At 48.5% G+C, this 71,848-nt stretch overlaps 1 protein-coding gene and 1 pseudogene across 1 annotated transcript; both read right to left on the bottom strand.

Annotated features, from left to right (window-relative positions):
- Nucleotides 1–34,249: 34,249 nt before the first annotated feature.
- Nucleotides 34,250–69,892, bottom strand: SLC25A37 (solute carrier family 25 member 37). The gene is made up of 4 exons (XM_028519667.2): nucleotides 69,449–69,892; nucleotides 39,292–39,520; nucleotides 37,271–37,327; nucleotides 34,250–35,440 (listed from the first exon to the last, which is right to left on the bottom strand). Exons 1-4 carry the CDS (start codon nucleotides 69,656–69,658, stop codon nucleotides 34,920–34,922), a joined length of 1,017 nt encoding a protein of 338 aa, XP_028375468.1. The 5' UTR covers nucleotides 69,659–69,892; the 3' UTR covers nucleotides 34,250–34,919.
- Nucleotides 69,893–71,246: 1,354 nt separating this feature from the next.
- Nucleotides 71,247–71,848, bottom strand: part of LOC114503752 — a 2,119-nt pseudogene continuing 1,517 nt past the window's right edge.

The raw sequence follows: 71,848 nt of genomic DNA, 5'->3' as shown, positions 1-71,848 counted from the left end.
AACGTGACCCACACATACACTGCCTACAAGAAACCCACCTCAGGATAAAAAACCTGCACAGACTGAAAGTGAAGGGCTGGAAACAAATTTTCCAAGAAAATAGACAGGAAAAAAAAGCTGGGGTAGCAATACTCATATCAGACAAAATAGACTTCCAAAAAATGGCCATAAAGAGGGACCCAGAAGGTCACTTCATAATACTCAAGGGAAGAATCCACCAAGAAGACATAAATATTGTAAATATATATGCACCCAACATAGGAGCACCCAAATACATAAAGAAAATCTTAGAGGACTTCAAGAAAAATATTGACAGCAACACAATTATAGTGGGGGATTTTAACACCCCACTGTCAAAAATGGACAGATCTTCCAAACAAAATATCAACAAAGATATTGTGGCATTGAACAATACCCTAGATGAAACAGACTTAACTGATATATACAGAGCCCTTCATCCCAAAGAAGCTAAATACACATTCTTTTCAAATGTACATGGAACATTTTCAAAGATAGACCACATGATAGGACACAAAACAAGCCTCAACAATTTCAAAAAAATTGAAATCATACCAAGCATTTTCTCAGCTCACAAGGGACTGAAGCTAGAAACCAACCCCAAGGAAAAAAACCCCAAAACACTCAAAATCATGGAGATTAAATAGCATGCTATTAAACAATGAATAGGTCAAGAATGAAATTAGGGAAGAAATCAAAAGGTTTCTGGAAACAAATGAAAATAAACTCACAGCAACCCAAAACGTATGGGACACAGCAAAGGCAGTCCCAAGAGGGAAGTTCATAGCAATACAGGCATACCTAAAAAAGATAGAAAGATTTCAAACAAACAACCTAACCCTACATATACAAAAACTCAAGAAACAACAACAAAGACAGCCCAGAGCAAGTAGAAGGAAGGAAATTACCGAGATCAGAGCAGAACTAAATGACATAGAGACTAAAAGCACAGTTCTAAGGATCAATGAATCCAAGAGCTGGTTCTTAGAAAAGATAAACAAAATTGACAAGCCTTTAAGCAGACTAATCAAGAAAAAAAGAGAGAAGACCCAAATAAACACAATCAGAAATGAAAGAGGAGAGATTACAACAGATACCACAGAAATACAAAGGATTGTAAGAAATTACTACAAAGAGCTGTATACCAAGAAATTTGAAAGCCTAGATGAAATGGACAAATTTCTAGAAAAATATAATCTTCCAAAACTCAATGAAAAAGAAGCAGCAATCCTGAACAGACTAATAACAGCAAATGAAATTGAAGCAGTAATCAAAAAACTCCCAACACACAAAAGCCCTGGACCAGATGGTTTCACAGGAGAATTCTACAAAGCATTTAAGGAAGAGCTAACCCCTATCCTTCACAGACTATTCCAAAAAATCCAAAAAGATGGGAGACTCCCAAACTCTTTATGAGGCCAACATCATCCTAATTCCAGAACCAGATAAAGACACAACAAAGAAAGAAAACTTCAGGCCAGTATCGCTGATGAACACTAACGCTAAAATCCTCAACAAAGTACTGGCAAATTGCATCCAACAGTACATTAAGAAGATCATACACCATGACCAAGTGGGATTCATTCCAGGGATGCAAGGATGGTACAATATTCGCAAATCAGTAAATGTAATACATCACATAAACAAAAGCAAAGACAAAAACCACATGGTCATATCAATAGATGCAGAAAAAGCATTTCATAAGGTACAGCACCCATTTATGATAAAAACACTCTGCAAAGCGGGAATAAAAGGAGCATTCCTCAACATAATAAAGGCCATATATGAGAGACCTACAGCCAACATCATACTCAATGGGCAAAAACTAAAATCTTTTCCACTAAGATCAGGAACAAGACAAGGCTGTCCACTTTCACCACTTCTATTCAATATAGTACTGGAAGTTTTAGCCACAGCAATTAGACAAGAAAAAGAAATAAAAGGCATCCAAATCAGAAAGGAGGAAACAAAACTGTCACTGTTTGCAGATGACATGATAATGGACATAGAAAATCCTATAGACTCGGCCCAAAAAATGCTTGACCTAATAAATGAATTTGGCAAAACAGCAGGTACAAAGTCAATATCCAGAAATTAAAGGCATTTCTGTACACCAACAATGAAACAGCACAAGCAGAAATCAAGAAAAAAATCCCATTTGAGATAGCAAAAAGAAAAATAAAATACTTAGGAATAAACCTAACCAAAGAGGTAAAAGACCTGTATTCAGAAAACTACATAACACTCAGGAAAGAAATCAAGGAAGACACAAACAAATGAAAACATATACCGTGTTCATGGATTGGAAGAATTAATATCATCAAAATGTCCATACTACCCAAAGCAATTTACACATTCAATGCAATACCTATTAAAGTACCAATGGCTTGTTTCACAGACATAGAACAAACACTTTGAAAATTTATATGGAACCATAAATGACCCCAAATAGCTGCTGCAATTTTGAGAAAGAAGAGTAAAGTAGGAAGGACCACAATACCTAACACTAAACTATACTACAAGGCCACTGTAATCAAAACAGCCTGGTATTGGCATAAAAACAGGCACATGGACCAATGGAACAGAACAGAGAGCCCAGAAATAAAGCCAAGTCTCTATGGCCAATTAATATTTGACAAAGGAGGCAGCAACATAAAATGGAGTAAAAATAACCTCTTCAACAAATGATGTTGGGAGAACTGGACAGGTACATGCAAAAAAATGAAATTGGAGCACCAACTTACACCTTATACAAAAATAAATTCAAGGTGGATAAAAGACTTAAATATAAATCGTGACATTATTAAAGTCCTAGAGGAGAATAAAGGTAGGAAAATCTCAGATATTTCACGCAGAAACTTTTTTACTGACATGTCCCCTAGAGCAAAGGACATAAAGGAAAGAATAAACAAATGGGACCTCATCAAAATAAAAAGCTTCTGCACAGCTAAAGAAAAAGGTATCAAAATTAAAAGACAACCAACTGTATCGGAAAACATATTTGTCAATGATACCTCAGACAAGGGTTTAATCTCCAAAATATATAAAGAACTTACAAGACTGCACTCTAAGAAGACAAGGAATCCAATTAAAAAGTGGGCAAAGGACTTGAACAGACACTTCTCCAAGGAGGACATACAGAAAATCCAAAGACACAAGAAACGATGTTCAATATCGCTAGCTTTCAGAGAGATGCAAATTAAAACCACAGTGAGATACCACTTCACACCAGTCAGAACGGCCATCATAAACAAAGCAACAAACAACAAGTGTTGGAGAGGTTGTGGAGAAAAGGGAACCCTAGTGCACTGTTGGTGGGAATGCAGACTGGTACAAACACCATGGAAAACAGTATGGAACTTCCTCAGAAAACTAAAAGTGGATCTGCCTTTTGACCGAGCAATTCCACTGCTGGGATAATATCCTAAGAACCCTGAAACACCAATCCAAAAGAACCTATGCACCCCAGTGTTCATAGCAGCACAATTTACAATAGCCAAGTGCTGGAAGCAACCTAGATGCTCATCAGTGAATGAATGGATCAAAAAACTATGGTACATTTACACAATGGAATTCTATGCAGTAGAAAGAAAGAAGGAGCTCCTACCCTTTGCAACAGCTTGGATGGAGCTGGAAAACATTATGCTAAGCAAAATAAGCCAGGCAGTGAAAGACAAATACTATATGATCTCACCTTTAACAGGAACCTAATCAACAAAAGAAAAAGCAAACAAAATATAACCAAAGACACTGAAATAGAGGACAGGCTGACAGTGGCCAGAGGGGAGAGGGGAGGGAATTTCAGGGGAATTACAGGGGAAAAGAGGGAGGGTTTACAGGAACAAATATAAAGGGTTTTAAGTAAATTTACAGTTTTGTGCTGGGCCACATTCATCACCATCCTGGGCCACATGTGGCCCGTGGGGCCCACACCATATCAGGACCAGACCCAGCTCTCCCAAATCACCTGTCACTGTCCTCTACCTTGTACCTTGCATTCCGGTTTCAGTGGGTCACTCAGAGTATGAATTCTCTCCTGGAAAGGCCCAATCTTACTACCATGAAAATATTTATTCAAATTCAAGTTCAAAATTTACACTCTGCAGTTAGTGTTTCCTCCCTCTTCTCAGTCTGAATCCACACTCTGTCTCCCCAGTTCTTGTGACACTTTAATAATTAGTGGATGGCCTCAAATTCCAGTTTACTTGGGACAATCCCAAGTTATGCTGGATGTTCCTGTTTATTTTTAATGATTCTCTCCTTTTGTCCTCAAAAATTCCAAATTAGGACAATAAATTATATGTTCACTCCATGTATCTAGTTCTTCTTTTCTGATTATTTCTGTATTCAACATAGATGCTGAGTAGTATTTGTTTAAAGTGAATTCTAGCCCTGGCTGGTGTAGCTCAGTGGATTGAGCACTGGCCTGTGAAGCAAAGGAGAGCCAGTTCAATTCCCAGTCAGGGCACATGCCTGGGTTGCAGACATAGTCCCCAGGAAAGGGCATGCTGGAGGCAACCACACATTGATGTTTCTCTCCATCTCTTTCTCCCTCCCTTCTTCCCCTCTCTCTAAAAATAAATAAATAAAATCTTTAAAAAAATAAAGTGAATTCTAGTTGTGCCTCAAAGGGAAAGTATGATTTGAAAAGGCAGAGAGTAGAAACATTTTAAAGATTATTACAGTGGTATTAGGGATAGTACTAAAAGATCCATTGCATATATATATATATATGCATATCTCCAACTTGGGATGCATAGCTCTGAAGGGTCATGCCAGCTTCAGAGCTCCCTACAGGGTTGCCCACGGCTTCCACTGGGACCACACCACAGCTCAAGGTCTCCTCTGTCCAGATGTGGTTCCTGCTCCCCAAGTGCCAACTACTAACCCTCCTACACACTAATCAGGTCAGCACATGCTTCTGGGGAGCCCAACTGGCAAGCTTGTCAAAGAAACAGAAGACAAGGTTAATGATTTCAAGACACAATTTAACTGAAAAGATCAAATATATATTCACAGAAATAAATGACAACAGTATAACAGAAATTATAAACAATAAGGTCTTGAAGGTAGTCACAGTGTCTCATTCATTTGAGCATCTCCAGTGCCCACCAGCAGTCATAGTCCCATGAGCTGTTTGTTGGTCAGATATGCAGGAGGCCAGATGGCAGACGAAAGCCAAGATGACCCCGCCTGAGAAGGGCTGTGCATCATGCAGGGGAGTGCAGTTGGCTGTGGGGGCTGGCTGCTAGGAAAGGCTGCACTGGGAGCATGCCAACATCATCAAGGCACTAACACAAAGCAGAGAAACAGAAACACGGTCAGACGCATAAGAAAGAGATTCCAAAGAAGCGAGACCAAATGAAAAGAAAGGAAATCTGTGCAGTTGTCTCCATTGCCGATGACCAGGGGCACTAAAATCTCACCAGAAATACAGCCAAATGGAGAATTGTCTGTGTGCATCCATACTGCTCCCCAGGACAGTGTGAGAAGTGAATGGAAGTAAAACTCTGCTGAACCGTGAGGAGAAAACCCGACAGGCGCATGCTCAGATAACAACACATGGCCACTGAACTTCCTTCTGAGGAGGTAGGGCTGGGGGACACAGGTTTGGGGGTGAGAGATGACTTGTCATGGATGTTGAAGAGGTTTGGGGCTATGGCCACCATTCCCTCCTCTGATCTTCCCCCGTGGTGCCATCAGCCACTCCCCTAAATAAATGGTAAACATTTAAAAATACTGATTTAAAGGGGTGTCCACTTCTTGGCCTTCTCTGGGTGCCCACAGGTCTCTCAGTCCAGCCCTAAACCTACAGATAAGCAGTTAGGAGGAAAAAACAAGAAAGATATTCTAGAAGTTAGTGATGTGACCAATTAATGTATGTAAATGCTGTTTGAAGCTGCTTGCATTTTTGCAAGCTCCATAAGTGTGCAACTGTTGCATTGTGTGTGTACCTGTGTGTACTGGGGACCCAGAGGGGAGGCTTAAGCCACATTCTCACTGTGAATCCAGTGATGTCAAGACGCCTGTGGGAAGCTGGGCGCTGACACCTGAGTCTGGCTGCTCGCCCTCAGGACCAAGGCCTTCTATAACAAGAGCCTCCCCTTGACTCATCTGGAATGCATATTATAAACAAGGAGGAAATCACCAGAGGGTAGACATGATGAGGCAAAGAAGGTCACTGCACTGTCTGGGGAAATGGCCAGTACTGGGGGAGGGGTGGTTTTCATTTTAAACACCTGCGAGGCTTGCACTGGGAGCATTCTCCTGATGGGTCTCTAGCAGCTGACTCTGGAAGCCGAGGGTTGCTCTGCCTCAGTCCTACCTGGAGCACAGAGCTTTGCAGTCCTTTTCCAGCTCAAGGTTGTAAAGAAGGCAGTTTCTACACTTGCATTCACCTGTTGGACCTCAGAAGGAAGGTGTCATAAGGCCACCATGCAGAGACCATAGTTAGGTCCTCATGATCTGGGAACCCAACATTGTCACGGGACTGTGGGAGGGCATCATGGCAAAGACAACGAAAGCTTCCTGATGAGGTCAGGGCACTAAGAAGGAGGACAAAAGGATCAAATCCAATGGCCATTCTTGAGCCCGTGTGAGACCCCAGGAATTCCAAAGAACTGGAGGAAGGCTTGAGAGATTGGAATACCCAAAGTTTGGAGGAGGAAATTAAGTCAAAGAAATACTGCTGTGGACAACACTATGGTGATGGCCACAGGGAAGAGGGATGGGGGGAGGTGGGGTGGGCAAAGGGGGGATAAATGGGCACAGAAAGAGACTTTACTTTGGGCAATGGGCACACAGTGCAGTGTGCAGGCGATGTTTTCCTGAGTTGTGCACTTGACACCTGCATGGTTTTGTGAACCAATGTCACCCCAATAAGTTCAATAAAAAATGAATACTGCTTTGTTGCAAATACGGTGACTCTGCTATACACTCCAACACTAGATGGTGGTTCTTGGAAGCACAGGTGCACGTGCAGGGCTGGACTCTGAGTTCACACGGGCAGATCACATATGGACAGCTGGAAGTCCCACTCCTGGCTGCTTGCATCTGGAGTGGAGAGAGAAGCAGACAGTGGCTCATTTGTGGGAGCGCTCATCAGCTGTGCCTGGAGAGGCAGGAGGTCTTCACATCCTGGAGGTTCTGGGCCTGAGGGCGTCCAGAATAAGTAGCCAGCGGCCAAAGGAGAAACAGCTTGCAGGAGGGCAGAGTAAAGGGCCCTGCACGTGATCAGGGGTACAGAGTGCCGGAGGGACAGTCCCAGGACCTGTGTCGGAAGTCCTGCTGTGACGGCCACACTCAGTCTTGGATGCTGTTGGTGGCACTGTGGAGTACTTTTCTAGGTGGAGGGTTATTCCTAGATACACTGGAGCTTATGTTTTAATGTAATTATTAAAATAAAGACACGTTCACACGGTCAGGCAGGACCAACACGGCTGTGAGCGCAGTGACGCACGCTCCCCATCGCTGTCGTCAGCGTCTCCTTCTGAGCTCCGTGTGCGCAGAGAAGCAATATAACCACACGTCTCACCTCTTTCACCACCAACTGACATCATACAACTTGGTTTTGTTTTGAGGGGCTTTTAAAATTTTTGTGTACTGTTAACTTTATTTTTTTACTTAAAAAATGGGTGTCTTTGAGAACTTTCTGTCAGAAGCTTTCCTATTCTTTAAAAATTGGTTGATATTCCATCATGTAAAGATACCACAATTTTTAAAGATACCTGTAATTGTAACGTAAATGGGATACAATATTTTGCTCTTGCAAATAACCTGGCAATGGTGGTGCCAGGAGAAGCGGGTCACACAGCTGCACACCTGCGAGAGTGTCCAGAAGACAAATTCTTAGAAGTGGAAAAGGGCATGCAGGTCCGTAATCCTGGTAGATGCTGTGTGTCTGTGTGCGACTCATTTCAGAATCATTTTAGATGTACAGAAAAGCTGCAAAGATAATGCCGAGCTCCCATACACTCCTGACGACACTGTGTTTTTTATATATACACATAGGAAAGCTTTACACAGTCAACTCCATGTTTTGCTTTGTGGATTTAACTTTGGTGAAAAAAACACCAATGTTTTTTGTTGTTATTTTTTGCTTTCATCTTTTACATTGAATTCTCTAATTCATCTGAATTTATTTTGGTATATGATATAAAGTTTAGGTAGTGGTATAATTTAAATTTTTCCCTTTTTAATGGAAATTTCCAAGCATCCTAGCATCTTCCACTGATTCTTCTCTTATCTCCTGGTTGGCAAGTCTGTCTTTATTACATACAAAACTTTTATTCCTGTTAGGGTTTTTTGTGTGCTCACTTTCTATTACTTTAATTTTTTATTTCTTACTTTAATTAACTCATTACTTTTTCTGCTGTTTTATTAGCTGACTTTCTTGGCTTGGTAGGTAGGCCATTATATTGTTAACAGTGGTGACTTTGTATCCTTTTAAAAGAATTTGTATTGTTCTTGCTTTTGTTCCTTGTCTTCTTCCACCGGCAGAAACGGACACGATGGGAAGAGATGCCATGAAGTGCGCACACAAAGGGGCCTCCCCTTGGGAGACAGGACCTCCTCTTTCCACGGGGCCAAGAGGGAAAGGCAAGCAGGCTCGGAGAAGAGGCAGATGGGAAGGTGGGGGGTTGAAGGCCTTCCCATCTGATGGCTCATGTCTCTGTGGAGTAGGACGCAGGTTGTCCTCTTACACAGTGCGGGTGCTGAGGTGGAGGAGGGGGATGAGCGACTTCCTCTGGGGAGGCTTTGGGGGAGTAAGTGCCCTCAGGATAAGACAAGGGTTTCAGTTAGGATGAGAAGGTAAGTGAAACATTGTGATAAGAGGCTGAGGACAAGGGGAGTGTGCTAAAAGGGCTCTGTGGGGATGTTTAGGAGTAAAAGGAGCAGCAGAAGTTTGGTTGTGGAGACAAGGCTCCAGCATCATGGGCATGAGAGTGCTGGAGGGGATACATGGTCAGGGAAGCGTCCAGCTGGGCCTGACCACGGTCGACAGGGCTGTGAGGCAAGGGCAGGTTGGTTGGTGCAGAGTTCCCAAGAAGAGCGGTGTCTGCTGACCAGGGTGCCTGGGCAATGCGGAGCTGAGGGGGCACGTGTCACAAGGGGCATTAGTTATCCTTCTAAGAGGGTCCTAATCCAGGGGAGATGACGAGCAACAAACCCTCATTGCACATTAAAACTCAGCAGGCCCAGGGCTTCCAGTGCTGGCCAAAATGGGTGTGCTCACTGCTGCCTGTCTCTGCCACTCGTGACAACAAAAGTTCTATTCCCAGTCAGGATGATGCTGTGGGTAACTAAGAACCTCCCACAGCCACATCAGTATTACAACAAAACTACAGAACAATTGTCATTCAGAAATGCCTGAAATCTAGCTGAATGGAAGTCCTACAACTAAGGATATAAAAAAGAAGCCATATCCAGACTGGTAGGAGGGGCAGAGACCTGGAGCAGTCTGGTCCCAGACCCAAACGAGGCAGATAAAAATCAGGAAGGATATCTCTGCTACAGAGTTCCCGCCTGAGGAGCGAGGGGCCCCAGCTGCACCTCAGGCCCCCCCAACCCAGGGTTCCAGGACCAGGAAGAGAAGTCCCCATTGCTTCTGGCTGTAAAAACCAGCAAGAATCAAGGCTGAGGGAGATGAAGGGTTTCTGGAGTCCCAGGCAGTTCTTCTTAAAGGGCCCACAAGGACTTACTCAAACTCACTCCCTCTGAGCGCCAGCACTGGGCCAGCAGCTCAAAAGGCACCAGGGACCTATCCAGATGAACTGAAGTGTCAAGGCAAGAGCTGGAGGGACAGCTTTCTCCCAGACAGAGGTGCTGGCAGAGGCCATTGCTCCTTTTCTGAGCCAGCACAAAACCCAAGCTCACCATTAAACTTCATGAGTGTGGAACAGATCCAAAGAGGCACAGTGAAGTCTGTGAGAACTGAACTGTGATATACACTACTGGCCAAGTCCCACACTACACTCTGAGTGGCACATGTGTGGGAAATATTCACATAGTATAGGCAAGGCTTTGGACACCAAACTGACACTGGGCCCACCACCCACAGTAGGTAAAACAGAACTTGCAATCTGAACATAATCAGGTTGCTCGCCTGCTAATACAAAAAACAAATGCATACATGTTGTCCAGAGAATTTTAATAGGACTCTCACGATATAACATTCAAAGTGTTAAGAATGCAGATTATAATCACTGAATGGCCAGGAAAATGTAGCCAATTCTCAGAAAAAAAATACATTTAACAGATGCTAACTAACCCTGTAATAACCTCGATATTGGAATGATCAGACAAAAGCAGACTTTAAAGCAGTGTTATAACCCAACGCCATGAGATGCAGGGATACACTTTTGACAAGAATGTAAAGACAGATGTTTCATCAGAGAAAACTATTTTACTAAATATGGAAAGTATGGAAAATTATAATATGTGAGGTAAACAATTCATTGGATAGGCTCAATATCAGAATGATGATGACAAAAAAAATGAGTGAACCTGAAGGTAGATCAATAGTAATTTTCTAAGCTGAAGAACAGAGAGGAAAAAAAGAATTTTTAGAAAACATAAATCAAGCTTTAGGGACCTCTAGGATGGCATCAAAAGTTCTAACATTCATGTCATCAATGTCCCAGACTGAGATGACATTGGTACAGAAACAGTATTTGAAGAAGTAAAGGCGAAAACCTTCCAAATCTTGTGAAAAATGTAGATTTAAAAATTCAAAAATATTGGTGATCTCCAAGCAAGAAAAACTCAATAAATCTTCAAATTGACAAAAATAAATTAGGAAGGGAAAACCATTGAAAACATCCCGATAAAACAGACACATGGCATACATGAGACATAGTTGGATGGCAGCCGATCTCTCATCAGGAGCCACGGAGGCCAGAAGACAATGGACAAACCTCTGACGTGCTGAAGGAGAACTGCCACCGAGGCTTTATATCCTTTGAGTATACCCCTCCAGGCAAAATAGAGACAACTTCAGATAAGAAAAACTAATGATTTTTCACCAGAGGATCTGCTCTTTAAAAAGAAATATTGAAGGAAGTTCTTTAAGCTGAAGGGAAAAGATAACAAAGGGAAACCTAGGACTTCAGAATAAAGAAAGATGAAGCACAACAGAAAGTCAAAAATCTGTACTAAAATAATACACTCTTTTTCTTGTCTCAAGAAAACATAGATGAAAACATATATGACCACTGAGAGCAGAAAGTATTTTATATTGTTTAGTGCAACTGGAATTCTCATACATTGCTGGTGGGAATGCAATATATGATACAGTCACTTTGGAAAACTATTTGGCAGGTTCTTATAAAGTTAAACGTACACTTACCACATAACCCAGCAATCCCATTCCTAAATATATACCCTCAGAGAAACAAGAGTTATGTGCACACAAGAACTTGTGTGCAGATGTTTAGAGCATCTTTATCCATAATCCCCAGAAGCTAGAAGCAATGTAAATGCCCTTTGACTGATGAATGGATAAACAGTTTGTGGTACATCCATACAAGACAATAGTCTACAATGTATATGCCAATCTCAAAAGGGGCAACCACAGAGGTGGAGAGCAGTGTGCCAAGGGCTGGGAAGCAGGGAGAAGCTAGCTACTCAAGGGCAACACGAGAGGCCATGGGGAGGGATGGAACCACCTTGTACCTTGATCACAGTGATGCTCACGTGACTTCGCATTTCTCAAAACTCAGCAGTGAACACCAAAAAACTCATTATTCTTTGTTAATCTACATATCTTAATCTATAAATTTTTAAAAATTTAGCAGTCTGTTAATTTCCTCCATATGACACATCCCTCCTTTAAGTCACTGTATATATTCCTAAAAGCCGAATGCAAGTTGAATTCTCTTAAAATTAAATATTTTAAAACTCAATGAGGACTTGCTTTTACAAAGAATCTTACTGTGAATTTTTTTTGCAGTAATTTTGGTTAGTGTGTCTAATACTTGCTACTTTCCTATAACCTGGAGTTTTGAATTTCATCATCGTCTACAATTAAATGAATATGCAATTCTGATGATTTTTCAGGACATTCTTTTGGGTTTGTTTGTTTTTTGACAGCTCTGACCTAGAGCACGTAGGGAGAGCTGTCCTCACAGCTTCCCCAGCACCGTGACTGGACGAGGAGGAGTCAGAGTGCTCCTGGGCAGCTGGAGTTCTCCAGGACCTGCCACTGGAGGACCCCAAGTTCTCTGAGTCAGTGAAGAGGACACTGGGAGCTGGGGCTGGGGACACCCCGGTACACAAGGACACACCCTTTGTTAGGCTGTGCTGGCAGCTAAAGGTCGCTGGGCCCAAGCCCAGCTGAGCCCAGGGCCACAGGCCTCCTCCCACCCCGCCCGCCTCAGAGCTCCCTGATGTCAAGGGCAAACAGCAACACCATGCAAAGGAGGAAGTCACCTTTGTCTCAGCCTGGTGCTCAGTGAAGTATGTCGGAGATGACACCTGCTCAACAACCCAGGTAAATCAGAGCGCTGTGTTCTGGCTGCCTCCTAGCCCCATGGTTAGCTCAGGTGCTCTGCACGCCAGGGCGCACATCCTGGTCACATTTCCTCAGGTCTCGCTGTCCTAAGCTGTGTTTCAGGGTCAGTAATCTTCCAGGAAAACTGCAGACAGCTCTGCGTTTGCCCCTCCTAGAAAGGTGTTCCTCTTTTGTGCAATAACTTCCTGAAAAACAATGGGTGCAAATCTCATTGTTACCAGTCACAGAGCATAAAAAATGTCCAGGAGAGTTCTCCCGAAAGCATGCCCCTTCTGCGAATCGCAGTCTCCTTTTGTCTCCCATCACACACACACATGCACACACGTGCACACAAACACACATGCACACCTATGCATTTGCCTGCTTCCCGGGCTATTGAATCCTTCTTGGTACATGGTGGGGACTTTTGTCTGCTGAGCCAGGCAGTCGTCACTCTCCTGGTTCCTGAAATCACCTGTGCCTTACAGCAGTGATTCTGGGAGGTATGACTTGAACTTAACTGCTGGATTTCAAAACCACTTTCTGCTGGATTTCAAAACCACTTTGGGGAGCTTCTTGACAGAATTTCTTCTTCTTTCTGTGGCACAGCTGCTTCTGCTAAACTCCCAGCTGCACCCGGCATTCCCACTGTTGCAGAAGAAGGCAGCACCTTAACGCAACATGATGGGAGGATAGACTTTAAAAAGTATAAAGTTAGGAAATAAAAAGAAATGGTGAGATTGTGATATGAATGCCCTTTCATATTGCCCAAACACACATAGAGTTTATTTTCTTACTTCAAGGTTCTCACTTCAACTGGAAAAGATCCATTAATAGTGCTAAATGAAAATATGTATGTATATACACACATATATAGCTAAATGTTTAAAGTTAACTGTAAATCAAATTTAAATGGTTAATTGCCTTATCACTGACAAGGGAAAGAGCGTCCACTAATAAGAAAAAGTCCCCCGAACCCTGGTTCTCCCCCGAGCTCACCCGATGCTACCTACCTGAGCTATCTGATGAAGCAGAGTCACAGGTCTGCAGGCCTGAGAGGCAGCTGGGACCCTGCCCTACCTGGCATGCCAAGCCAGGCTCAGCCCTGAGGACACACAAAAGCACCAGCCACAAGCAGAACTGTCGAACAACCGTACAGCTCTGAGTCCTTGAGTCCTACCCCCACATCAAATCAAAAATGTTAAGTTTACCCGCCTCCCACATCAGGCCTGCTTGGAACTGCAGCCGCCCCATCCGCAGGGCAGGACATGCTCTGGAGCTGACCACGCGGAGGCCAGGATGGGGTTGCCCAGAGGACGAGCCTCTCCAAAGGGACAGGAGCCTCCCACCCTAAGGTCCTCTTCCAGCATCACCCCCAGTGTCACCTCCTGCCCTGAGGAAGAGACAGGGACAGGCCTCAAACCCTCTGGCACCCTCTGAAGAGCCATATGGAGCAGTCCTGGGCAGTACCCTAACGGAAGGGGGGCTGGGCCATCCAGCATGCAGTCCTGCCCCCGCCCTTAGGATGGCCCTTGGGGGCTTTAACTCCCCCCACGCACTTCTGTGCGTTCTGGTCACACCGGACCCAGAGAAAGCACTGAAGCAGCAAAGGGCTGCTTCTTCAGTGAAATGCACACAGGCCATAGGACCTGCGGCCATGAGCACGTGTGTGATGTCCCCACACAACTGGACAGGAAGCTCCTCAGGTGCAGAGGTTGTACAAGGAGGAAGGAAACAAGGCAAATGACTCCACCTGCAGAGGAGCATGATTTTGACTAAAACCTTGAGGTCGGCTGCTCTTTGCTCTTTTAACCAGATGGCATGTTATCCATCCCTTACCCCCAGGCTCTCACTCAAAAGTAAAACCCTCAGACCATTTATATGGCACAGTCATAAGATAAGGAAATACTACAAGGAAAAGAGTTGTCTTCCTTTGTTCACCAAGGCTGCAGCTGTGCCTGTCCCCATTTTCGGGCTATAATAATGTAAGAAACATGAGTGAAGAAATCGTACTTTAGTCCTTTAGGTCCTTTGCTGACCCTCATTCCGCCCGCCCTTCCACAGCAGCATCAGACTAGAGGGCCACGGCGGCCATGGGCCGGTCACTTCAGCTCTCTGGGCCTCAGCCCTCCGACCTGTGAAGACCTGTGAAGCAGAGACTGAAGCGATGCCAATGTCACAGGGGCAGACTGAGCATTAAGTACGCCACCGTCTGAAAAGGGGTTGGTAGATGGAAGAAGCTACTCAAGTGTCAGTGTGATGTCCACAGGCCTGGCCCAGGGGCTCCCTGCCCCTTTGGCCAGCCCAGTGCCCAGCGGGACAGGGGCTTCCTTCTCTAGAGCACCCAGCTCAGGTTTCAGACCATGCAAGGGCATATGTCCCATATTGTCCTGACTGAGCATTTACAGAGACACAATGTGTCTCCTTTGGTGTCCCCCATGGGTAACGGTGCCTTGCACTTGGCACTTTTACAGTGTGGTCAGGTGGCTGAGACTTGGCTATGCCAGCTGAGACCTGCAACTCTCCTCCCCGGCCCTCTGCCTGCCCCCCTGCCCACTCACTGAGAGTGCTGTCCTCCCAGTTGGCTGCACGCTCCCCATGGGGCTTCCTCCAACCCACTCGCACCTGTCATTCTGGAGTCAGCTTCACTCCGCTCTTCTGGGAAGCCCTTCTAAGGCCCCCCCACCCATGTGTTCCCTGCCTATTTCTTTCTTCCGTGTTGACCAAGGCTGGCACTGTGTGAGGTGCAGGGGACTCTGGGGTGAGCCTGTCAGAGTTGACCCTTCCCTCGTGGATTGGAGACACTGCTGGTAACAACATTTTTCCTGCAAGGTCACTTCCTGCTTATACCTGGTATAGAGGCAGCCTGACAGCCAGATCTCTGAGGAAGACTCTTTGCAGCACCTCCCCGGGAGCAAAATAACATGAGAATGTGTCAAAATAGTTTATGCCTCCACTCTTGGCTGTAAGGCAAAGAGACACATGGGGAAATTCCCAAACTCGGGAGGATATTCAACCCAATGATCAATTTAAAAATTTAAAAAGCAGGAGCAGGACTTGATGACTTATCAGATACAAAAGGTTTAGTTCAAGGCTCCTAGATGAACACAAGTTAATGCAAATTATTTTAGAAACGTTTCCATTTGAAAATGAATTCTGAACAATAAGTGTCCAGAGGCTGACTGACAAAGGTCTCCAGTTTGCTAGGTGAGAGATGGAGTGAATAGTGTATTTATGAAAATCAGGTGCCACCTTGTGGCCAGAAATAGAAATGCAGGGATTTAGCTGGGCAAAGAAATGGATTGCTCTCGGAATCCCGTAGTCGTATAGAATTACATGCCACAGGCAACATGCTCCGTCCCAGAGGGGACAGTGTGTGTCTACATTTACCCTCAAAACCCTTCTTTTCTCTACCCTATGATGTCCTCACAGACATAATCTTTAATTCCCACTCACAACATTACAAGCTTACTAAAGCCTGCCCTCTAATCTATAGGGCTGGCTGTCCTCTCACCCTAAATCCAGTGTTGATTAATCATTGAGAAATTCTCAGAAAAATTTTAATCTCTGAAGAGCAAAGATGACATCACAGATCTTTTCAAGGATATTAAGTGAAACACAATTTCATTTCATAAGCAAAGAAAATCTCAGAGACAAGCAAATGGATGTTAAATAGCTTATAGTTCTTAATATGTATATCTTGTGATAATTTATGAATTGCATGTTTCTGTTTTAAAATATTAAGTTACTTATATTTTATAAAATTAATAATTTGTGATATTTATAGTCACATGAAAGTGACTAATTTTGACAGTGCTGAAAGTTCAGAACTTCCTTCAGACTAAGAGGTATTCACTAGAAAAGGTCAATATAAACATAATCATGCCTTACTACAGATATTACCTATTTGGATGCTTTTTTAAACAAATGTTTAGACATGTGTCATAAAAAAACAGAGACTGTCAGAGCAAATCAAATAATAAGACCCAATTGTAGGGAACCAATCTGCCTGGCAATGGTGATTGTACCTCAGCCCTCTGGGAAAGCCCAATAGGCGCATTGTGGCACGCAGGAGCCAAACCCACAGATCAGTTCTCCTGTGGGAAACCAGGCCTGCATTATACCTAGGCTGCTTTGGGACTTGCTCTTGCTAAAACTCCCTCACCCTGAGTTCAGGCAGCAAATGCTTATTGCATATCTTTAAAGTAACTCCCTGAAGTCTGTGCTAATTCTTCCAAGGATTGAAGTGTAACCAGACCCATTACTCTTATCGTTCCCTTGCATTTGCAACATTTTTTCCTTGTTAATCTGTAAGAAGTAATCAGAAACATCCCTTCCATTGTTATCTGTAAAAAGTAATTACCTAAAGCAAACCTAAGCATAACGAATGAAAACCTTCTTTGATGTATACTATTAGAAAGCCATTAAAAGCCTATCAAGGCAAGGGTTGGTGCGCTCACCCCTTGAGAGAGTGGCCATGCCATCCCTTTTCCTCCACAGGACTCAGTGGTCCATGTGAATTTGTCTTGTCTCATCCATAATGCCGCAGACACTGCGGGCCAGTGTCTGCATCACCCAATTATACATTGTCTACAGAAACTCCCCCTTACATAGAAAGACATAAATAGATGAAAAGTAAATGCATTGAGAAAGAAATGTCAAGCTAAAAAGAATTAAAAGAAACAAGTACATAATTTCAGACAGAGTGGACATCAGAGCAAAGAAAGTCATCAGGGAAAGACAAGGCATACACAATGGTGAAGAGTCGGTTCTCCAAGCAGTAAAGCACTCCCTAATGCGGATACTCAGAAAGCAGAACAGCAAAGCACATCGGGCCAGAACTGATAGGACTGCGAGGAGAGACTGATGAACCCTCCACTGCAGTTGGAGACCTCGGTACCCCTATCAAAAATGGACAGATCCGCAGGCAGAAAATCAACACATAGTACATAGTTGAACTCAACACCACCATTGATTATCTGAATATAATGGACGTCTACAGACTATTTCACCCAGCAACAGTCAAACACACATTCTTCTCCAGCTCACATGGAACATTCACCCATGGCAGACCACACTCTGGGCCCTAAAACACTCTTCAGCAAAAGTAAAAGAAGAGAAATCACATGATGTCTGCTCTCAGAGTACAGTGGAATTTCATAGAAATCAGTAACACAAAATAGCTAGGAAATACTTAGAAATGGAAATTATGCACTCTAAATAACATGTGGACCAAGGAAGAGACTCAAGAGAAAAGTTCAAATATTTTAAACTAAATGAAAACAAAAACACAATTTACCAAAATTTGTCGATGCACTGAAAGCAGTGCATAGTAGGAACTTTATAGCTTTAAAAGCTCACTTTAGAAAAGAAGAAAGATCTAAAATCCATCATGTAAGATTTCATGTTAGGAAACTAGAAAAATAAGAGCAAATTAAACCCAGAGTGAGGAGGAGGAAAAATTAATAATTATAGCAGAAATCAATGAAATTGAAAACAAAATTCACTAGAGAAAATCAATGAAACCAAAGGTAGTGCTTTGAAAATTAAGCCTGTAGCCATGCTAAGAAAAGAGAGGACATAAATTACTAATATTAGAAATGAAAGAAGGGATATCACTACAGATCCCACAGACACTAAAAAAATAATAAGAACTACTATGAAATTATATACCCATAAATTTGATAACCTAGATGAAATGGACCAATTCCCTGAAAGAAACCATCCACCAAAACTCACACAAGAAGAAACAATCTGAATAGTCCAATACTTACTGTGGATGATACCAGCCTGCAGTATCCATCTCGGCTGCGGATGTTCGTCAACACTCGAGAAAAACATACACAGAGACAACCAGGTCCTGTGGGGGAATAGAAACAGCAGGGCCACTCCTCACGTGGGGAACACCCCGTTCCCCCTCTGGAGAGGCTTTTTATTGGTTTCGTTTGAATAAGAATTCAGGTAAAAGCTCATTACTCATTGCTAGGAAGTAAGGATCAAACAATAGATAACAAGGAAGTCTGAGGGCCTATTTTGAGTCAGGGTCAAACAGCTGTAAAACTTTAAAGAACAAACTTACTTCTTCCTTGGACCCTTATCATTCAACTGAGAGCATTCTAAACAAAGCAGGTTTCACAGGATTTTACATATTCTTTCTTAGGCCTGATCACCCAGGGAACCCGCCCTTTTCAGCACAGAGCTGCACCACCCTGTCATTGTTTCAGGCTTAGGTGGAGCAAGGGATGTAAGGCAGCCAAGGAATAAGGAGATTTTCTCCCAGACAATGAGGACTCAGGCTATATCACAGCTGAGGAGCGAAGGTCCATCACCCCCTTTTGCTGTAGCCCCCAAAGTCCTTCCTTGAGGGCCTCCCAAGTGATCATGCCTGTCTTAGATTGTTCCCCCCTTGGGGAATCTTACTTGTCATTGGCTAACCGACCAAGCATTGTGGTTCAGTTATGAATGAAGCCGAAGCAGCGCTCCTACCAGGGAGATAAGTTTTTGTCTCCTTGCTGGCTTACAGTCCAAAGCCACTCCCCCAGCCTTAGACTTGGAGGGAGTTACAGCTTCTGATACCAGGCAGGGCAGTCCCCAACAACTTACTAAATAACTTGAACCAATAGTAGCATTCCAAATGGAAAGCACCAGGCCCAGATGGCTTCACTGATGAATTTCTACCAAACATTTAAGGAAGAAATTATACCAGTTCTCTATAACCTCCTCCAGAAGATAGAAGCAGACGGAATACTTCTTAATTTCTTAAGTTATTCTGTGAGGCCAGTTACCCTGATACCAAAAACCAGACAAAGACATCACAGGAAAAGAAAACTACAGATCAAAAATCTCTTATGAACATAGATACAGAAATCTTCAACAAAATATTAGCAAATCAAACCCCAAAATGTATAAAGAAAACTACACTGCAATCGATTGGTATGTATCCCAGGCATGAAAATCAATTTGAAAATCAATTAATGTAATCCATCACATTATTAGACTAAAAAACTAATCATAAGATTATATCAATAGATGCGGAAAAAGCATTTGACAAAATCCAAACCCATTCATGATTAAAACTCTCAGTAAGCAAGGAATAGAGGAAGCTTCCTCAACTTGATAAAGAAGATCTACAGAAAAGCTACAGCTGACACCATGCTCAATGGTGAGAAACTCAGAGCTTTCCCATGTGACCAGGGTCAGGGCGAGGATGTTCCCTGTCACCGCTCCCTTTCAATAGCATGTTGGAAATCCTAGCAAACATGGTGAGACAACAAATAAAATCGATACTAATTGGTAAGGTAGAGATAAAACTGCTTATGTTCACAGATGAAATAATTATCTATGTAAAAAATTAAAAATTGGCAAAAACAAAAACCTTCTGAAACTAGTAAGTGATTATATCAGGGTTTCTGGGTATAAGGTTAATACACAGAAGTCAATGATTTTCCTATATACCAGCAATAAACAAATGGGATTTTAAATTAGAAATACATTTTAAATTAGAAATACATAATTTGTAAATTAGAAATACAATTTACATTGGCCCCCAAAATATGATATACTTAGGTATAAATCTAACAAAATATATAGAAGGTCTATATGAGGAAAATTACAAAACCCTGATGAAATGAAAGAAAAAAATAAATAATATTTATGTATATTGTTAAGATGTCAGTTTTCCCCATTTGATCTATAGATTCAATAAAATTTCAGTTGAAATCCCAGGAAGTAATTTTGGGGATATTGACACACTGATTCCAAAGTTTTCATGGAGAGGCAAAAGACCGAGGATGATGAAGTCAATGTCCATCCTCAAGACTTACTACATATAAGCTTCAGTCATCAAGACAGTGTGGTTGCAGTACTGGCAAAAAAAGAAAAAAGAAAGAACCATGGAACAGAATAAAGAGCCCAGAGACTTCATCAGCTACCAGATTTAAAATCTGGACTCCCAGATACATTTCTAAAGTTGGAGAAGAGGTCCAAGCTTACCCAGTTCTCTAGCCTTGCCTCCTAAAAGCAATGTGATTGGGGGAATGTGGGACCTGTCTTCTGTGACAGTGTGGCCATGAGGTGACATGTCAGGGTTCCAGTGTCCTATTGACGTGGCTTCTCTAGGAATATCTTCACTTGTTCTTAGTCACCTGTCACAGTCATGATGTGGCACAGTCATGATGTGTCACTTTCCATAGTAGCTGGGACATCTGGGGACAGCCACCAGCACTCTGCTGAGAGGACACAAGTGCCACCTTGGGAGGACAGCCCACCTGCTGTCCCCTGAAACTCAACAGTGAGAAGAAGAAAGATAAATGCAGGGGATACTGGCAGGGGTTGGGCCTTTGATCCGCAGCTGCTGAGGCCTGGCCACTGCCTTCGAGCGCCCACGATGGATCTCAGCTGCTGCCAGGGACTCACTGCTGGAAACACTACTGTGCAGCATCCCCTGAACTGGCGCGGGGCCCAGAGCTTCATGGATGTCTGGGTGCTCATTGTCACACCGGCCATGGTGGCTGCCTTGAAGGGAAGAGGTGGGTAGAAGAAGAAATTCGAAGTAATACCAGGAGCATCTGCTCCTGCCAGTTTGTGGGTTTGTGGAAGTAGAGGCTGGCTCTCTGCTGAAGAGGGAGGACGTTCTCTCCGTGGGAGCCTTTATGAGGTTGGGTGGGCTGGTAACAAACACACATCCCAAGATTCTTATTTTCAGCTGGATGCAACCAGGTGAGTGAAATATTGCAGCAAATCCTCTCCCTTCCCTTCAATGTAACCATGTAAAATTTAGAACAATGTGAAAATTTTAATGAAGATACTTGTGGATACCCATAATGCCTTTTTTCTATAGCACTGGGCTTCTCAAGGTTTTTATGGGCATGGCTTTATATTATAGTAAGCACTTCTAATAGTGAAGGCCCTTGACCACAGAAATACCAGAGGACTCAGCAATGTCCAAATATCAACGGCCTCAGGCCCACAACTGAACAACACCGTGGTCTGGTAGCTGATAAGCCCCAAGTGCCAGCTGCATCCTGTGCTCCCATCTCCTTCTCTCCTAGTGATCATACCCATGGTTTCCTCTGTGACCTTAATAATGAAGCTCCATGGCCCATGCACAACCTTTAGGCAGGGGGCAGGGTCCCAGGGCCAGCTGTCCTGTGCCACTCCCTCTCGTGCGTCCCCTCAATCTCATGACGTAACATCTGGGACATCATGAGCAATGGTACTGAGAAGGCAAGCATGCTGGGAGGAGCAGCCAGGAGGAAAGAATGTTCTGAATGGAAAGACAGGACCAAATCCTGAGGCTGTTATTCATCATGGTAGAAAGACTGCACACGAGGAAATGTGAGGTTTTAAGGCTCAGGATGTCCCAGCGAGCTATGGTGACCATAAGCCCTTGTTCACAATGAGTGTTCTCAGGTTTTACTCTCAAGATTGGTCTGATCCAGCTTTCCACATTGAAGGAGATTATTTTTACTGATTTGACTTGGGTAGATAACAACCTTCATTTATTGATGCTATCTTGAATTTCCACCTTGACCTCTATAACATAATGCTTTTGTTTTTAAGATCAGCAAGTTTCTAAAAGACAAGTTTGTAAAGGATACCTTATAGTGAATACCAATACAAGGATATTTTTGTGGGTAGAATGAAATAATTCCTTTTCTCTAGTCCATTTCACCCACTAAGCACCCAGTGGCTAAGTCAGCATGCCCAGAGGCTCAAGCACTAGTCCTACAGGTCACTAACTAGTCCTTCAGGTCACTAACTGGTTGGGCAGGTCACTAACCAGTTGGGCGATCATGAATGACCTTGGGCACATCCTTTGGTCTGCCTGGTCTGCAGTTTCCTCATCAGTAAAATGAAAGGGTTGGGCCAGAGGACCTGTGACTTTTCCTCCAGCTGGGACAGCCTGGGATACTGCTGTCCCCATGCGGTCTCTAACATCAGTCAGGTATGCTTTCATACTTTTCATTTAAGATTAGACAGACAGAGTCTTCACAGGCCTTTCAGCCCACCTGCCATGAAGAATCACTCACTTTTCTCTACGTCTCACTATGCTACAATGAAAGATAAAAACCTGGCAAGTTGGTATAGGAAAATGATGGCTATCAGTGTATTTCACATGGCTGTCATACGTTTTTAATGGCTGCAACTCTGTGCAATGGTAGCTGACTGAGAACACTTGATCTGTGTTGAACCCTGAGCCAGCACAGGGCCCGAAACAAAATGCGGCCACCTCGGGCCCACAGCCTGGGGAATGTGACAGCAGCAACGACCTTATTTTCACATTGGACACAATGTGGCTTTTCTGTGGCATTTTCTATAGTAGAGTCTTCATGTATATAAACATATGTGTGTGTGTGCTTTATTTTTGGACTAGTTTTTGGTTCACAATAAGATTGAGAGGAAGGTACAGAGAGCTCCCATATACCCCCTGACCCTACACAAGCACAGACTCCCCCATTATCAACACCCCCCACCAGAGGGGTGCACTTGTTACAACTGAAGAATCTACAGTGACACAGCATTGACATCCAGAGTCTGTAGTTGATATTGAGGTTCACTCTTTTGTGGAGTGCACTTCATGGATTATAACAGCTGTGTCCACCAACACAGTATCACTCAGGGTAGTTTCACTGGCCTCAAAGTCCTATCCACCCCTCCCCCCTAACTCCTGGCAACCGCTGATTGACTTGCTCTCCCCATGTTTGGGCTTTCCCAGAATGCCATATAGTTGGAATCATACAGCACGTAACCCTGTCGGATTTAAGATTGGCTTCTTTCACATAGTTCTATGCATTTAAGTTTCCTCTGTGTCTTTTTATGGCTTGACAGCTCATTTCTTTTTAGTGCTGAAATATATCCTATTGTCTGGATGTACACAGTTTATTTATACACTTGCCTACCATAGCAATTAGACAAGAAGAAATAAATGGCATCCAAATTAGAAACAAAGAAGTAAAACTGTCTTATTTGCAGATGGCATGATACTGCATGTAGAGAACCCTAAAGATTCCATCAAGAAACTGCTAGAAATGATAAATGAGTTCAGAAAAGTAGCAGGATATAAAACTTTTAATATTCAGAAATTAGTTGCACTATTTTATATGCCAATAATGAACTAACAGAAAGGGAAATTAAGAAAACAATCCCATTCACAATTTCTTCAAAAAGAATAAAATACCTAGGAATAAACCTAACCAAGGATATAAAAGACCTGTGCCTAGAAAATTATAAGACACTGAAGAAAGAGGTAGAAGAAGATACAAATAATTGGAAGCACATACTGTGTTCATGGATAGGAATTAACATCATTAAAATGTCCATGCTACCCAAAGCAATCTACGGATTCAATGCAATTACTATCAAGATTCCAATGATATATTTCACAGAACTACAACAAATATTTCAAAAATTTGTATGGAACCACAAAAGGCCCCCCATAGCAATAGAAATCCTGAGAAAAAAGAACAAAGTTGGAGAAATCATGCTACCTAATATGAAACTATACCCTGGTCAGATGGAAGCATAGGTAGACACTCTTTGCCTCCTTGCATAATCATAAGAAGGATTACAACTAACCTCCAAACAAAAAACACCCAGAACTGCCAGAAAAATCAAACAGTATGGAAGTCTGACAACCAAGGATTTAAAGAAGCCATATTCATCTAGGTGGCAGGAGGGGCAGAGACAGGGAGCTGGGGTGGTGAGGACGTGAGTGGCAATGGCGAGGCGGCAGCAGCAGCCAGTGGAATGGGCAATCCCACATTACGTGTGGTGGATAAAAAACCAGGATACCTGAGAAGAGAGCAATCCCAGCCCCAGGCCAGACCACACAGCCCAGGGTTCCAGTGCTGGGAAAATAAAGCCTCATAATTTCTGGCTGTAAAAACCAGTGGGGGTTGGGGAGGTGGAAGAAACTGCTGGTCTCTTAGAAGAGTCTGTTTAAAGGGCCCATATGGTCCTAGAATGTGTATGCAAACCCACCCACTCAGGGAAACCACCACCAGGATAGCAACTAGAAGGGCACCAGTCACATACAGAAAGTGGGTGAAGTGACTGGAAATGGGGCAAGTACAAGCAAGCCACCAGTCATCAGGCAGTGGCATTGTCCCCTCTCTGAGCCATCTCCTCCACACAGAGCCACAAAGTGGTGAAGTGGGTTGCCCTGCCCTGGCAGATATCTAAGGCTTCACCCCATACAATTTTTAACAGGTACACCAAGACAAGAAGTCAAAGCAGCTCTACCTAATACACAGAAACAAACACAGGGAGACTGCCAAATTGAGAAGACAAAGGAATATTGCCCAAATGAAAGAACAGAACAAACCCCAAAAAAAGAACTAAATAAAACACAGACAGCCAACCTATCAGATACAGAGTTCAAAACACTGGTAATAAAGATACTCAGAGAACTCATTGAGTATAACAAAAGCATAAGGGAATAAATGAAGGTTACACTAAGTGAAATAAAGAAAACTCCACATGGAACCAACAGTAAAGGGAAGGAAGCCAGGGTTCAAATCAACAATTTGGAGCATAAGAAAGAAATAAACAAATAACCAGAACAGAATGAAAAAACAAGCATTCAAAAAGGGGGGGAGGATAAGAAGTGGACATCTCCAAAAGTGCCGATATCCAAATCATAGGGATGTCAGAAAGAGAAGAGGAAGAGCAAGAAATTGAAAACTCATTTGAAAAAAATAATGAAATAAAACTTCCTTAATTTGGTGAAGGACATAGACATGCAAGTCTAGGAAGTGCAGACAATCCCAAATAAGTTGGACCCAAAGAGGACCACACCAAGGCACATCATAATTAAAATGCCAAAGGTTAAAGAGAGAATATTAAAAGCAGCAAGAGAAAAGCAGACAATTACCTACAAAGGAGTTCCCATAAGACTGTCAGTTGATTTCTCAAAAGAAACTTTGCAGGCAAGAAAGGACTGACAAGAAGTATTCCAAGTGATGGAAAGCAAGGACCTACAACCCAGATTACTCCATCCAGCAAAGCTTTCATTTAGAATTGAAGGGAAGATGAAGTGCTTCCCAGACAAGGTAAAGCTAAAGGAGTTCATCATCACCAAGCCCTTATTATGTGAAATGTTAAAGGGACTTATTTAGGAAAAAGAAGCTCAGAACTATGAACATTAAAATGTCAATAAACTCACAACCATCAACAACTGAATCTAAAAAAAAAAAACAAAAACAAATTAAGCAAACAAGTAGAACAGGAACAGAATCATAGATATGGAGATCACATGGAGGATTATCATGGGGAGAGGAAAGGGGGAGAATGGGGGAAAAGGTACAGGGATTAAGAAGCATAATTGGTAAGTACAAAATAGACAGGGGGAGGTTAAGAACAGTGTAGGAAATGGAAAAGCCAAAGAACTTATATGCACAATCCATGGACATGAACTAAGGGGGGGATTGTGGGAGGGAACGAGGGTACCAGGCAGAGGGGGCAAGGGAAGAAAATTAGGACAACTGTAATAGTATAATCAATAAAATATACTTTAAAAAAGAAAAAGAAACTATACTATAAGGCCATAGTAATCAAAACAGCATGGTATTGGCACAAAAACAGACACATAAATCAATGGAACCGAACAGAGAGCCCAGAAATAAACCTACACCTTTAAAGTTAGTTAATATTCAACAGAAGAGGCAAACACATACAATGGACTAATGATAATTAATTCAATAAATGGTGCTGGGAAAATTGGACAAATAACATACAGAAAAATACAGCTAGACCACCTTTTCATACCACACAAATGGATCAAAAACTTAAATGTTAGACCCTAAACCATAATAATCCTAGAAGAAAACATAGGCAGTAAAATTTCAGACATTGCTCATAGCATTGTATTTTTTTATCTGATATGTATCCTTAAGCAAGGTAAACTAAAGAAAAAAATAAACAAATAGAACTACATCGATCTCATTATTGTTTTATAGTTTGCATTTCTCCGGTGGCTTATGATGTGGAGCATCTTTCCACCTGCTTATCTGCCATCTGTACATCTTCTTGGTGGGGTATCTGTCGAGGCCTTTGCCTGCTTTAAAGTCAGATTGTTTCCCTTAGTGTTGAGTTTTAAATGTTCTCTGTGTATTTTGAATAACAGTTCTGTATTTGATAGGGTTTTGCAAATATTTTCTCCCAATCTGTGGCTTATCTTTTCATTCTCTTGACCATGTCCTTTGTACAGCAGAAACGTTTTATTTTGACAAAGTCCTGCTTATCAACTATTTCTTTCATGGATTGTGCTTTTGGTGTTGTATCTAAAAAGTCGTTGCCAAAATCAAGGCCAGTCATCTAGACTTCAGATGAAGTCTGATTTTATAGTTTTGCATGCTGCATTCAGGCCTGTGATCCATTTAGTGTTAATTTTTGTGAAGCATGTAAGGTTAATGTCTAGATCATTTGTCATGTGTGTGTCCAGCCAGTTGTTCCAACACCACTGTGTTGCTGTCACTTTCTCCCTGTAGTTCTGTTCATATTGGTATCGTAGCCCTTGGTGCTCCTACATTGGGTGCATATGTTTTACAAACATTGTATCATCTTGTTCGACTGGCCCCTCTATCATTATGTAATGCCCTTTCTTCATTTTTTATCTGTCTGTTTAAAGTCTAGTTTTTTCTGCTATGCGTATAGCTATACGCACTTTCTTTTCATTCCCATTTGCATAAAATTTTGTCATCCCTGCCCTTTCAGTCAGTGTCCTTACGTCTGCTGTGAGTCTGTATAGGCAGCATCCCAGCAGCACGCATGATGCTGTCTTATACTTTGCTCTTTACTGCTTCGCACACGAAATTACACTGGGCACTGGCATATGTAGGGGAGCCTGTTCCTAAATTCAGTGAACAATTAGCCCTTTAAGGCTCTGAGCAAGTGAGTAATGTTCCCAGACGGGGCCTGGCCCTGAGCAGGTCTGCCGAGGGCCAACTGCAGTATGTGGGTTCTTGGCTTCGTGTGAGAAAGATTCCACAACATGAGTCGAGGTGGCTGTGAGGGTGCATTTATTAACACTGGGGACAGTGAGACAAGGAAGGGCTCGGCATAGAGGAAGCAACAGGAGAGCCCAGGCTGGGCTGCCTTAGCTCCCTGGGAAGTCAGAGAAGAGGGGGCCTTGGGGACAGGTTCAGGGGGTCGGGCCAGGACAAGCTACCAGCTGCCCATTGCCTTAGAGTTTAGAAGACACCAGCCTGTGAGGAAAGAAGTGAGGGAAGAAGAGGGAATGGCACAGGCTGCTCCCCAGAGGGAGAGTGCAGGCTGGGTCCTTTGCCCTGAGGCTTTTATCTCTTGCAGGCAGGAATCTTAGGGGAGGTCTCAGGAGATGTTTCAGTAGAATATGTGTCAATTGTCCAGGTATGCCTCTTTATGGTCATGGTCTCCTCTGATTGGTAAATGATGAGGCAGGTGGTGTTTAGTCATTGCAGTTGGTCTGGCTTTGTCCACCTGGTTTTGCCGCTTTTTGGGCCTGAAGCCGAAACACAGCTGAGGCCCAGATGTCTCCAGTGCGGAAAGGCCAGAGAGGAGAGGTTACCCTCGGGGCCAGGCCCTTATTTTCTGTTTTGCCCCCTGCCAGGCACTGGGGCCCCCCATCTTGGTGACCATCAGACCTGTCTGTGAAATGCTCCGCCATCGTGTTCAGCCATCTGTCTGTTTCCCTATTCCACTCACCAGGGAAGTTTCCTAGCTTCTCACTATCCTATCTCAGTAAGATGGTGAGTAGGCCTCTGGAAGCAAGGGAGGAGTCTCTCAGGTTGGTGGCGGTTCAGGGAGGGACAAGCGTTGAGATCTGGGAGATGTCCAGCAGGCACCTGGACATGTAGGTCTGGCGCTCGGGAGAGAAGTTGGGGTGCTCCAGCCACATGCAGGAATTATCTTTCCATAGGGCTAGTTGAAGGTGTAAGGACAGGTCAGCACTAAGAGTTGATGAGAGACAGCAGGGCCAAAGGCAGCACCCTCCAGAGCAGCCAGCTGTAGGAGACTGTTCTGTGTGGCATGGGCCCAGCTCCCACTCAGAGATGCACAGGACCCACACCCATGGATAGGTTCTCCTGTGGGGAATCAGGTCTGCAATGTGCCTAGGCCACTTTGAGACTTACTTTTGCTAAAACTCCCTCACCCTGAATTGAGACAGCAAGTGCTTACTGTAACTTCCTAAAATCCAAGCTAACACTCCCCAGTATGGAGTGTAACTGGTTCAATCACTCTTCCCTTTTCATTAGCAAATATCCTTCTTCTGTGATGTGATTAGTGGCATCTCCTTTGTTTGCTGTAAAAGGTAACCACCTAAAGCGAGCCTGTGCATAGTAAATGAGGACCATCATGTAACGTGCCTGGAAAAAGAAATAAAGGCCTGTCATGGCAGAGGCCGCAGCTTTTGGCTCCTCTTGAGAGTGAAGCCACCCGCCCTTTTCCTCCACAGGACTCTGTAGTCCGTGTGAATGTCTCTCCCTCATCCACAATGCTATGGACCCCACAAGCCAGGGTCTGCATCAGCCAGCCACCCTGAAGTGGCCCAGTGGAACAGAAGCTGGTGGGGGCAGCCAAAGCAGGGCAGGAAAGTGGAAGCCAAGAAAGGGGAGTGGACGTGGGAGCTGTTAGCTGAGGGCTCAGAGCTCCAGTTTGGCGCATGGCAAAGGAGAGGCCATTGGGTTTAGAGACAAGGCACTGCTTCTCCACCTCCACCTGCTATTCCCCCACCAGGTCTTCCTCCCAACACTGCCACTCCTGTCAGACAGACGGCTGTCACCTGCCCTACCATCATACCCAGTCCCTGTTGATTCCGCCTGTGCGCTCATCTGTTACACATGCTCTGTTCTAGTCTCCCTGCCTTTCCCTCAGTCACCCTTTTTCTGCACACTTTCACTGTGCACCAAGTGTCTGGCCCCCTCCGTGTTCACTCTCCACTCCACCCTGTCTACTTCTGCCAGATGATTCTCCCTGAAGCTGAGCACCTGCCACCATGCCCTCTGTTAAAGACCCTTAATGACTCCCCATTACCTGCCAATTAAAGGTCAACCTCCTTACGATGGAAATCAAGCTCTTATTCACAGCCTATCCCTGGCAAGGGGACCCTTTGTTTCCCTGTCAGGAGTACTGGCCCACCTCTCCTTCCTCCCAGTGGCTGTGCCTCTTCTATTGGGTTGGCCAAAATTTTGTTTCTTTTTTTCCATAAGATGGCTCTGGTAGCACTTAATTGTCTTTAACTTCATTTGAAACAATTTTGTTAGATTGTGTTGTGACAGCTGTCATATCAACATGCATTAAAAAAAAACTTACCAAAATTGGTGAATTTTTGTGTAGCCAAATTGAATATGAAAGATGGAAGAAAATAAGCAACATTTTTGACATATTATACTTTGGTATTTCAAGAAAGATAAAAATGCAACTGAAATGCAAAAAAAAAAAAAGACTTATGCAGTGCATAGGGAAGGTGCTGTGACTGATCAAATGTGTCCAAAGTGGCTTACAAACTTGTGTGCTGGAGATTGCTCTCCAGGCGATGCTCCACAGTCAGGTAGACCTGCTGAAGTTAATAGCAACCAAATCAAGACATTAATTGAGAACAGGCAATGTTCTACCATACAGGAGATAGTGGCCACATTCAAAATACCCAAATCAATCAAGTTATTGGTGAAAAGGAAAAATGTGTTATTTTACGGAACAAACCCCATAGACTTTTTGGTAGACCCAGTACAATGCTGGGCTTGGAAAAGAGCCCTGATTACAGCACTTGTCTGCTTCAGGGGTATAGATTCCTATGTTTGCTGACTTCCAGCTAGCAACGTGATGTTACCAAATGCGGATGTGCACGCGAAGCTCCAGGGAGGGTTCCAGGGGGTGGAGGGGCTGCTCCAGCTCATCCCTGGGGTGATAGAGCCGTGAATGAGATGGACAACCTGGTTAGTGGCATCATGTTACTCTGTGATTTCTACAAAGACTAACTGGGACTTTAAGAAAACACAACCAGCACAGAAAGTCTGTGGGGAGGGCTAGGGCCTATGGAAGTCCCATAGGCAATTGCAAGAGCACGCAAGAACTCTACGGCGGAACTCGATGCCTGCCATAAAGCTCTCTGGTTCTAGCTTCCCCTTCCCATAACTTCCTTTTCCTGTCATGAATGCTCCTCTACCTTGGCGGGCAGGCCTGAGTGTGCACATGGCTGGCCATGTCTATGTGCACTGGGTGGCAACCCTTTCTTTTTCTGAGTAAATCCTTTCTGTAGACGAAACACCTAGTCGATATGAATTTTCAGTTGACACTTCCACGGTAGCCTCCAGGACCATCTTGGTGGGGCTGGATCTGCTTACCTTAAGGAAGTTTGTGGCTTCCCTCATATTCTTCTGTGAGGCTCTAAGGCCTGAAAGGACAAAAACCACCTTCTGCACTGGGCTCTTGTCCCCACAGCACCAGGAGCAGCACCCTGCTCTTGGGAAGACTTCAGATTCACTGGCACATCAACTTCGCAGGGCAGGGGGAGAAGTATCTGCTGAGCAGATACACATCCACTAAAAACAGGCCCTCCCACACCTGCCTCCCACCCACCCAAGTGGGAGGAGCAACTGAAGGCACAAGTCGGCTTTGAGAAGCACAGGTTGGTCTTGGGTAAAACTATGAAGCAGGAAGTGTATCTCCAGCCTTCTTCACCCTCTAGCCAGAGCCCCTTCCCACCTCCTGGCACCCCTACCTTTGGCTGGCTCTCAGCCTGACCTCAGTTCTGACCCTCCGCCCTTGCTTGAGCCTCCAGTGCCAGAAGGCACTGTTACCCCAAAACCACGTGCAGGATTAGGAGCTGACCGTGGCATCTCAGAGGGCTCCGAGACCTCCCCCTGCCCACTCCTGGCCCAGAAAACGCTCAGTTCTCTGCCTTACACTGTGAGCTTTACGAAACAGGGGTAGGTTCTTGTCCCCCAGAGCTTCCCTCATGGAGGGACCCCTGTGACTGAGGATCACAAAGGGGCTAATTGGTTAAGTACGTGAAAACCAGGTATGAGAGTAGCGTGCACCTGGGTGTGCACATCATGTATTGCAGTGTGTCACACTCAGGCGCCCACGCTGGAAAGAACAGCTGCTACCCTCCCTGGCACGAGGAGCAAAGCCAGGCCGCACCCAGGCTCTGTCTTGGCAGAGTAACATGACCTCTCCCGGCTGGCCATTTGAAAAGAGGGCAGAAAGCGACCTTTCTGTCAATATCACAGATCCTGGTACTTCCTGTGCGAGCCTGGAAGAGGCACAAGCCCCAAGAATTGGGTTTTTCTCTCCACCTTCCTCTTCCTTCAGCACTCCCACCACAGAGCCCCACCCAGTCAAAGACCAAGGCTTTGTCTGTCACTAGCTCCATGTGGCAGCTGGAGCAGCACGTCAGAAACATGCCCCCCACAAAACACGCATTTCTCCCTTCAAGGAGCTGGCAGCAGCTGAGAGGCAGAATCAGCAATTATTACTACAGGCGTTTAAGAAACTAGACTTGCTCATCCTGGTACAGAGTGCGCCCAGCAGGCAGGAAGCAGCAGTACATTAGCATTTAACAGGCACAATCAGCCTCAAAGCTACCCGCACTACAATGTGTTGGAGATGCAGCTGTCAGGAACTTTGGAGGACAGGGCTTAGAATAAGACACCAGCAGTAAAAAAAGAAAGAAAAAGAAACAGAAACCATACAAAAGGATGTAGGCCGGTATATAGCTGGATTCAACCCGCAAAATTTTAAAAACATAGTCCTGGGTTGAACATTTACCCCATTTGAAAAGGAAATCAACCTTTTATTCGAAAATAAAGCTCTGACCTACGAGTGGCTGAATCTCAAACCATGGTCTGAGCGGAAGAGCTTTCATGCAGGCGCGCGTGGCCGCGTGCGCATGCGCGCAGGGCCGCAGGGGTGGCCAACCCGCGGCCAGGATGGCGGTGGATGTGGCCCAACAGGAAACCGTAAGTTTACTTAAACCCTTTTTTTTCTCTTTTTTTGCTCATCAGTTTTCGTTAGTGTTCGTGTATTTAATGTGTAGCCTAAAACAACTCTTCTTCCAGCGTGGTCCAGAGATGCCAAAACGTTGGATGCCCTGAGTGTGAGGACTGTACTCAGTGGCATACCCTGGCTGCAGACACCACTCCAGAGACACTGACAACCGAGCGCACGCCACAGTGCTACGAAGCTGATCATCACCGGGGCTGGGGAGAACACGTTCCTGTTTAGCTTCACAAGGACAAAGTCAAAATCCACAACTGCACTGCAGTCTGCACGAGGCAACAGTACACACTTCGGGGGGCTCAGGGCAAGTGGGGGAAAAGAATTCCCCAATAAATTACCCATATTTTAGTGTTCTTTCCGCCCCAGGGAGACTGACCCAGTAGGGAAGGCAGGGCAGGCAGCCTCCCCCCTGCTTCCCAACCAATCGGCTGCACCACTGCACCGTGAGAGGGACGACAGGACCGGACCTGCAACTCTGAGCCCAGTGCTCTGAAATCCACCTTCTACCTCTGCTTCTTGCATCTGCCCACCCAAAGGAGTTTTCCCAGAGCAGCAAGCAGCTTTTCTATCAAAGACAAAATCCCGTAAGAAATAAACATTTTGCAACAATGTGTCAAGCTTAAGTAGACAAAAAGGAGTAGTTGGATAATTATTTTAGAATCCAATCTGTGGTTTTTCCATCCACAGAATCTAACACTAACATGGACCATGTTTAGAGAGATGTAAACACTTCCCAAGGCAGCGTGGTCCCCAGAGGCTTTTGTATCCCGAGTGGGGCAGATGTTTGCTGCTACAGGTTTCCACTGAAGGCATTAACCCTGAGGTGGGACAGGCCAGCATCTGAGCCCCCGGCCCAGGAGAAAGGGCCCGCTCTCCTGTCCCTGATGAGATGCCCAGCCCTGGGTGCAGGGTCCCAAGATGCAAACTATCCCAGTGCCACTGGAGTTCTTCCCAGGGTTACAGGAGCCGGGGCTGAGCCTTGGGGAGACACCCGAGAGTGTGCCTCCAGCACCTGTATACAGCCGGCCTCTGAGAGGGAGCCATTGGGCCTCCCCCTGATGGCCTGGAAGCCCATGGAGAGCCCTGACCAGAGGGAGCAGGCTCCAGTTTTCTCTGTGAGGCTCTTCAACAAGGCAGTTAGGCCTCAGGGTCTCAGCTGACTTGGACCCACAGAGGCTGAAGATGCCCCAGGGGCATCCTGACTGCGGCACCAAGGCCCTCGTCAGCTGGGCCCTGGCTAGAGGGCTAGAACTCTGTTGCTGTGTGGTAAGAGGCTCTGCGGCAGGAGATAGACAAATGCCATCGATACACTGGCTGGGTTTTTTAAAATCTCTTAAACTGACAGGGAAACAGATCAGGAGTTCAGTGGGAACACACACAAACAAGAGCCATGAGGTGTCTGAGTCAGAAGGTGGAGGCAGAGAGAAGTCCTAGGGGAATAGGACTCCTCCTGCCGACAGGATGCGGGCATTTCAAGGGCTCCCGAGAGCTGGCCCAGGGAGGCTACATTCACGCCCCAGGGAAGGAGGCGGTCTCAGCGGGTGTAAGACTGTCACTAGGGGCCACTGTCCTCCAGTGTGGTTCCTGTCAGCGGCATGTGTGCGTGCCCACGGCAACAGAAAGCATCCCTAAAGTTCCAGGACTCTGAAGACAAAGGCTAAAGGCACGTGAAGGTGACTGCATGTGTAAAAGAAAGCAGACGGGAGATACATATTATTTTGATTTTTTTCAACATTAAGTTTTCCCCCATAAAAAGAGAAATTCAAAATATAAATTTATATTTATTATTTTACATTCATTATTTTACATTCAAGTGAAACTTCCATTTGGGGGCTCACCACAACTTTAGGCCACATTTAGCGATTACTTTGGTGCCTTTTCACTTAACCCAATGGAAGAGTTCAGCCCTCCGTGTTTAAAAACAGCTTTGCAGTCCCGGCTGTCACACTGATTCACACACACACACACACACAGGCACACACACAAACCCAAAAACCTTCTACATAGAAAAATAAAAAATAAACGCCATCCATCTATTTTATACTGTGTACTGGAACTTTTACATACATAACTTTGTTTTTTGCTTTAATGTTCTCAGTCACTGCACATCTTCTTCCCTCCCCATGACCTGCAACTCGAGGGGAGGGGCTGGCCACACTGAAGCAGAAAAGCTGCATCATGCCCCTGAGAGGAGGAAGTGCCCCTTCCAAAGCCTTGCCCCACCTGCCACCACCTCGGATGTCTCCACAGAGAGCCTGCGTGTAAGCGGCTGGTCTATCCGCCCCTCTCTCTCAGGCACCGGGGAGCGGAAGGCCCACCCTGAAAACACCCCGCAAAAATGCTTTCGGGGCGAGGGCGAGGTGGTGCAAGCAGGCAGGGAGAACCTTTTAAAAACACAAGATTCTGGACTCACGGCCTTCGGCCTGCTCCTTTAGTATGGTGCTCGACTCTCCAGCTTGCGCTTGGTGAGGAAGTATTTGAAAAACTCGTACACGGACCAGGAGATGGCAGTGGAAGGCATCTGGTACAGCACTCGGGCCTGGATGCCCTTGAAGTAGCCGGGCAGGCCGTTGAGCTGATACACTGTCCGGAAAGCGTTGGCCATGCCCGACAGCCGGCCACTGATGTTGGCCAGGTTCAGGGCCATGTTCTCCTGAGTGTTGAGAAGAGTCTTACAGACGTCCAAGGGGGTGGTGGCGGCCGCGGCCAGGGCCCCGGCCAGCCCGCCTGAGATGATGTGGGACTGCGGGTTGTAGCTTCGGTGTGGGTTGACCTGCTCCTGCAGGAACTCGTAGGTGATGAAGTGGATGGACTGGAAGGGAATGTTCATGGTCAGCTGCGTGGTGTAACTCCGGTAGAAGGCCCTCAGGCCCTCAGTCCTCCAAACCGTCCGGATGCAGCTGAGGGCCGACCGGTGTGGCGAATTATACATCTGCATGCGCTGCTTCACAACTGTTGGCGGGCCGCAGGGCACAACAGGCGGTGGGCAGTCAAGGGGCAGGTGGTTGGTTTGGCCCCACCCGGTCGGAGTGAAATGGGAAGCCAAGCCATAAAGAGAAACAAGCAAGTTTAGACAGGCTGGTCACAGGTCCCAGAGACAGCACACGCACAGCCCCAGCCTGAGACACGCAGGGCCAGCTCCAGGCAAGCCCAACCCCGAGCCAGTGAAGGGGCTCTTCCCTACCGTTTCTCCAGCCTGAATCTCGTTTACGGTGGTCCCCAAACCGGACCGCCACTTCCAATTCCCTGACCTGAACCTGGGGTCCCTGCTGCCTGGGGCATCGTACCCACCACAAACTTAAACCCTGCCCCTGGCCCTTCTGCCCTCCTCTGTCCTAACACATCTCCTGGTCACACGTCCTGTCTTGTCTGTTCTGGGCTGTGCCCCTGACACAGTGTCATTAGCTTCTGTATCACAGCCCTCTTGCCAGAGACACTAGAACTGAGTCACCTCCAGTGAAAACGCCTGCTTTGTTAACACAAAAGTAACTATGGACCAGAGATCACAAGGCCAATGAGGGCCAACTGTGGTCCCCAAGGCGTGGAGCTGTAACCATCCCCATGTGTTGCCAAAATGAACACACGTGGCGTGTTTTTCCTTACTGTTAAAGAAATGAAGTCCATAAATCAATATAATGTCAAGGAGGAGGTGGGAGTTGAACTCATTTCTCCTTTAAAAAACAGAAGTAAAACTCTCGCCTGGATGACCTGGACTAAGTAGTCACTGACCAGGTCGGGGCCTGTATGAGTCGCCGTGAACACACACAGGGGAACCCACCTCCCCATTGGGCCCCTCAGGTCCCTGAAGGACAGGGCAAGTTCCCTGCCTGCTAGGGCACGGCAGGCTGCTGGGAGCCAAGGAGCAATTTTAACCTCAAGACAAGAACAGAAAAATTTATAAGACAAAACTAAAAGTGTTGACATTTTTACTTCTGATTCTCCCTTCTGGAAAGAGGCCATTTTAGGGAGGGCAGGTGGAGAGAGCCCCTCGTCTCCAGAGACTCCAGAGACTACCCCAGGCGAAAGCGGGCCCAGGACCAGGTCCCAGAGCTCTCAAGGTCCAGACCAGGTGGCCGAGGGCCAGAGACACAGCAAGGCTGCCAGTGCCTGAGTCTTCACAGCTGAGAACTGTCCTAATGCTCCCCAAACTCAAAAGGAACAAGGAGGCTAACACAGGAGGAGAAAGCTAAAACCAAATGGCCAAATGCTCGTTCACAAAGTAGAGGGGACTCCTTACGCTCTTGTCTCTACGTTTGCAAGTGTTTGAAATTTTCCATAATAACCTCAAATTTCCTTTAAAAAAGCAAACTGAATTTTGCCGGGTCTCCCCTAAATCTGTCTAGGGTTGAGAAAGGCTAACCAGGGCCAGAGGGTATGTGCACGTGGCACAAAGTTTCAGACTAGTGCAAAAGAATCCCTAGCAGAACTCATTAACACAAACTCCCCGTCCCCACCCTGACAGGCGGATTTAGGTAGTCTGGGGTGGGACCTGAAAATCGGCGTTTCTAACATGCTACCAGGTGCTCCCAGGACCGCTGATGGCCGAGACTGCCCAGGCCACACCACACACGGCCCTGTTGAAGAGAACAGGGCCGCCCAAAGCTCGAAAGCCCAGGGCCCCTTCTCGAGGTCTTTAATAAAATGTGGTTAAAATAAATTCTCCTTATTCTGCCTGGGGGCCAGGAATCCACTCACCCGACCTCCTGTCCCCCACCCCCCCACCCCCATCACTCCTGCCCCCTAATGTCCCTTCTGCCACTCCCTGGGACCTTGGAACATTACCTTCTGCTGGATTCATTACTGCATCGTGGAGCAGGGTGGCCAGACTCCCAGCTATCCCTGCAAAACAAACTCCAGAAAATTACCCTCTGGGGCCAGGCGCTCTGAGAAACTTCCCGGAACCTAAAAATCAGACAGAACCCTGGGCACACCTTTCTAAGAAGCAAAATTCACTACTGACTCCACCTAGGTGAGCATGGACTCTTAAAACCCTAAAGGGATCAAGAAAATGCTAGATAAACACGGGGAAGGAAGCACGGGTGCAGGTACCCATGTTTTCTCCTTGTAGAAATTTCCTTTTCTCTCTGGCAGTCAATCCTGGGCGAAGGTTAGACCTGCTCACGCTGGATGGGACCCAGGAAGGACACTCTGGCTTTTCCCACCCTCTAGGTATTCATTCAAGCTCGTCCCTCACCTCCGTCTACAGACAAACTCAGCAGTTACACTGGGGCCATCAGAGGAAATGACACCATGTATACGGCTGAGAGGGAGAAAAGAAGTCTTTAAGAAAATTACTTAATAAAACCTGGGCACTTTAAAGCAAACGGGCACGAGAAGAGAGTGCCAGGAAGACCTGCACATGGTAGATTTCAGGGTTAATTTACGAAGATATGACTTGTCTGAGAGATGGCAGCCCAATCATCTGGCTTCAAGAACCAGGAATTTCAAAAGCCTAATTCCGCCTGGAATTTTATTTTTGGATTTGGGTTTCTTCCCTCTGTGGATCACGTGCCCAGTAATTCAGATAACCGCTGGAAGGCGAGAGGAATAAGGAGCAGCGGCTTCTGAAATACACACACCCCCCTCTTCCTCCACACACACTTGTGATTGTCCCAGAAAGGTCAAAGTGCAACCACCACACATGCCACAGTGAAGCAGTCACATCACAGCGAGGGGCAGAACTCGGTATAAACCGGCACCATCAAACTGCAGTCCAAGGGTCCCCGACCAAGGACCTAAACCATTCCACGGGCAGTTTCTGCCAACAGACAGCCACGGGCTCAGGGGTGGCCTCAGAGGGGCTCTTAGTGACCATCTCATTAAGTGCAACTAATGCCCAGTTTTTAAAAAGCAAAACAAATGTCTGTAAATCAGCCAGATATACTTATTATTACCCAGGTTGGCTGATGGGAGGAATGCATTTGGATTCTGAGCAGAACAGGAAGAGAAGGGAAAAAAATTATTACTGGTCACATCTACCTCTCCATGGCTGAATGATTAATTTTGTTCCAATAAGAACAATGTATCGTCCTACCCGTGGACCCATTTCACACCCAAACAGAAACCAACAGAAGCCCAACCCCAAAGGAGAAGCCGCAATAACTGCTGAGCTGGACCCAGGAAGACATGCCTAGGTCAGAGCTGCCCGCCAAACTCAAGCCCCCACCCAGCTCCCTCAGAACCACCGAAGAAAACCCTTTCGGCCCTTGATCGCAGAGAGATGCAACTCAGACAAACAGAGGAGCGTGGGGCGAAACTCCCAAATCCCCAGAAGCTTAAGGCGGGAAAGGTCGTCTGCGCTGGAGCAAATCCTTTGTCAGCCATAAAACTTCTTGACCTTTTAAAGCTTAGTTAGATCTTGACGTTGTAGAGACCTGTTGAACCAGTTTTTAAATAGTCTCAAAGAAGCTGTCCAGATAACTTTTTTTTTTGGAATCCAGCATTCAAAAGTTTTCGTTTCTATTCAGGGTGTTTTTTCCTAGATCTGATCATTAATGGCTTTAGAATGTTAAAAAAAAAGAAAAAAGAAAAAAAAGAAATGAAAAACCCACACAACAGTGAAAACTGAAACCCCTCTGTCACCAATCTCCCCCGGCTTCAGAAAGCGAAGAAGGGGGACGGAAAAGGCGTGTGTGTGTGAGTGTGTTTGTGTGTGTGCGTGCACACACGACTCTAGAGTTCTTTATTCATAAGCAAGCGTGGCGGAGACGAGGCAGCAGGCTGCTGGGTCACAGGGAGAAGACCCTGGGGAAGGGTCTGCTGAGGACAGAGCTTTCTAACTCCAGACAAACGCTTTCTAATACCGTTGGCTAGGTGGCTGTTTCCTTGGTGGTGGAAAACGGCATTTAAAGTCCTTTTCATGTTCTCATAGCAGGCAAAATACAGGGCGTGGGCTGGCCCTGCGCCCATCATCATCACGTTGAGGCCGCGCAGGGGCCTCCAGAAGCCTTCAGTCCGAATGATTTTCTTCAGGGCTCCGTGGACGCTCGTGTACTGGGCTTTGGGATCTGGGTTCAAACTCTGCATTCGTGTCTGCGGGAGGGCAAGAGAACAAGAAACGCGTGGGTGTTAATAAGGGTGCTGAGGAGGGAAGACCCAGAGAGAGTGAGAGAAAACAGTCCATTTTCATATTTTCACAGAATTTCTGGGTGAAGAAAACACTGACTTCTTCCTGGGTTGCTCACTCCTTCCCTGTCCTCGCTCCCGGACACAAACACGTCCACAGGGATTCCGTAATACCCAGCACAGCGGGGAAAGAGAAGGGGTGAGGGGCTGGATTCGGAGGAGGAGACCTCGCAGGGGCTGTGTGGCTCAGCTGGTTGGAGCAAGACTGAAAGGTCATGGGTTTGACTCCCTGTCGGGACACATGCCAAGGTCATGGGCTCCATCCCCAGTCATGGTATATACGAGAAGGCAACCAATCGATGTTTCTCTCTCCCTCTCTCTCTCTTTCTCTCTCTCTCTCTCTAAAAAGCAATGGGAAAAAAAAATATCCTTGGGTGACTGCTGATGAGCCCCTTAACCTCTCTAGGCTTTGGGATCCTCAATTAAAAAAAAAGTCACAAGGGTATAAAGTGCAGCATAGAGAATAGAGCCAATAATACTGTAATAACTGTATATGGTGCCAGGTGGGTACTGGAAATATCAGCGGGATCACTTCATAAATTATATGTGTCTAACCCTACACTATACACCTGAAACTACATAATATATATAATAATATAATATTGAATGTATATAATAATATATGCAATATATTATTACATTATATTGAATAATATGTGTTGAAAATATAATATAATATAAAATATATAATAATATAATAGTGAATGTCAACTGCAATTGATCATTTTTTTAAAAAAAACAGAGTTTTCATGAGCATCAAATAAAACAATGCATGTGAAAATCTCCAATAAACTTAGAGCTCTAGTCAACTGTAAGAACTGCGTATCATCATCATCACCGCGGGGCTGCCACTGGTCCTGAAGCCGCCGGTGCCCGCGCAGCCCTGACCCCTCCATGCTCTGAAAGCGCCTGCTCAGCCCCAGCCCTGGAACCTCCCACAACCCTCGTGCCCGTGGCTGGCGTGTTCGCTGTCAGTATTTTTGCTGTAAACATCTCCGTGACAATCATTTCTGCAGCACAACTAACTGGCCAAGAGGCAATTTTGACATAAAAGCTAAAACTAACAAAAAATAAAGCAGGGGCATTAAAATGGACACAATGAAACATGAAAAATTAAAAAGACTTTATTGCAAAAAATGAAAACACAGTGTCTTCAAAGTCTTTAGTACGATATGTTTATTGGCTTGTTGATTCATCTCCTCACTTAGCATTATGCTTTTTCCTTCTCTCTACAATTTCTTACTTCAGTGAGGGATGTGTGCGTTTCCACTGAATCAATAATGTTCTTGAAGACGATTGTGAATGAGGTAGCAACCTCTTCGATATCTGCACAGCTTGATAAGCTGTCAGTGTTGCGGGCTATGAGGGCTGACCGTGGTCCCTGAGGCATCTGCAAACTGATTCATCATTTCCTAGAATAGGATGTAATCTGGCTTTACACGTAGTTTTGTAATCTGCTCTGTATGTGCTTGTCACCATCCTGTGTCATCACCCACTGTTTTAAGACCACCACGTCTACTGGTCACTGTACAAACCATTAGGAGGGCTGAGACTTACGTAATCTGAACCCAGGAGTAACTTGGAGAACTTTGCAATGGAGAAGTGAAACCAAACTCACAACTAGCTTAATTAAATACGTGAAGTCTGCCTCATTGTTAACCATACTCATACTGTCAACTAGGTGTGGCAGTGAAAATGTTTATGGCAAAAATACCTAGAACCACCCTCATTTCCTCTAAATACTTTTCACATTTCATCTTTACAAGATAGCATCTAAATATAAACAGCCCTGTTCTTGATTCCTCCATATGCAGCCGACTCCCTGCGGCAGACACCCGGCTTTCCCTACCTCCGTTAGTGTAACCACACTTCCCAGGGGCTGGAGTAGTCGTGACACTTAATCTTACTGTCACCCTGGTGAGGCCATGCTCCTCACATGGGCTCCAAGTGTGGTCAAACACTAGGGGTCACTGGAAAGGTTACTGTTTAGACCCTGAGTAAAGCAGGTTCCCCTCCACAGGGCAGGCGGGCCTCCACTGAAGGCCTGAAGAGGAAAATACTGAAGTGCCGCCCCCCTGCCCCAAGGGAGAAAGCGTTCCGCCTCCAGGCGGCCTTTGGACTTGAGCTGTAACATCAGTTCTTCCCTGGGTCTCCAGCCAACCCGCCCTGCAGGTTTGGGACCTGCCAGTCTACACCATCACTAAACAAAGGGAGAACCACTAAGTAAGGTCCTTGCACTTTTTAATTGGACCTCCGTCCAGCCTGTGCAGTGACAGAGTCACCCCCAGTTATGTGAGGAGGGGCCGGGGTGGGGGGGACCTGGGGGAGGGTAGAGAGTATGGAGGGGCAGCAGCAGAAGGCAGTGGGGCACACGGTGCCAAGCCAGCACTATCCACCAGAGTTCTCACTGTGGCACTTTGAGCAGGTTCCCTAACCAGGGTAGGGGGAGGGTGGTGTGAAGTAATCCCCAGAGAGCCGTTGGCAGGCTGCAGTAACGGTGGGAAACACCTGCTACGGACAGGCAGCCAACAATGACCAGCCCCTCTCCTACTCGCCCTCTACGTACCAAAGGCCTCAGGAGGGTCCCTCCCTTACAGAGCTGCTCCCGTAAACTTACAAGGGAAAGTTCAGACTGATTTCTCACCTCCCATTTTTACACTTAGGAGTGAGGCAGTGGGAGGAGAAGATGTTACTGAAGCAAAGCGTACCACCCTCTTGTGGGGAAGAGGGTATCTCGCACACTCGGGGGTCTTCTCCATCCTCAGTGGTGGGCAGACCGTGCTTAACGACACACACCTAAAACAGATGTCATGGCCCATGAGTGTGGAGGGCCCAATCAAGGCCCACCTGGGCCCATCACCGCCATGGTGGCTGGGCTTGGGGCCAGAGCCTCTTTAGTCCTGCAGCACCTTCGTTTCTCCCACCTGCCTGCAGGGAGCACCCACTCAAGGTCCGACACCAGGACACAGACAGGAGAAGTGGATGGGGAAAAAGGAAAGTGTGAGATAAGGGGAGAATGACACAGACTGTCCAGAGTGCCAAGAAGGAGCTCAGAGGAGCGACCAGGAGGGACCAAGCTGCATCATTACAGTCACGGTAGCCTTTTAGCACAGAGGTCAAGAGGGGCCGGAGGCAGCTGGGTAAGAAGTGGGGCACAAGAGGCCAGAGCCATAAAGGAAACCATGAGTCTAGTTTCTCTTTTATCTGTCCCATGACTCTGCTAATACAACGTACAACTGAGAGCTGGGCACTTTGTATCCACCTGTGGACCAGAGAAGAAGAAAAAACCAGATGTGGCTGGAGAAAACCCAAGTGTTCATCAGTGCACGGAGGAATGAATAGCAAAGCGTGGTCCATCCATGCAATGGAGGTCCATCTGGCCTTACGAAGGAAGGGCATTCTGTCACCTGCTACCGCACGGAGGAACCTGGAGGACGCAATGCTCAGTGAAAAGGGGCAAATACTGTCCGATTCCACTTAAATGAGGCACCTAGTGCAGTGAAACTCAGAGACAGAAAGCAGAAGGGCAGTTGCCAGGGGCTGAGGAGAGGGGGAGAAGGCAGTTAGTGTTTAAAGGGGACAGAGGTGTGGCTTCACTGCTGGCGGAGTTCTCCAGGTGGATGGCGGCGCTGGGAGCACAACATGGCCAATGGGCTCAGGGGCACCAAACTGCACACTTCACATGGTTAGGATGGTACCTATGATGGTATGTGCATTGTACCACGATTTTCTTTAAAAGCCAGGGAGAAGGTAGGGAAAAGGAAAAATAAAATAAATGAAGTAGGATGCACAGAGAGAGGGCAGAGCTAGGGGAAAAAAACAATAACAAACAAACAAAAAATGGAGACAGAATTTCACACGGCACCTCTCTTTCCGGCCCTGGGTTTCAGTTCCTGCTCAAGGCCTCAGCTCTCCCACTTCCTTATAATACATTCCCACTCTCTCATGTTACCTCTCCCCTCTTAAAAAGTCCCAGTGCACATGGGTGCAGTAAAGGCTCCGGCAGGCCCTTCGGGAAAGCAGCCCGTTGAACTTAGTTTAACAAGGCCCTTCTTAAATGTTTGTGTCTTTAGCAATGGAAGCCCTGGCTCATTGAATAACCGGTTCCACCTTGCAGAATGTACTTGAGAAAAGACAGCTGTAGCCAACGGTGGGCCAGGGAAGCAGGAAGCGCAGCGCTCAGCTCCAGGTGTCGTCGGAAGGAAGGATTCCCGGCAGCCCCCACAGAGCGTCCGCAGCAGCAGGAGCAGCGGGACGACGAGGCCTGAGAAGGGCGGTGGACAGAGGCAGGGGGAGCCCTTGCTGCGTTGTCATGTTACCCCACACAGGTTGCATAACTGCTGCCCGCCCTCAAAAGGGCAGGATGGAGGAAAGCACCCTGGCCCAGAAACCAGGAAGACCTGAGCCTGTGGCCTGCATCTGCCACTCACTGTGGGACCTCACTGAGCAGGTCCCCTCCGGCTCCAGAAGAGTGACGCCACGCCACCCATACAAACTCTGTATCTGCACTGAACTGGTCGAGACAGAGTAGGGTTGGCAAGCTAGTCCTCAAACTCTCCCCCAGGAAGACCAAACAGAGGCAGCCGGCCTTGTTGGCCTGTTCTGGTATTGAGGGGAGGAGGGGGAGAGAATGGAAAATGTGCATGCCGTCCTAGGTGAGCTTGCAGGATCAAATGACGGGAGCCCAGAGGGCCCTGGGCACAGAGCACATCTAGCTCAGCACCTGCCTTTTCAGATGGGACATTGGGGCCGGAGCAGGAAAGCCACTTGCCCAAGATCATACAGATAAGGGGGCACGGATCTGGGATCTGGGATCCGGGCCAGGGCCAGAGCAGAAGAGTGAAGGGAGCAAGCTGAGCCTGGCAGGGAGACCTCAGACCTCCTCCAAGGGCATCCTGGCCGATACCAGCACCACCCTGCCCCTGCAACCTAACTTGTCCACGGTCCACCCCCACCCCCACCTGGACATGCTGGGGATTCCCACCACCTTTCTGAAACTTCTCAAAATAACAAACAAGTAATAGTATAAAAGACTCCCCATGCCAAAAGTACAATCCAGGTGGCAGTTCAAGGACCAGGAGAAGGCAACAAAAAATCTGCCCACTGACCCATTCGAAAGCATCTGTGCAGGCCCTACTCTGGGGCAGGTGAACAGGGAGCCGAGGCAGGGGTGGGGCTCCCAGGTACCCTGCGAACAAGCAAAGACCCTGTGCAGCGAGAGGCACAGCTCCCCCCCCTTCCTGGGGCCCAGCTGCGTGCTGCGCTCCAGAAGGCTGACCAGCAGTTCTGTTCCAGACTTTCTCCCAGAGAGAGGAAAGAAGGTCCAGGCTCCTAGAGAGCACTACAAAGATGCCAAATAACATTAGCATCGCCACCTAGTATCTGCTTCAGAATCAGAAATCAAGTTGATAAGTTTAATTCTACCCCGTCTGCCAGCTGCTGCCAAGCAGCAAGGAGTCACTAAGTCGAACCACAGTAAATGTCTAAGCCAGAAAGCAGGGCCCAGCCCAGTCCCCACCCAGAGTCACCGCCTCTCCCAGAGCCCTGCGGCTGGAGCTCTTCCGGAGCCCATCCACCACGGCACCGTGTGCCCGCTGGGCTGGGGTCTGCTAATGCGCCCCAGCCCACCCACGACCACCCAGGGCAGACAGTGCAGGGCCAGAGAGCCCATTCCTACACAGCCTCACTCGCTGAGACACCACCCACAGATTACAGCTAAGCCGGGAGGAAGAGGCATTTTTGGCACAGTGCTTTGTGGGAGAAGACTGCTTTCTGGAACAAAGCCACAGTCCTCACTGAGGGCTTGGAAAGCCTTGTCTCATGCTCCAGAATCCTTGGAGGCACAAAACCACATCAAGGAGAACCATGCACAGGAAAACTTCCAGCACTCAAGTTCAAAACCACCAGCGCTGACTCGGAACCTGCACCCGATAACACTCATTACAGAAGAGGGACTCCTCGTGGTGCTTCCGACAATCACGGCCTGGCCCTTGAAGACATAGGCAGAAGTCACCCAACACAAGGCATCAGGACACCACCCAGCCTCATCCCCACACGCACACAAGTAGGAAGGGCGGGCGCGATGTAAGAAGTCCTGGAAGTGGTCCGGCGCTCCCAGCACGCTGCGGCACCTCCAAGGGTATTTATTCACAAGTTCACATGTCCAAGTCACCTCTCTTCACATCTCTCAAACTGGAACAATGTGCACAAAGAGAACACACTTCGTCTTTCTCTTCCTTTAATCAAAAGGAAAACCTGATCCTCTTGAAGTTTCAGAATCAGCAAGAGAAAAATGATTCCTCAAAAACAGTCCTTGCCCCCCATAAAAAAGGGGTGCTGGGGGATGATTTGCATTGGAAGCAAGCAGCAGGTGTGCAGGGCAGTTCCAGGCCTAGGCATGCTGAACGACCCCGCTGAACCAAGATCTTAGAGTAAGCAAAGGGCCAGCTCAACGGAGAATCGGCCCGAAGGGCTGTGCAGAGAAAGGACGAGAGGTGGCAGGTAAATCGTACCAGCGCCAATTTCCTCGACTCTTCTAGGGGTCCTGGACACCCCTGAGTTTCCAAGTCACCCTGATGCTGAGAGGGTGGCAGGGAGTGGCTCACACAAAGGAGAACAGACCGTCAAGGCAGGTCAGCCTTTTCACCTGTGTCCCCTGCAGGGCCAGATATCAGAAGTCACTATTTGAGAGGCCCACTCCAAGACACATCATAATTAAAATGCTGAAGGTTAAAGATAAAGAGAGAATCTTAAAAGCAGCAAGAGAAAAGCAGTTAGTTACCTACAAGGGAGTTCCCATAAGGTTGTCAGCTGATTTACCAAAAGGAACTTTGCAGACTAGAAGGGACTGGCAAGAAGTATTCAAAGCCATGAAAAGCAGGGACCTACAGCCAAGGAGTCAGATCCCAGAAAAGCTATCATTTAGAATCAAAGGACAGATAAAGAGCTTCCCAGACAAGAAAAAACTAAAGTTCATCATCACCAAACCATTATTATATGAAATGTTAAAGGGATTCATCTAAGAAAAACAAGATCAAAACTATGAACAATAAAATAGCAATATATACCTGTCAACAACTGAATCTAAAAAACAAACTAAACAAACAAAAAGAACAGGGACAGAATCATGGATACTAAGAGTATTTTCATGGTTGCCAAAGGGGGTGTGGGGGAATAGGTGAAGAGGTGAGGGGATTAGGAAGTACAAATTGGTAGTCACAGAACAGCCATGGGGATGTGAAGCACATCCCCATGGAGGGACAGGAAATGGAGAAGTCAGAGAACTTACACGCATGACCCAAGGACATAAACAATGGGTGTGGGGATTGCCTGAGTGGAGGGTGCTGGGTGGAGGGGGGGCACAGGGGGAAAAATCAGGATAACTATAATAGCACAATCAATGAAAGATAATAAAACAACAAAAAAGTTACATTGGCCCTTCTGAACAGACCAGCCACACTCCCACATTCCTGTCACCTGCCATCTCTGAGGTCAGGCCTGGACAGCACAGGGTTCGCACCGGCCAGGAATACTCTCCACACACAATCCTGAAACCTTCAGAGCCCATTAGGAGCAGGCATCAGAGAACACTGCTGCTTCTAGGGACAAAATGACAAAATGAAGAGCCTTCATCATAAATTTGGCAGAAAACACAAAGAATCAGAAAACTCAAACAACCAGAATCAAGTTCCTCGGCCCTCTGACCCAGGAAAGAAGCCACAACAGTACCAAACACCACTGCCCCTGGGAAGAGGCCACAGTGGGAGGAGTCAGATCCCAGGCCAGAGGCAAGCCGGGAAGGGTGGCAGAGGAGGGGCATTCAAGTCACCCCAGACAAAGGGAAGACATTGCAATCGATAAGGAATGGAGCTCTTGTTACGGTCCCTTCTATACCATTGGATTTTTTTACTATGTGCATGTGTGACTTTGGAGCCCCCCAAAAGGCAAGGAGAGCACAGAGAAGAAGAGAGCAACTCCGGTTGAGGGGGATGTGAATGTGCTGATGGGTATGGGACCAGGGTAGAGTGTTTCGGGAGGTGTGTGGGATGCAGAGGTGAGGAACAGATGGACAGGGAGCCCTGGACTCCAGAGGGTGGCTGAGCACGAGATGATCAATAAAAAAAATAAAAGTCTTCTGGGGGAAAGGCAGGTTGGGGCTGGATTACAGGAGGACCTGCACAACTTGCTAAGGAGTTTGGAATTTACTTAATGGTCAAGTGTTTTCCATGGTTACCTACTGCAGAGGACGCAGGGAGCCCGGAAGAGCTGAGCAGTGAGCATGGCCAACAGGCTCTCCTGCATCAGGGAGAAGGGAGCTGGCCTCTGCCGCAAAGCCCTCCCCACGGGTCTCTTCAGAACTGTGGCTGCCTGCAAGGCCACTGTGATGCCCCGGAGGTCTCCATGCCCACCCTTGGGCAGCAGCTTATCACCCTGCCTGCAGTTGAACCATTCCTTATCCTAGGAGCTAAACCTGGTCACTCCTCCCCTTCTCTAGAAAATTCTACAGTGGAAGGAGGGAAGGATGAAAGACTGTGCCTGGCTCAGGCCCAATGTACTCAGGACACACTCAGTGTGAGGCCCACCCAGAGGATTAAATTATTTCGGCTCTATAGGTAGGCAAATTCCCAAGCTCCCCAGTCACAGAGACATGTGGCATGGTGGGATCGGTGACCTCGCCGGGAGACTAAAGGACAGGCAGAGCTGGGCTGGAGGTGGGACGGAACCTGGCGAGAGCAGCAGGGGCCTTGGTCCTAGGTTCTAGGCCCACATCTGGCAACTCACAGACTGTGTGACCTTGGGCAAGCCAACCTGCTCCTTGGAGCTCCAACGCCTCTATTCACAAAACATCTATAATTAAAATAGTCATATAAGCAGCTAACTATCCCCATTTACAAACAAGGAAACTGAAACATAGAGGGGATAAGCGACTTGCCCCAAGGTAACCGAATGCAGAATTTGGAAGCTGGGCATCTGACTCCAGAGCCATGCCCTGAAGCACAAGGCAACACAGCCCCCACCAAAGGGTGGACTGGAAGGGATCACAGGGGATCTCCAACCTCTTCTATGACCCACTAAGGCATGTGCACACCACTCCCTGCGTGCTTTCTAAAGAGGGAGTGGGCTTGACTATAACAAAGTCAGCTAGACTCCCAAGTTTATCAGCTCCTGGTGGAGCACGTAGACGGGCTCCTTGCAAGCAGTGTGCACTTACAGTCACAGGCACAGTGCCATGGAGGTCACAGCTTCACTGCTTCCCGACCCTAGTCATCAGCCTGGCCACTGGTCCCAGATGGAACTGGCTGATTCAACACACACCCGTTCTCTCCTTGAAAAGTGCACGAACCATCTACCCACCAAGAGTGAACCATTTGCCCATCGATGGAGGCCTGGCACTCCATCGGTACTCGAAGGCTAAGACTGAATATTTCAACAGCCAGACTGCTTGAATTCACTGCTAGTCACCTGGCCTCCCCAGGCCTCCGGACGCAGCAGCCTTGTCCATGGCATTGGCTTCTATACACCCCACCAACAGGTGAGGACACGATGTCAGAGGCAGAACTGGAGAGAGACCTCCTTCTCAAAAGCACTGCATTTTCCTGGCATATAGGTGAACTTGTGGCAGCATCATCACACCACATGTAAAAACAAGCTTTAATACATGAGTTCACATAGAAGTGCCCTAGAAGCATATGAAGCCACCCCGAGCACCAGGATACCTACCAGATGAAGAACAGAGTCCGGGAATGTTCTAGTCCTCCACACGATAGCTGTTCCCTGCTCCCTACTTCACCCCAGTAGCTCTGCTCCCATCCATCTTGCACAGCAGGGCTCCCTATGGCTTTCGTTTGCTTTCAGAGTTTGCCACCCTCCTGGTCTCTTCCCCCCTACTTTGCTTTGCTAGTGAGCAAACAGTTACATGCCCTGTCCACGCTCCCAGAGTGGGTCACTGCTGAGCCAGGACCCTAGAGCGCTCCAACTCCCAGGCCCTGCCCATCGGACCATCCTTCAACCACAGTTTGCTGAACATCCCAACCACGGATCTCTACGAAACCTCATTCAACCACCCACCTGATGCTCATCAGTCTCCCGGGCTTGGAAGTTCATCCATTCACTCAACAATTACATATTGACTTTCTGCTCCATGCCTGAGGCCGTTTTAGGACCTGGACATGAAGATGGCCTCTGTCCTCAACTACCTCACAGTAAAATCCTCTCATGTTTTTGCAGTTGGGTGCACTTGGGGAAGTCACTAAATGAACAGCGGCTCCCTCACCTGTGAAAACTCTCATCTCACATGCTAACTGCGATGGATGAATGACAAAGCACACCAACCACCCAGCCATGTCAACCAGCTGGTACAGTACAGTACAGTACAGTAAGTGCTCCACAGATGTTTATCATCGTTGTGATTATTTCCAGACAGGCTCCTGTATGTCCCCTAAACCACCATCTATGTTAATACAAATGGCTCTGAAATACTGAGAACCACCACCAAAACCAGCTTGCTGTTGCCTAGCAAGTAAGGGCTTTTTCCTCTGCTTGCTGATAAATGGCCACGTGACACAAAGGATCTCATTACAGGTTTGAACTGAATCGCTAGACTGCAGTATAAAACAGGCGCTAAACCACACAGCGGCCCCCAGCGTTCCAGAGGCACCTACCAGCCTCAGGGTGCTGCTCCTACCTTTGCACCTTTGCACATTAACAGGCAAAGCCCATCTCTTTATCCGTAAATGCATAATTGCACCTATTTCCTCAAGGCTCCACTTAGGAGGATTAAAGGAAACAATGAATGAAAAGCCCCTTGCCTGGGAGCTGGCACTCCCTGCTGTTGCTTTTATGTATGGTTTGGTGGGGGGTTTTTTGCATAAACAATGACTTCCTAGGATGTGTCACATTTACTCTTCATTCCTTCATAAAACCCTAGGGATCGGGCCTGCTTGGGAGCGAGCCCCCCAGCAACCTGCACACCAAAACTGGACAACTACAGCCACTGCAACCACCTCTTGAGCAGCCCCTTTTGACAAGTGAGTCCCAGATGAGCGAGGGAACTTGCCCACAGCAGCCCCACAAGGGACTCTGTCCCCCGACTCCCTCCTACAGTCACCTATCTTCCCTCCCTTCTCTAAAAGAGTGCATCTGCCACTTACCTTGATCCTGCTTGTGTAACAAAGGAAACTGAGACAGCTAGAGAGGTCGGGGGGAAAAAAGTCACCTGTGCCAAGTTTACACAGGCACAAAGGGCCCAAGATGACAGTGCTGCAGAAGCTCGCTCACCTGGTCCAACTGCTCAGCGCCAAGGGCAGTTCCGCAGACACTGAACTGGTGCCAGGCTGAGGCTGGGACAGGGACCTAAATACCAAGGTTCCCTGACACAGCTGACTGGCGCCTATTCCCATGAGGTCCCGCTGTTCAAGGACTCATTGGCCTCCAAACTGTCGGAAACAGCCAGATGGGGCCGAGCTGAGCTATGGTGCAGCCTGGGCACAGAGCCCTCTGTGGGCTCTGCTCCTGCCCCACGCTCCCCTCACCTGGCAGGACTGGATGTTTCCAAGAAGTGTGGCTCACTTTCCTGACAAGAACGATCCCCCGTAATGTGCACCTTCGGAGAGCCCTGTTCTAAGTGCCAGAGACCCGAACTCCCATGAGCTCTGCCTCCAAATCCCCTCAGAACTCCAAGCAGCCCTTTCACCTGGCTGGGCATCAACAGGAATTCCCACCGGTAGGTACATGCATGAGGGCAGGGGACTTCTGTTTTGTTCACCCATATAGGACAATTGTCAATATTTGTCCAACGAATAAATGGAGTTAATAGGCTGTCTGTCTCTAAGGAAGTCCTTTTGGCTTCTAGCATTCTAAATCTATGCAACCAGTAAAGAAGTCTTCGAAAAATAAGTGTGTGCACGTATGTTTTATTTGGAGGGAGCTAGATCTACATATCCACACATCAGCTTTAAAACACCTACATAAGAAAAAAATCCCACCCTTGTGGGAAAAATTGGAACCCTTGTGCACTGCTGGTAGGAGGTAAAAGGGTGCAACCCCCACAGAAAACAGTATGGAGGGTCCTTAAAAAATTAAACAGAGACTTACCATAGGACCCAGCAATCCCACTTCTGGCTACATATCCAGAAGAACTGGAAGTGGGAACTCAAAGAGACAGTTGCACACCCTGGTTTACAGCAGTGGTATTCACAATAGTCAAAAGGTGAAAGCAACCCAAGTGTCCATCCGTGGGTGAATGGATAAAATGTGGTAGATATGTCCACTGCAGTATTATCAGCCTCAAAAAGGAAGGAAATTCTGACACCTGCTTAGGCAATATGGCAGCCATTATCCAAAAAGCCAGGTATTATGTCACCTATTCGTAGGAAGTTAGAATGGGGGGTGGGGTACCAGGGTCAGGGGCAGCGGGCAAGGGGACTGTTGTTACTGGGCACAGAGTTTCAGGTTGAGAAGATAAAAACACTCTGGAGATTGGCTGCCCAACAATGTAAACGTGCTTATTAACACTACTGACTGCACACTTCAAAGAGGCTGAGAGAGTAACCCTCAAACAATCCTAAAGCTAAGCAACAGCGCCTCCCACATGCGTGTCATAGTCTGAAATCCTGTCACAATCAAATAACTTCCTCGCTTTCCTTTGTCTCCTCAGTGTCTGTCTGTTTTCGGCTAAGGCGGCCGGGGGGGGGGGGGCCCAAACGCACCGTGCGATCCACTGGACACAGCAATATTTCTGGCTGCAGATCCTTCCTCGGAAGGAAGCACCTGGAAGGTCAACCTGGGGGCTCTTGGTCGGAAGGCCATGCTTTAACGGGAAGCAGAAATGCTTAAGATGCAGACTTGGAATCCTTGCCCTTTCTCACATACTGGCCCCACACCCCTACGATACTCACTGCCTGTGCCACCCCAGAGGTACTTTCCCAGAACCAGGACTCCAGCTGCTCAGGCAGGGAGGTAGCTGCCAAAAACCAGCCAAGTGGGAGAGGCCACCGGAGCCTGGAAGCAGAGGGGCCCTGAGCGCCAGGGGTGACAGCGCCCCTGGAACCCACAAGGACAGGCCCAGGGAGCTGGGCCACTCAGAGGGCCCAGGCATGGCTGGTTCTCAAGTCAAGTGTGGTCCTGCCAGGTTCTGCAAGCCTGGCGTCCGAGCCCTTCACGGGGCCACACCTTCTGAGGCAGGCCCCACTATTAGCCTATTATCCACAGGAAAAGGACTTTTCAAAGCAGCCCTGTCGCCAGCCTTCTATTGCTCATTCCTCTACTTGTAATTACATCGAATGATATGCCTGCAGGCCTGTCTCCCATTAAAGTCTGAGAAACACAAGGGAAAGGACAGCCTCATCCATCAGTGGTCTGGGCCCCACATGGCACTCGAGCTCACACGGGCACTGCACCAACGGTCCAGGGCTCAGACACACACTAAACTTCTCCTACAGGCATTTACAAAGCAGGCCCTGGGAACCCCTTCTCCAAATGGCTCTCCACCTGGTGAGAATCTGAGTTCTGAAGTCTGGTGGGCCTGCCCATTTCCTGGGTTCTACCACCTGGGGTAGGGCCAAGGACATAAGCCCCATCAGGGTTAGCTCCAGGACTCAGGAAACAGTACTGTTCTCAGTGGATGTCCAGGTAAATTTCCCAGATGTTCCCGAAGCCAGATTTCCCACAAACACGACTGCTCGGTTATCTGCATAATGCTGGACAATGTGCGTGGAGGCAGGGCCTGGTCACAGCAGGAGAGACATTCTGCTGCTTTGTTCACACACCTTTCCTATCAGACAGCAACAGGAAAGACGACAGAACACCAGAAACCCCAGGCTCGATGTTCCCAGGGTCTGTGGGGAAAGGCCCCAAAAGGAAGCACCCTAAAGAGTCACTTTTTGACTCTGGGGTCCACTTGCCCGTACAATATTCACAGGTACAAGTTATTTCACGAGCATTTTGGGAAGTCATTTTTAAGTTTTACTGGAAGCCAACAGGAAGAGCAGGAGCCCTCAATCCTGGGTAAGATCTTGTGCTGACTCAAACCCTTGACCTGGAAACAAGCGCTGGGGTGTGCGATCTAAACCGCAGCCATCTGGCTTCCGGGAGAGGGGGTGCCCAGGACGCAGGCGAGGGGCCAGCCTGCAGTAGCCTCCAGTTGGGAAAGCAGGGTCGTTCCACCAGAAAGTCCTCCCTGCCCTGTAAGTGTCAGCATGTCTTCAGGGGTGCGGGAGCAAGCGGAGCAAGCACACACCCTTGCCTTCAAGGAGTCTTTAGTCTAGTTGGGGTGGAATGAGTAAACCAAAAATCATACAAATAAATAATGGCAAACTCTAAATGTCCTGAAGCAAAGCAGGTAGAGGGGCTGCGACAGCAACAGCAGGGGACCTAGCTAGGTCAGATTTGGGGAGGGGCCCAGACATGACTGTGAAATGGAGGCCTGCAGGCTGGGGGCAGTAGGGCAGGTGAAGCATAGGAGCCAAGGTGCTCCTGGGGGCACTGGTAGGGCACGTGGGATGTGGACAGAGGCCTGAGGAGGCTGGTGTCTCTGGCAGCCTGCTGAGCCCCAGGAGGTGAGCCTGGGAAGGACATAAGGACATGGAGAACATGATGAGCCCTGAAGACCGTGGCCTTCGAACTGTGTGTCTGTCTGTTTGGTCCTGGCCTCCCACCTTGGATTTGTGAATGGAGGAGAAGGAAGGTGGGAAGCAATGAGGTGGATGAACCAAGAGATTTCTCACTGTGAAACCTAAGACAGCAAAAACCGAGGGAGCAATGGTGTTCCTGTCACCAGGAGGGAAGATGCTGCTGCGAACCTCCCCCAGCCTGTCACTCCCACCACCGCTACCCCAAAACGCTGGGGCACCCAGCCCAACCCCTTCTGTGCTGCCAGTGGCAACACTGGGCGTCCGACCTTGGCCATGCCGGCTGACCCCCTTGATGACTCAGCTTCCTGGAAGAACACTTGTAAAAGGTCCCCGTCAGGAAGGAGTCTGAGCTGTAAACAGGGCCTTCCAGAAGCATCTGCTCCCAGCTCCCCTAGATTCCAGGGTGGGGCTCTGGCCAGTCAGCATTTCTGGAATTGCCTGAATGAATGGTCTGCAGCCTTTAAGTGTTGTGGTTGGAGGTTTCAAAAATTTAAACAAACAGTCATTTCCAGTCAGGCACTTGGGGGTGCAGGGTCCCAAATGGTATATCAGCAGCTGGGTCCTCTCCCTGCTCCTTAGCCCAGGGTAGAGTTGCAGGCAGGGGTCTTCCTAGCTTCCTCCCAGGGAAAAAAGGTGCCTGTAAGTCTATACTTCACACTCAAAGTTGTTGTAACTATTTCTAGAAGGGCTCCATTTGTCCCCTAAACCAAAATCAAAAGTGGGTGTCTCAGCTCTGCCCGGGTGGCTCATTGGAGCATTGGGTGGCTGGTTGGAGCATTGTCTCATACACCAAAGGGTTGCAGGTTCAATGCCCGGTCAGGGCACATAGCTAGGTTGGGGTTTCAATCCCTGGTCAGAGTGTGTACAGGAGGCAATCTATCAATGCTTCTCTCTCACATTGATGCTTCTCTTCTCTCTCTCCTCCTCTCTCTCTCTAAAAAAAAAATCAATAAATATATTCTCAGATGAGAATTTTTTAAAAAGGCACCCCAAAGATATACTCCTCCATGGAAAAATAAGGAACGAACATTTTAGAACTAGAAACTTCCTGGGAGATGGTTGAGTTAGAGTTCAATCTTGCCATTCCACAGATGCAGAAACCGGAGCCTCAGGCCAGCCTAGTGTCCCCCCAGGGCCGCTCAGCTGGCAGGCCTCTGGTCCTCTGAACCTGACTATAATTCACCCTTAAATGTAAACCCAAGTGTGATGCACGGGTTCACACAGAAACACTCTGCTCTGGCCTTGCTTCTCCAAGTCCCCTTCCCGGCCCTCGCACCCAGGAACCCCGCGCTGCGGTTCTTGGGCTGACAAAGCCTCTCCCTGTCCCTTCCACTCCGGCTGCTCGGAGATCAGGTATCTGTTTTCAGTTTAAAGCAGCTTCTGGTAAAGCCCCAGCTTTGTGGTAACTTTCCGTTTTTAGGATCTGAAAGAGAATTTCAGAAACTGTCTTATGATTAGATTATCAGAAAATACAAGAGACCCTTGGAAGAGACACTCAAGGGAGGCGTATTAAAGCTAATTCTTTCTCAAATGACCCCTTCTCCGAAGCCCTGGCACAGCCCTGGCGGAGCAGCACTCACTCCAAGGATCAGTGGGCCCTGTGGCCACCCAGGACTGTACCACTTCACACCCCGTCACAACAAACCTGGGTATCCACCTTCTTCTCTACCTTCCTCCAAAACCTGAAAGACTTGTTTTAGAAGCAAATAAGGAACTAACAGCCATTTTAACTTGTCAATGTATTTCTGGTTGTTATTCTGTTGTTTTCACATTTCTGAATCTGGTATTCCCGAAGCTGTCATGGCTAACTAGGAGTCTTCCGTCATTTCCAAAGCGAGTCTAGTTAACGTGTCACCCTTCCTGGCCTGCATAATAAATAATGTGCATTAATTCAGTGATTGAGAAGTCCAGATACAAGGGGAAAAATTTTAACCCAATTACACTACAGGAGAGCTCTCTAGTCTCACACACACACTGTAGGTGTTTAACCCTTTCACTGACAACTCCTCTCCCCTAACAGATCATTTTCTGTGGGTCACGTAAACCAGATCAAATCTTCCTCTTCTGTTTTGTCCAGGTATCAGCTCCGTATTGTCTAACGGCACTAGAGAAGGCCCACACGCGTCCTCCCCAAAGCACCCAGCAACCAGATTTAGTAACGAGGACCTCCTGTGCCCGGAAGCCCGCCGACACAGACACAGAGGGCTGGCCTTGGGGTCAGCCCGTTCTCGCCCATACCACCAGACTGGCCTTTGGGAGGAGCAGGACTCAGTTTCCCCACGCTGTAAGATCCAGGAGCGTCTATCTGAACCTGGCACTGATACAGGAGCCAGGAGGAAAATCTACGAGACCCCAGTTTCAGGCCCTTTATCTCAGTTTGTGGAGACTGATGGACAAGCCCAGGGGGCCGAGGCCTCTGCCTTTCATAGGAGGGTCCACCAGAGACACAGCTCAGTGTCCAGAACAGTGCCGTGGGCTCCAGCTCCATCTCTGTCCTTCGGAAAGCACAGTGGTCACCCACATAGTCCGTCAGCTCTCTTGCTCGTCACCCTGTAAACTGACTGGGCTGGAAAAGGTCACACGGTCACTACCTCAGCCTCCACAAATCACACGGCTGCACTTCCAGCGGGCATGCGCCACTAATGCCAACCGTTAATAGGGACAAATTATGAGCAGAAAGTCCTTTAACACAACACTCTCTCCCCTTCCTCCTCACCCCACCTTCCTTTGGTCTTCGGCTCAGCAGTGAGTGTCCGCACCCAGGGTGGAGGCCAGGCTTGTCTGGGAGCCAACACACAGCTGTCTGGTGGCCAAACAGGGAGTTCAGGATGTGGGGAGAAGAAGAAATGTCAGAAAAGGAGGGCAGGTCCCCCTGGAGGCCCCAACATGGTAACCCCGAACCACAGAACTTTCTCAGCTGATTCTGTGGTCAGAAGACTCAGGGCAGAACCCCAAAAGCAGACTGTCGGGGGGTGCAGGTAACCTGATGATGGTCAGGCCCCTTGGGGTCAGGCCATGGCATTCTGGGGGACAGAGAGAATCATTCAGCTTTGTATGAACATCCAAGTCCCCCTCTGTCTAGATGTGGACGGTGAAATGTCATTTCCTCGAGGAGCCCTTCCTGGACCCCTTCCTGAGGTCAGGTCCCCTGAGGACAGGCTCATCGCTGTCCTCCCCACAGATGCGTACCTCGGTGGGGAGAGACCTCAGAGGCGTTGACCGCCTGGCTCCCTAGTGCCTGCTACATGTTGTCACACCACTTTAACCCGCTCCTTGGTTAACTGAGTCATTCAGTGAAGACCTAGGATGAAGTTGCATTTTTACAAACACCTTTCAACTCTGCCTCAGGAGAGATTTCTCTAAATCAGGCTGACACAAGCCCATGTCTAGCAAACGAGCTGTGGAGACAGTGACTAAGGAAAGGAGGGCTTGGTTCTTCTGTTAAAACACACCCTGGGCTTGCCCCCCACCCTCACACACTAGCACAAACAGAGGTATCTTCCGTCCTTTGGAAAGGCTTCCCCACCTCTCCAGTCTGACTTCTTGGATCTGGTCCTCAGCCGGCCACCCGGCTCCTTTAATCCAGGCTCTGGCCAGCACCGGTCACCTGCGGGACACCCTTTATTCCAGGGGGGTGGAGCACCGACAGTCACAGGCCTGGCTGGTGAACTTCCTGTGGGCGGCCCTGTCCACCCTGCACTTTCCTTGCATGCCGCCAAGCCCGGGTCAAGGCCAGGCGCCAGAAACACTCTCAATGTGGGCGGCATGAGGAAAGGAGGACGGGGACCCCAGGACAAAGGCATCTGTGTCCTACCACCTTCCCCTCATACTTTGCTATGTCAGCATCATGAGCAAACAAGGAAAACAGAGACGGGAAGGACCAAGGTGGGACTGTCCCCAGCCTCATGTGCCTGGCACTCAAAGGGGCAGACTCATTCAACAAGTAAAAGTGAACAAACAATAACAACTCTACAGAGGTGACTGGGCCCTAACTGCCCTGGCACACTGCTGTCCTGACGGCAGCCTAGTTCTTCACCAGCCTTCATCACAGCGGCCATGCCCACTCCTCCCACTGCCGTCTGACACTGTCAGCTGTAAATTGACTTTTGAGCACGCTCGCAATGTAACTTGCTGTTTGCCCGACAGGCGGGAGGCACTGTGCAAGGAGAGAGGGCAAGTGCCCAAGGCCGCACAGCTGCAGTGACTCCTACGGTCCCTGGAAGGGAGCCTCTATTTTCCATTCCAATGAGCTAACCTCACCCCTCTAACAGGATCCAATTGGATAATAAATACCATGGCCTGGCACCTAACCAAAGCTTTGTAATTTTTAAGCTGTGTTCACAGCAAACCTGGCTGCATTTTCTTCCTAGATGTAGTAAGCGGGCCTGAAAGGAGAGCAAGACAGGCACTGTTACTCTTCCCTACTGAAGAAGAGAAAGCTGCAGCCTAGCAGACCGATTTACTGCTCTGATTTACCGCTCTTCCCAACAGCTCATTTTATGCTGTGATCTGGAAAGAAATCTTCAGGCCAGTCCAAACTCAAACCATTACACTGAGTCCAAAGCTGACCCCTAAAAAAATGAGAAGGTGCAATAGCAGAGAAGCCCAGCGAAGTCAAAAATACTCTATGGCAATAACCACTTGTCATCATCCCCTTGCCCTCCATACTGGAGTATTTGATCAAGAAACTCTTGCCGATACGTTAGAGCCCTAGCTTCTTCCATGCCCTGCTCTGATTTCTGGCCGGCATTCCCTCCACTCCAGACCCTCCCTTCCAAGAATGCAGCTGGGGCCCCATGCTCTCCTCTCTCAGGACCCAGCTCCAGGGCTCTGCCGTCATTAACATCTGACTTCACACCCCAGTACCTCACTTGCTTGCTCCTACCCAATTTCCCGATTCTCCCCTTTCAGCTCTGGTGTAGCAGAAAGAGGCTTGAGTTGGCCAATGCATGTTATTTTGCTGAAGCTGTTTTTCCATCTAGGAAATGAGACAGCCTTTTCCCACCTTCAAAGAAGTAAGAGGATCAAATGACTGCACGTAGGATGAAACAATCCAAAAAATTGCAATACACAATTGCAACAGCAACATTCGAGCTTACCCAAGCATTCAAGTAATAACACTTCCAGAAATGATGATAGAAGCTAATACTGAGTGCTTACCATGTACCTGCCACTATTCTTTACTCCCTAGGTGTGTCATAATTAATTCCCATAGCAGCAGGTGGGTACTGTTATTATCCCCATTTCACAGATAAGAAAAATAAGGCACAGAGAGATTTCAGCAACCTGGCCAGGAGCCACTCCAGGCAGTCTGGCCCCAGCGCTTGCGCAGCTAACCTGAACCATTCTATTCTTAGTCGTTGAGCATGCTGCCTGTGCTACGACCCGTCATCCCCTGGACGTGGGAAAGCTGATGAAAGCCACCCACAAACATGACCCACCTGGGCTTCTCAACAGCCCCATCAAGCAGGTAAACAGATGACAATATTGTAGGAGACTGACAGTCGTCTGCCAGACACGGAGACACTGGCCCAGAGGAGTAGCTCACCCAAGCTTTCAAAGCTGGTTAATGCTGGGACCTAGACTTAAATTCATGGGCCTTTCGCTCCCTCTGCCCAGTCTGGAGCCCTTTCTAGAGGCCACCACACCAGCACCAGCCTGATATGCACATGCCCCCCACCAACCCCTGCCCACAGTAGCCCCCAGTGCAGCCCTCCTGGGCACACCAGAGTGCAAAAGCTGTGGCTGTGGGGGGGCATCAGGTCAGGGGCTTCTGGCAGCCAGACCCCAGGGGTGGCAGACTTCTGAGCCTCCCACCAGGTGTGCCTGATGGGTGCAGAGGCTGGTGGCCCCAGGAGAAGTTCTCTCAGTGACACAAACCAGGCCCCCAACCTGACCCACAATGGCCAGACACTTCCTAAACCTACTGTGCAGCAATTGCTTCAACCGAGCTGCTGCTGGGATTTCTCTCTATTTCAACATGTTTTCTCTTCTGAGAGAAAGCATGAATGTGAAACCATAACACCTTGCAGTAACCAGACAACGGCCCTTCCTCCTGTCTGGGATTACGGGTAGGTCAGGGATGTTTGCAAAGTCATCCTCTGTGAGCCAACTTCAGCTTCCAGAGTGACTAACCACCTCAGGAGTGAGGAGGGGGTGGGCAGCTGTAGAACTGAGGGCCCCTGTCAGTGACGGCGGTGGGGGGGTGCGACTAAAGCATGCCTGGTTGAGAAACCCCAAGGGACGGTCCCAGCAGGCTCCAGACCTGATGGCAGCCCGAGCACCCCAGGGTCCAGACAGCCCCGGCCTTGCACCCACTGGAAAGTAAAGACCAACTTGTACCTTTCTTTTCTTTTAAGGGACCTAGTTCTCTCACCTAAGCTCAGGGTCTAATTATAGGGAGCACACTTGGAACAGGGACTTTTGTTGCCGGGCGTCTAGCATGAAGCCCAGCACAGTGCCTGTGGAGTGAACGCAGTGGGTGGACTCACAGTCTCATCACGATACAACTGTGTCTTGGGGGTTCTGCCGCAAAAAAGGGACAAACTAAAGGGCAGAAAAATCTTTTTGTGGCCAAGACACATCATGGAATCAACAAAAACAACACAAAAAGTAAAAATGAGCATTTGTTTAATAGCAGTTTTAAAGCATTTTTCTTCACATCTCTTGAAAACAACGGTGCCTTCACTCCCTCAGCCCCACTCACAGAATACCTTCCTGTGGCTAGCCGTAGGGGCTGGCTGTGTTTGCAAGTGTGGGGGGCACCTGGGCCTCCACGCACGCCCCACGCAGCAGTTCAGGACTTTCCTGAAGGCAGCAGGGGCAGTTGGGGGAGCGGCAGGCAGGGAGACTGCGCCCGCTGTGAACTGCAGGCCTGGGGCTGCTCCTCGCCCCCCGCCCCCAGGCTGTGCTACACCCTGAAGAAGGGGCTGGATTTTCCTTGGACAGGACCGCAGGTTGACAATGGACACCATGAGCTGGCACCTACATACAGCCTGACACTTTTTAAAGGCAGAAAGTTGCGTTCCCCTCGAACCCAGCTGCAGCTCCTTCCCGGGTGCAGTCAGTGGGCAGGATGGGCGCCGTCACTCTGCCGGTGAGCTTCGCCCTTTTCCATCTCACGGCACAGGTGCACTAGTCACTACAATCCTGCGGCACCCCCCAAACCATTGTGTATTTTTGGCTAATCTGACAAAAATAGGTATAATTTTGATTAATTCACACCAGACGGCTATGGTTTCTCTTGGCTGTTGTCATTTTTTTATTTGACAATCTAAGGGAAAAGAGGTCAGGGCCCCTGACTAAATAGTCAGGTACTGCATGTTTTAAAAATTCTTGCGGCATACTGGCTAAAAATCACTGCTCCAGCCTGTTTAAGGAGAGGAAACCACCAGGAAACTGGAGGGCTCTGAGGCCGCAGTGAGCGGGACCCACTCTGAACCATTTGTAGCGACTGAGTGACCAAATACTTCACTGAGCAACTACTGGGCGCCCGCAGCTGCTTCTGGCGAGGGGGTGCACCAGAGAGAACAAGACGGCAAACACTCCTGCCCAACGACAGCTTACCCGTGAAGGAGGGGAGCAAGCCCATAAATGACACAAGTAACATTACAGACACCAACAGAACATATAAACAATGTAAGCACAAGTGAAATTAAAATAAACAGCATTAATAACGACTGTAAGTAAATGGCGCCGTGCTTCAGAAGGTGGTAAGTGCTGTGGAGAGGGACAAAGCAGCGCCAGGCCACCGGCAGCACGGGCGAGGGGCAGGCGTGCTGCGTCCAATCTGGGCAGTCAGGGAAGTTGTCATTGAGAAGGAGAGGACAGGTCCCTGAACCGCGAGGTCGCGGCAGTGGCGACAGGGAGAAAACAACAAACTCAAAAGGTGTTACAGAGGCAGGACCAGCCAGGTCTGGGAAGCACGTGGTGGGGGGAGGGGAGGGGAGGGCGGGGAGACACTGAAGACGACCACCAAGTGTCTGAGAGGGGGCCCAGGCCGAGTGCAGGCCGAGGGCAGGTCAGGGTGTCCACACTGGACGGGCCAAGGTCGAGGAGCCAATGAGGCAGCGAAGTGGACACGTCGGTGAGGCAACTGGATACCCAGCTCCCAGAGAGACTGGACCAGACACCCATCTGCGAGTTATCAGGACCCAGGTGAAAACTGAGACGTGTGCCCTAGGGAAGAAAAGAGGGTGGAGGGCAGCACTCTGAGGAAGACCAGAGGTTGCAAAGGGACCCAGCAGTAGCCAGACTCCAAGCACAAACAGAGAGCCACAGGGTCCCGAGGCTCCCCTCACAGAGAGGTGTCTGGGTCACCGCAGAGGAGGGGCCAGGGGAACAAGCCAGTTCATCATGGAGATGTGGAGTGGTGGGCACACGCTGCCCAGGGGCCTGGGGGCGACAAGGGGAGGGAGACCCGGTGTCCAAGATCTTTCTATAACATCTATTATTTTAATGACAAAAAAATAAAAAGAGCAGTAAGCCTCTGTCTGTTTCCAGGAAGAAAGAGGGTGGCCCTTGGGGCACAAAGGGCCAAGGTAAGCTGTCTGTGGTCTGTTTGTTTATTTTAGATGGGACAGATAATGACTTGGACCTAGATAAATGATTTTAAGAAGGAACCAATGAGGGGGGGAGGCTAAAGATACTGGAAGTGGGTGCCTCAAGAGAGACGACCAAAACCAATGCCTCCGCGGGCATTTATGGAGAATGTGCGCACCCAGACTCTGCATGTGTTGCCTCATTGAGTTCTCCCCACAGCCCTGTCAGGCAGGCGCTGGCATCAACGCGTTCGCTTTGCACACAAGAAAACTGAGTTTGGAGGGGTCAAGCTGTGTGCCCCGGGTGTGGGGCCAGGATTCAACTCCAGGTGTGAGCGTGGTTCCCATGCACTGCCCTTTCTTGCCCCCAATGTCATGCAAGAGGAAGAAAGCACCCTCTTACCTTCTATAGGAGGAGGGGTAGGGGTCGGAGGGCAGTGACAGAAAGATGACTTTGATGGGTCTCCCAGTTCATCTATGAACTAGGAAGCAAGATGCCACACATCGGAGGCTGAAAAAAGTGGAGGAGGTGGGGCTTCAGAAGCAAGAACGAGGTCTGAAGCCGCTGCTGGGGAGGACGGAAGCCTGACCAGAACACCTGGAGGGACAGGCAGAGGGCCCAAGAGGCCTGGGCACACAGACAGTCACCGACAGTCTGTCCCGGGTCGGGGCCTGGGCTGGCCAGTGTTGGAAAAAGCAGACAGAGAAACGGCGGGTCCAGTGGCAGCAGCGATGGGCCCGAATCCGGGCCCAGGCCAGATGAGGCTGACAGGACAGGCTGGAAGGGGGAACCCAGCCCAGGGTGACAGCAAGAAGGCTGTGACCAAGCTTTGAGGTTCAAGGTCCAAATTCAAGATTTCAGAGGCGGGAAGGCTCTGGGTTTGGACAGGCCCCAGGAATTAAAGAACGTCCACCTGAGGGGGTGGGGGGATCAGAGGGGCCTGAATGTGAGTCAGAGGCCCGAGAGGAAATGTTCTGGGGCGATGACGGGACTCGTGGGGAAGCACTCTGTGCGCCACACCACAGTGCGCAGAGTGGAGGAGAGCGACTGCACCGCGTGGGTGACAGTGCGATGGCGCCAACACCTGGGGAGCGTTTGCTGCAGGCAGGCGCTGTGCTAAGAGTTTTGAGGAGGTAGCCCGCACAGCCACCCTGGGACATCGCCGCCCTCTTTCCCCCTTTTTACAGCTGGGGGGCACAGCCAGGGGAGAAGACCTAAGTGGGACCTGGGACCCGTCCAAGCCATCCGGCTCAGGGACCACACTTGAACCATTCAACCTCCTGCCTCTCGGAGTCTCAGATGCATGGGTGACAGGAAAGGGAAAGTGGATGGCAGGAGCCTCAAAGGGGAAGGACAAGTTCTGAGGAGGATGGTGGAGTAACGGAGAGAAGGAAGCGGTCCCACCCCCACCCTGTCGTGGACCAAAAGGCTCCTGGGTTGAAGGGAACCCCTTTCCTTGGATTTTTATCCGACGGGGAGACAGAAGGACCGCTCAGCGCAGTGGGTAGGGAGCGCGTTACCAAGAACTCCCACAAGTGCAGTGGGAAACAAGGGAAGGAGGAAGCGTTGGAAAGCTGGGCCAGGACAGAGAAAGCAGGAAGAAAATTAGTATCTGCACTTCACAGATAAGGCAATTAAAACTCAGAAAAGCTGTGTGTCCTACCCAACCAGGAAGTCAAAGACTGGGTTCTGAATCTCCCCAAGGTAGTTCTCTGAGGGTGAGAAAGCCCAGTCCAGAAGGCACTAGAGGGAAGGATTACAGTTAAACAAGACAAAGTGATAGGCACATCCCTCCTATGAAAAATGCGTACTGTGACCATTCAAGGTGGGGGAGGGGAGGGGAGGGGAGGGGAGGGGAGGGGAGGGGAGGGGAAGGAACAAGGAAGAGGGAGAGGGGAGGGGGAGGGGAAGGCTGGCTCTGGGTGAGGCAGAGCTCTTCAGCCTCCTGGAGCACTCCAGCAAATATGTCTGTGGCCAGCACCCATGGGACCAGATTTCAATTTGTGGAAGATGAAAAACAAACACAAAGAAAATTCTTTGAGAGGGAAAGGTTGGGTATTAGGGGAGACAGGAAAAGACATGGAAAGTTCTAGGGTTTAGAGTTCAAAAGACTTTTCAAAGGCTTCATTCAATACAAGCAAGCCAGTTCATCCAGAGAGCTAGGGAAAGGCAACCTCCTGAATGTGGAAGGGGGTCAAGACCCAAGCCTGCCCTAATGAGGAAGTGGGACACAGCGCTTATGAAGGAGATGGCCACAGGGAGCAAAGCCCAGATGGAAGCCAGGGAAGGGAGTACTGGACAGAGCGCCACTCTCCCTTCCACGCAGCAACCCCCAACACCCACCTGCACACCCCTGCGCAGTCGCCGTCACCTAAACCCCCATTAAGCTCCACGTGACTCTCTATATGGAGGAGCTGATGTCACCCGAGGCCACGTTCACCACCCACTATATAATGCTAGGGGCGTCCCTCCAAGCCCTCTGCCCAGCCTATCCCTCCCCCACTTCCAGGCAGAAGAGTGGCCTCATGGGGCCAAGTGCTGACCCTGGGGCTGGGTGAGATCCCCACTCCTTCAGCCATGCAGGCCTTAGGTGCCACTCTGGGTGCCAGCACACAGCCCGGGACTTTAGGACACAAATACCAAGACTGACACTCAATAGTGCTCCTTTTCTGACTCCACAACCCCCACAAATCCACCTTTTAGAAAAGCACCTCCCCGTGAAGAACAGAAAAGGAGAGGAGGAATCTGAAAGAGACAAGACAGGGGAGGAGAGACAGCAAAATCACTATAATTTTACCAGAATAACTAAAGCATTGTGGGATCTCACACCCTTTTGAAGTTCAATGGGATCCGCCACACTGTACTTTGTTTCAAAAGCAATGAAATGGGTGGGACAGGACTCCAGCAACTGCCTTCCCCTCGCTGAGCAACGTCCCCCTAGTCAACCTGCACAGCTCTGGCCACGGGGAGCAGGCTCAGAAGCTGAGGAATGCTGGGTTGTCCTGACACCTGCCTGGCACAGTGCTGCTCAGAGTTCAGCAGGGCCGGCTGCAACCTTTCCTGCTCCGGGGCCAACCCAAGGCTTCCAAAAGGCTCGGCACCTCAAGGAGAGAACGCTGTCACCCATCCACTGCACCCTGGCTGGGAAGGAGGGCTCTTCCTAGCAGAGTTCAGGGCAATCGTTTCCCTGACAAGCAAAGCAAGAGAAGGGCTGTGAAAGGGTCAGCGGATGTTCCCTCGCTTCAAATCTTTCCTGTTTCCTGTGGGCCCTGCTCTCACCACCGCGCAGGATTCAGCATGGCCTACATGGTGTGCCTAATCTGGCTGGAATTTCCTCCTCCACCCACCTGGCATTCTCCCCACAGTCTTGAGCACTGGGACCAGAGGTTCTCACATCCACCCCAAGTGCTGGTCTACCTGCCCCTTTGGAGCACCAGGAAGAAGGTCATGGAAAACCTGCTGCAAACCCCACATGGAAAGGAGCAAGGACTTGCCAACTGTTTGGCAGAAGCCCTAGGGAGCCCCCATGCTCTGTCCCTCGTCCTACTGCAGGGGCTCAGAACCAACAGGAGAAAGCACACAGCCACGGGTCCCCAGAGCCTGGCCCTTCACAGATCAGTGAACATTCACATCCCACCACCCTGAAACCAGGTGAGAGACGGAGACACAGGAAAGGGCAGCACTGGCAGATGACAGCAGGAGCTCGAGATATTGCTGATCATCAGGTTCAGTACAGTTCACACTTTTTTGACAATGACTCCAGCCAAGAGAGCACTTTCCACAGCCACTCAGGGACACACATACACACAAAACCCTAGCAGAACTTTTTGGAGCAACACTTTCCCTTACTGCGTGCCGGGCACTGCATCCTGCAATCTCACCAACCTGTCTCTTTTAAAAGTATCCTACTAATGGGTCACGACCCCCAGTCTGAAAAACACAGGCTCTTCAAGTGACATTGGGAGTGGGGTGGGACTTTATGGCAAAGTGCATTTACTATTATAATTTGAAGCATTAGCAAGGCTAGCTTCTTGCACTCATGACCATAAAACCAAGCAGCTTGCTTACGATCTGTGGTCCCCCCTACCTAGGATAGAAAAATCGGAAAAAGAGGGCCCACCTAACACTCCTATTTAACACACAACATCAAAGTGAAAAATGTGTGCTTTAGAACAATTAAAGAAAACATTTTCTCCCAAGACACATTTTACATTGATATGGCTTCAGTTGACAAAATTATTTAAAATTTCAAATAACATAAAAGAGGACAATGGGTGTTCTGTGCTCATAGAGAGGGGGGCAGGCTAAAAAGGGGGAGAAATAGTGAAATGGTCCAGCCCCATTTTATTTACGAGTGGCGAAACTGAGGGACAGAACAGTGCCTAAGGCATGAAGCAAGTTAGGGGCAGTGCTTGAAACCCAAACCAGGGCTTCTGAGTCAATTACTCACAGTCTCCATCAACCAAAACATTTAAAAACACAGTCAAGGTCTCTCCCAATGAAGCTCTGCCCCAGCTGAAGCATGGAGGAGTCCCTGATGCCTCGGGCCGGGCACAGACAAACATGCTGATCTTGGCAGACCTGGGCACTCTGCTGCAGCCCCGCTGGGGTCCTGTAAGGGTGGGTCTCAAAGGCTCAACTCTCTGTGCCTTCTCATCTCAGCTGAAAAACTGCAAAAGAATAAGCCTCCCTACCCTTTCTGAAAATGTAGCAAAAAAAGAGAGGTGCTTTAAAACCAAGCCTGCATGCTTAAAAACAGAAGCAGCACTGTGGGTCTTTATTCAGAGTCAGAGTTAGAATCCTGGAACCCAGAAGACCTTATGCATCAGCTGACCCAAGGCTTCATTTGCCAGTCAAGCCCCATAAGGTGACAGCCAGACCAGCTCCTTCTGCCACATACTGTGTTAACCTGTCCACTGGAGAAAACAGTCACAGAAAGTAACACTAGGTACACAGTGACATCTGGGTCAAAATACACCAGCATCTGAGGGCCGGAGGAGGGCCAGCGAGGCAAATGAACACAGATCACACAATTCAAATATGTGAGAGGCATTCCTCCTTAGAGTGTCCAAGGGAGTTCAAAAGCATGACTAATTTTTACTAGTCCTCAAGAGAAGCTCAAATGATGCTCCAAACCAAACTTGGAGCACAGAGGCCAAGGGCCTGGGAAGGGGCACGGCTTCCTAATGGAACACTCACCACCCCCACCCAGTGGGTCCACTGCCTGCTCAGATGACACTTCCCTGCTCCTGACTTTCCCTGGACTCTGTCCAAGGCACTTGAGACAGCAGCTTCAAATATGGGGAATTTCACTACACAGGAGGGATTCTTTCCTATAAAAATGCAACCTGGTATCTGTCCAGAGCATTTCCTGGAGGAGCCATGAAACACTAAGAGACAAGATCTGCCCCGCACCCTCCTAACCCTAGTAGGCGAGGACCATTCCTTTAATTCCCCATGGGGACAATAAGGGTCAGAAGGGGTGAGGCTCAAAGCCAGCAGCATGCCCGTGCCTTCCCTCACTGGCAGGTGCCTCTCCAGCCACGGACTGCCAGCTCTGAGAGCTGCCAGGGCAGGGAAACCCTCTGAGTTGAGCACTCTGGCCTTCAAGCAGTTCATGTGGGGCCAGCTTCAGTCATTCAAGACAGCTAGTGGGGGGTGGCTTTGTAGGCCCTGCCTTTCACCGAAACGGCCACCTAGAGAGGCCCCCATCTTCCAAAGCACAGTGGGGCTGGAGTCAGAGGAGACAGCTGGAGCATGAGCCTGGGAAGGTTAATCGGCACACCTCTCTGTGCCTCGGTTTCTTCACTTGTTCATTGCCAGGGTTGCTGTAAGAATTGGATGAGTTATGCCCACAAAAATGCAATGTGTCAATAGTAGTAGTACTTCCCTACACTAACTAGTCTATACTTTGGGCACTCTGTGTCCTGTACAGGCTGAGAGAGCAGCTGTCTGTCAAACAGACAGTATCTACCTGGCTAAAGCTGCCTCCTTGCAGAGACACTTAATTTAAAAAAAAAAAAATACTCTACCTGGGGAAGCAGTTGGAGAATTGAGTGTCTATTACACAACCCAGTCAGAGCTGTACAGCAGCGCACACACTCCCTGCCCGCCCATCTCCCTGCTCCAAAAAGAGAAGGCAAATGTCGTTGCAGGTCTCACTACCTCTCTGCTGTCTGGCTGCCCAAACACCAGGGGAAGGGGTGCAGAGCCCTAAGGAAAAGTGATCACACAGGGTGCCGCCGAACAGGCACCCTCAAAAGAGCTGCCAAGACCCTAGAGAACCCCTGTCACTCCAGCGACCACCAAAATACCCAGGGAGCAGAAGCTACACGCCAGGGCCCGAGGGCACGCGGCCCGCTGAGGGCCACGTTTCTAAGCCGGAGCGTGGTTAGCGCTTCCCAGCGGCCAGCTCCCTCAGAGACCGCGCACGTGTGGGCAGCCCGCGCCACCCATCACCGGCGGCGGACTCCTCTCGCTGTGCCTCGGAAACCGGGCGCACCAGTAGGAGCCGTGATGAGCCAGGACGCCAAAACCCTCGGATCGCCTGGGCTGGCGTGGTAAGACTGTGCAAAGCTGCACCGATCGCCTCCCTCGGGAACCACGCACGCACGCGCGCTCTCCTCTCTGCTCGCTCCGTCGCTAAAGTCTCCTCGCGCCTCACCTTCACTGAGTCTACCGGGTACATGACCGTGTGCTCCAGGATCCCCGCCATCGCTCCGGCTGTCATGTGGGTGGATAAGGAGGCGCTGGTCGGCAGGTTCTCATAGTCCTCCGACCCCGCGTCCTTGCTGCCGCCGCCGCCATCTCGGCTGTCCCCATCCATCCTGCGCCCCACAGTCTGGCTCCCCACGCCGCCACAGCGCAGCTCCATTCGCCAGCTCTGCGGGCTGCGGGAGGCTGCAGGAGGTGGGCAGGGAGGGGGAGGGGGCGAAAAACTTCACTTCTTAAAGTGGGAACCACCTCCTGGGTGCTGAGGCGCTTGACGCCATGGCGGGCTGGGGTGGAGCAGAGGGGCCTGAGACACCAATCACTGGAAAAGAAGGGGCTGGCCGCGACCGCGCCATTGGCGTGGGAGCCGGTGGGGACCCGCCTCCCTGTGTGACGTCACTGTCCAGTGCAAATTTCCAAGCAACCGGACGGGGGCGAGAAGAGACGTTGGGGTGTCCCGGGAAGTTGTAACACCTCTTGGGTGGTGCTGCCTCCCTTGGAGCAGGCTAGGGGCGGTTCCTGGAGAGGGTCAGCCGGGCCACAGAGGGAGTATGCATAGGGCTGGAGGAAGAGGGGAAACAGCAGCTCGGGGGGAAATAGGTCCCCAGAGCCCAGGGTTTTGCAAACAGCATTGCTCAGCAAGCGCTGGCATTCCTAAGGCCTGGGGGTGGTGAAGGAGTTACTGCAAATGTCACCATGGAGCAGTTATGGTGGCGGGATGGAGGTGGAGGAAGAGGTAGGGTCGCACGTGGGAGGAGAGTCCTAGAAGTGAGGACAAGCTGCGCCATAGCCATAACCGTAGCCGTAGCCATAGCCATAGCCGTAGCAGCGCTGGAACATATACTCACGGTCCTGTGATAGGCTGCTTGACAGGGGGGAATACCAATTTATTTGAATGTTTTTTTCTCTCACTTTAAACAGTAGAGGGCTAAATTTGTTCTTTCCCTTGTTCTCTCTCACAAAGAGGCTAAATTCACCCTGTCCTGGACTGACCAGGACAATAAGTTGTAACCAAGATGGAGGCCTTCTGGGCAGGCACCTCCAGACCATTTTCCTCCTAGATGATGTGCCTGGAAAGTCTTCAGAGGCCTGATCCCCTGGTTAGAGCTGCAAAGCGGTGGAGAATAACACCTTGCAGCCTTGCATCTATCTGCCTGTCTTCTAAGTCTCTGGGCTTCTAGTTCTTAAACTCATCCCAAGCTGGCTTCTTTATTTTAACCTGAATAGTACTGTGTTGCTCCATCTGGGGGAAGGGGAAGGAACCAGAAAATAAGGGACTGATCTGCTTATGGAAGTTGCCATGAAAGCATGGCATTTGCAAGCCTAAACATACACACATGTTCTGGGGCTGAAGATTTGGCCCTAGCTGATTGACTTCTACAGCACCAGACACCTTATCCAGAGAAAGCTTCTGGTCAGGAAAGCTGGGCCCCAAGATATGAAAGGGAGGAGACCCTGAAAATGCTGTGCCCATACTTTCTCCTCACCCTAGTCCCAAGGTTCAGGTTACAACTACCCTGACGACTTGGGAATTTGAGGTACAGTGATGTGAACAATAGAGGCTTCAAGGCCAAGGGCTCCCATTGCCCCATTTTTGGTAGCTGCCAATAGTGGCTCACAACATGAGTGTGAGGAGGTGATAGACAGAAACAAGCTTTGTGTTTAGTGTTTGCTAGAGAAGAATGTCCTTGCTTTTGCCAAAAGTGCCCCTCTTTTTTAAATGGTAGCAGTATGGTTTGGTAAGGTGTACTTTAGTACAGGCGCTGGGGACTGCCCATGGTGCTCTCTATGTACAAAGCCTGGCCGTTCTGCCAGTCCTTTTTGAGCAATGACACCAGCAAATTGACAGCTAAGTGGCTGTTGTACACAAGCTCATCATCTGTCATCTTCATGTAGCCAACAGCCACTGCCAGACACAGCAACCTCTTCATGTGGAACTTGATCGTGGATTTCACTCCATCACTTTGTCCACTATGGTCCCACTGTGGGTCAGCTGGGAAGGGAACCTGCCAGCCTCATTCAGGCCTGAGCCCAGGATTCCTAGGAACAGCTTGATCAGAAACTCTGAAGCTGAAAAGGCATCATACTTCCTGGCCAGCTTCTGGACCAGTTTCTTATTCTTGCTGAGATTCTTCAGCACCTCGATGTCCACATGGGAGATGCCCACTTGGGAGATATCCACAGCCTTGGCCCCAGTGCTGCTGGTCCCCCAGAACGCAGCCAAGGACTTGAGGTGGGGAGTGGACTTAAGCTGACGGTGCCTGGGAAGTGTTTGTCCTTCTGAGGGTCACAGCTCTTCAAGCTGATCTGCAGCTCCACCATCACCCCAAAACTGCAGCCACTTGCGCTGGTT

Source organism: Phyllostomus discolor, chromosome 8, assembly GCF_004126475.2.
Source record: "Phyllostomus discolor isolate MPI-MPIP mPhyDis1 chromosome 8, mPhyDis1.pri.v3, whole genome shotgun sequence".
Classification (NCBI taxonomy): domain Eukaryota; kingdom Metazoa; phylum Chordata; class Mammalia; order Chiroptera; family Phyllostomidae; genus Phyllostomus; species Phyllostomus discolor.
This window is presented reverse-complemented; position numbering and strand designations above follow the sequence as displayed.

Excerpts from the sequence above, each read along its gene's own strand:
- SLC25A37 (XM_028519667.2), bottom strand. The coding sequence starts at position 69,658 with ATGGAGCTGCGCTGTGGCGGCGTGGGGAGCCAGACTGTGGGGCGCAGG. Across the intron at positions 37,328-39,291 it reads AAACAGCCACCTAGCCAACG|GGATAGCTGGGAGTCTGGCC; the intron begins GTATTAGAAAGC and ends TTTGTTTTGCAG. Across the intron at positions 35,441-37,270 it reads AGTAATGAATCCAGCAGAAG|TTGTGAAGCAGCGCATGCAG; the intron begins GTAATGTTCCAA and ends GCCCGCCAACAG.